The sequence below is a fragment of the Dipteris shenzhenensis genome, chromosome 32, assembly GCF_047967505.1.
Source record: "Dipteris shenzhenensis isolate YYH24624 ecotype China chromosome 32, Dip_SZ_1.0, whole genome shotgun sequence".
Classification (NCBI taxonomy): Eukaryota; Viridiplantae; Streptophyta; class Polypodiopsida; order Gleicheniales; family Dipteridaceae; genus Dipteris; species Dipteris shenzhenensis.
Window position 1 is genome coordinate 31,692,897 of NC_141627.1, and position 72,089 is coordinate 31,764,985.

The 72,089-nt window shown below is 41.7% G+C and overlaps 1 protein-coding gene across 1 annotated transcript; it reads right to left on the bottom strand.

The window, feature by feature from the left end:
* Positions 1 to 8,339: 8,339 nt before the first annotated feature.
* On the bottom strand, positions 8,340 to 37,134 carry LOC147880616 (esterase/lipase/thioesterase family protein). Its single transcript, XM_087370786.1, has 13 exons — positions 36,846 to 37,134; positions 36,472 to 36,556; positions 35,909 to 35,979; positions 31,072 to 31,186; positions 30,480 to 30,559; positions 30,059 to 30,143; positions 29,897 to 29,977; positions 21,295 to 21,389; positions 10,125 to 10,175; positions 9,639 to 9,719; positions 9,324 to 9,396; positions 9,149 to 9,226; positions 8,340 to 9,028 (listed from the first exon to the last, which is right to left on the bottom strand). Exons 1-13 carry the CDS (start codon positions 37,001 to 37,003, stop codon positions 8,984 to 8,986), a joined length of 1,098 nt encoding a protein of 365 aa, XP_087226912.1. The 5' UTR covers positions 37,004 to 37,134; the 3' UTR covers positions 8,340 to 8,983.
* Between the last annotated feature and the right edge of the window lie 34,955 nt (positions 37,135 to 72,089).

Consider the following 72,089-nt stretch of genomic DNA (forward strand, 5'->3'; position numbering starts at 1 on the left):
GCCTCACACCCAAATATACGCAAATGAGAGTAAGAGGGCTTCTTGCCACTCCATGCTTCTTCAGGATTACCACCATCCAAACTCTTACTAGGTGATCTATTGATCACATGCACTGCAGTCTTCATTGCCTCAGCCCGAAAACCACCAGAAAGACTTGCATTGGAATGCATGCATTGCAACCTTTCTTGAATGGTACGGTTTATCTTTTCTGCAACTAGATTTTGCTCTGGAGGACGAGGGGATGTGAGCTCCCTCTTAATCCCACGTGTATCACAGAAATGCTGAAAGTCATGAGAGAGATACTCTCCACCATTGTCAGTCCGTAGGCATTTAAGCGTTCTACCTGACTGATTCTCAACCAAGGCCAGCAATTTCGAAAATACCTGGAACACATCACTCTTCCGAGCTATAGCATAAGCCCACACTTTCCTAGTGCATCATCAATGAACGTCACATAGTATTCAGCCCCGCCTAATGACCATGTAGGCATGGGACCACATACGTCTGAATGCACCAAATCAAGCTTTTCAAACTGTTTCTTTCCCCTTCTTTTATGGGCTGATTTAGTCTGCTTCCCATAGAGACAGTGCTCACAAAATTCAAAATCAGAGAAACTCAAATGCAGTACATAACCCAAACGGCATAAGAGTTTCATTCCATTCTGGCTCATGTGCCCCAACCTGCAATGCCACAAAGAAGTGCTTGGCTACTCGATTATTGCAAGAACATGATCAAATACCCCTGATAAATGTAAGGGATACAAAGTCCCACACTTGGCACCCCTGGCCAAAAGCATAGAGCCCTTCTAAATTCTCCAACTTTGAAAGCCAAAAGTGGTGTGAAAACCAGCATCATCTAGGTGACCCACTGAAATAAGACTCTTGGTCAACTTAGGTGCATGTCTCACATGTTTCAAAATAAATGCAGACCCATTTGCAAAAGAAAACTTTATGTCACCTACTCCCACTATGTCACATGCATAGGCATTTCCAAGATGCACACAACCTGTCTTTCCACTGTCATAAGTGGAGAACCATTCCCTATGGGGAGTAACATGGAATGAAGCACCAGAATCCAAAATCCAATCCTAGGAATATGCATCATCTGAAGTGGTAAGCAACTCTGCACATAAACTAGACATGAAGAGAACGTCATTGTCACTATCATGTGTGACTGCATTGATCTCCTTGATGTTCACTTTTCCTTTGTCCTCCCTTGGACTCTCTTCCTTTTGATTTGCACCCCAATTTGCATTCTTTTTCTTATCCTTTTGCTCTCTTTTCAGTCTCTTTTCAGCTTGTAGCAATCCTTTTTCATATGGCCCTTCTTGCCACAGTGGTAACACTCAATGTTCCATGCCCTGGATTTGCTACGAGACTTCCCTCTTTCTTGGGACTTCCCCCTAAACTGTGATCTGCCCCTTTGCACATTTAAGGCTGCATCTTGCTTGTTGCCATCCATAGACTTTCGTCTAATCTCCTCGGCCAACAAGCTACCCACAACATCATCAAATTTCAGTACTCCACTAGGTGCAGAGTTACTGACAGTTGTACGAAAGGTATCCCATTAGGATGGCAATGAAATAAGAGAAATATTGCCTTAGTCTCCGCATCAAAATTCATCTTCTGAGCGTGAAGCTGGCTGAAAATAATATTGAATTCATTCAAGTGAGAAGCAATGGAGAGCCCTTCCTTCATCTGCAACTCAAACAACCTCTTCATGAGGTAAACTTTATTAGAGGCAGTTTCCTTTTCATAAGTGGCACACAGTTTTTTCCACAAATCTTCCGTAGTCTACTCATTTACTACTTTGAAATAAACTGACTCTACAAGATGAAGTCTAATAGTAGATTTTGCTAATGCATCCAACTCATTCCAATCATCCTCAAACATATTTATAGGCTTAGCTTCAATCCCTGCCAAGGGTTTAATCTACTTCTTTTGAATAAGCACATCCCTTATTTGTTCTTTCCACAAAGAAAAGTTTGTCCCATCAAACTTTTTAATGCTAAAAAACTCCTTTTCAGACATGGAAGAGGATGCCATGATGCAAATGAAGCAAAAATCCCAAATGCTAGTGCCTACAAGAGAGAATCACACCAAATACCAGGTGCACCCAAATGTGTATGCCACAATAGAGTGAAATATCACCAAAACTCATGTCTCAAGCATCTGACTCATGTGCATATACTATGCATCCATATGAGCAAATCTGGCCCAAAAGAAAATGCCAACTGCAATGGCAATCCAAAATGCCAATAAGTCCCAAATGACTCAAGCATAAACACCGTCCACTAGCATATGCATTAATAATATCTCATCCAAGAGAGCATAACACTATCAATGCATCACCTGCAATGTGTCAAAGCTGTTCCTCAGCATAAAATAGCATCCATGTGCAAAGCGTCCATAAAAAATAGCATCCCACAAGGCAATTCGGGCCTATCAGTGCATCCAATAAGGACCGCAATGCATCCAAATGGCCTATAAATCATCCACTGCAACCTAATGCACACCACAAATGAGTGCACACTGCTCAAACTGCAACCAGAGTGATCTGCATAAGGTATGCTCAAGAAATCATAGTCCCACGGTAATGACCGCTACTGAAAATAGAACCTGAGATGCCTCAAAACATGGGCACCATTGCATAATCGGACTCAGCAAGAAAATCTGCAAATATCTCTCTTCTGCCGGAACTCCAAAATCCTAACCGATGAGTGGGAAATGGGAGTCAACACTTATCCACTGCCATGTGGCATAAATATAAGGTTTCAAAACCTTAGAATGAAAAATGCATAACAGAGAGATGAAATCGAATACACAGAGATCTATAACTCTGAAAATCCTCCACCGAATCGCGCAAGAACTGATAGGTAGGGGTTTTTGGGCGTCCGGAACGCAATGGGACAGACGGTTTTGGAAACCGTGGTCTCAATCACTGGGTCCAACACACGGACTGAAAAACGTTTTTGGAAATAGAGCTGTTTGTAAACTCCACCGGAGTGCGAATGATGAGCAACATAGAAGTTTTAGGACCTCTTGAGTCCACCGGAACTGGCAGATCTGCAAATGGTTGCTCCAAACTTGAGTTCCAACACCCGAGCAAAAAAACGCAGAAACGGATACATTGAGTCAGAATTCCAATGAAATGATCCCAGATTCAAGAATGAAGGTGTTTCCAAGCTCCTGAAGTAAAGTGGACACCAAAAGGCAAGCAATAGTTGCCTCTACAAGTCAATATGGAGTCTCTGTCATCGAACGGAATAGGAAAAGCTCAAAAAATGACTTTTTCTTTGAAAAAACTTAACAGGCTCTCAAAACCACTTTGCAAAACCAAAGTGACTTTTCCAAAGGTTCCTCCAAGGTCTCTACACACTCGGATGCAAGTAAAGTCACCCACAAAGCTTCCCACAGAGCTTCTCCTTCCTCCCACAGAGCTGCTGAGCTTCAAGCATTCACGCACGCTCAGCTAGATCACCTGGGCTTTGATACCAGTTGAGAGTGCTCTCAACAGAAGCAAGAATAGAAGAGGGAGAGAGAGAAACAGAGAGCCACACAAGTTTTGGTGGGTGCAAAACCACCCTAATCTTCTTTTTCATTCATTTATATATGTGTTTGAGTATTGTACATAACTGGGGTAAAGGCACAGTGACCTTTAACCCCCACAAAGAGTGTGAGACTCAACATGTCAGGAGTAGACCAATCCCCCTTCCACCACAATACTGCAAAGAACAAGTCCAACTATCCAACATCGCCCGTGTGACATTGACTTCTCAGTCAGCTTGCGACTACCAAGAGTAGACCATCACTCGTCACCCCCCTTACTCTGGACTAGGTGGTCAATACAATCATTCCAAAGTAAAAGATAATACAATCATTTTTTGGGGGACAACCCAAGGCAGAGTACCCTTATTGACTCCAAATACATTCATTTTATAGGGACTACTCAAGGCTGAGAACCTTTATTGACTCAACACTAAAACCTCACACATCATATATGGCCTAGAAAGCCCAAGAATCCCAGTCATAATGTTCCTCAAGAGAGAGGCCATGAACCTCAGCGGTGGATGCATGTATCTTCTTTGGGGGCTCTTCAGGTTCGGCCTGATCTTCTCAGCAATAAGACTGGCATGGTGCTTCTCTTGTTCCTATTCCTTATTCTTGAAGCAATTAGCCTTAACATGTCCTTTTCTTTTTACAAAATTTGCAAATAATATTAAATTGGTCTTCCATTTGCTTGTGGAAGCAAATGCATGATCACCAACAGTGGCAAGAATGGAATCTATATTACAGCGATCCTTTTCAATAAGTAGAGCCACCATATCATCAAATGTGGTAGTGGCAAGGCGTGGAACTTCAAGGCAATGCTCAAAGCAGGGTATCCCTTGCAGATTCTTCATAAGGACAACCATTTTATCCTCATCATCAGGCTTTTCAAGCTAGAGAGTTGTTGAGCAAGAGTCTGAAATCTTGCTAGATGATCACTCAGCTCTTCACTTTCTTCCATTTTCAAATTATAGAACTTGAGCTTCAAAAAGACTTTAGAGTTGGTGATTTTTTTACCAAATAAACTCTCAAGGTGATGCCAAATCTCCTTAGCAGTTGACTTGAGTCCACATGATGAATGAGAGAGTCGACCAAGCAAAGACCAATGAGAGCGATTGTTCTTGCATTCTGTTGCTTCCATACTTTGCATTGTCACTGATCAATTGTATCAATGTGGTCTTCTTCAACAACCCATGCATAAGGAGCAGCTGCATCATTCTTTGCCATGTTGGGAAGCCTTCCTCCTTGAACTTGTCCATGAGTAGGGAACTAGAAGACAACGAAGTCATGATGGAAAAGGGCTTCGTGAAGGCGGGCAGCAAGCTGAGATGGCTATTTTAAGGTTTCAAATTGTAATAGTAGACTCCATGTGTGCAAGGCAGCATGTGTAGGTGGCTGAGTGAGAGAGAGAGAGAGAGGTAATGATACTCAAATGAAGACATGATGGAAAGGCTTTCATTCATTCATCAATATGATGTGACAAGTGAAGTACAAGCCTTTATAGACTAGGCACACACACTCTAGTATTAAATGCATATGGGATAACTCCCAAGATGACACATGGCACTCACACATGAACCACTACTAGAACTCCTAGTACAACACACCAACACACACTCTTAAGCTATGATTTCTCCAACAAGTTTATCCACCAAGTCACCTCTTATCCTTCAATCATTAGAAAATTGCCTCTTAGATTTTCGATTGATTCCTTTCAATAGAGAGGAAAAGTGAAATTTGTTTCAAGTTAGAATTGTATTTTTTTAAGAAACGAAGATCTTTCATTTTGAAGGTTGTCTTTAAGTCAAATAAAGAGTTGGAAGTAGGAGGGGATCCTTAATTTTAAAACAATGCAAGTGCATCACAAGATGAGAAGTCCTTTCTTGTAAGAGGTTAATCAAAAGGCATGTAATCAATTTGATTTTTGAACATTTATTCATGTGAGTAAAAAGAGAATCAAAGGGCTTACGAGTTAGCTAGCCACTATAATAAAGGATGCAATGGTGGTTCCTTTGCTAGACATAGGATGGGTAGAAGTACTAGTTAGGAAGAAAGCATGTTTCCTCAAGGTTTGAACTCCACAATAGAGGCGAAATTAGTAAGGAAGGTCTATCCGTACACTATTATTGATGGCACTGTCTATGAGTTGTGAAAAGACAAGGTGCTCCATCAAGTGGTCCATACCATAGAAACCAGGAGGATCCTTGAGATGTATCATGAATGTCCCGATCATTTTGCTTCAACAAGCACATCTAAGGGAATTCTCAACACTGGTTACTGTTGGCCACACCTCCACAAAAGATGGTCTCAAAGTTGTACAATTTGCCAAAATTTTTAGAGGCAACAATTCATTCCAAGATTCTTGAACCCCATTCCAACATATGGACATTTTGAAAGATGGGGATCGAACTTTGGGGGGGGCACCACTCCCTCATCTCAAGGTAAGTATTACTTATTGGTGGCCAAGGATTATGCAACATAATCAACAAATGCCAAAGCCTAGTCAACAATACGATAATCATAGTTGCAAAATGGCAAATTTATGTGTGCTTTGGAGGTCTATTGGGAATCCAAATTGATGGAGAAATTTCTTCAAGAAATGAACTAATTGAGAAGTTGATGCACAAACTGTAGGTAAATCATAGCATGCCCGTACCATATTATCCCTAATGTGATGGCTTGGTTGAGAAAACTAATGGGTTCTTGTGCAGTTTAAGTGGGACACTTATAGACACCAAGAAAATACTTTGGGATAAGCTATTAGTAGTAGGACTAGTTCATTTCATACCATTCCAATTACTCTATGGGATAGAAACATTTTGCCCATTGGATTGGAAATCCATGATCTTCACATTGTTGTTGCAAAAACAAGAAGATGCTTATGCTTTGAACATTTGGAAGCCTCAAATGAATGTCGATTACAAGCTCTATTGAACTTGGAAGCTTCTCAACGATGTTACAAGACCAAGTATGACACCAAACAACTCAAGGAGGATGTTTTAAAAGAAGATTTGATTATGAGATTTGATAGCTATTTGAAAGTGGCTAGACAAAAAGTTTCTTGGCCAACGGGAAGGACAATATCGAGTCAAGAAGATGTTCACTAATGGTATTCATCTACTTACCAAGATGCACCAATGAGTTGCACCCTAAGTTTTTCAATGCTTGACCACCTTCATGACTAGTAGACACTCTGTACCTTGACAAAGAGGATCTATATTCCAAGAGGAAGGAGATGTGTTTAAAAACTAATATCTTTTATCTTTGTAATGATATCTACAGAAGTGATCAAGCAAGCATGAGCACTTCTATTGTAAGAGATTTATTTCTTACAATGTCTTTGGCATATTATAAGTGATTGAGGCAATGTTTGGATAAATCATAATAAATATATATATATAAATATAAGTATTTGGCATGGTTTAAGAATTGTCTAAGAATATCAAAATAGGGAGAATGATTCATATATAAGTGGGCCCAAATGGATTCATCCAACAAGAGAAGGGACACCTTTTTGAGAGCCATATTAGGAAAGTTTTGTCCTATCAAAAGTTGATGGATAATTTCAAGCAAATGATTAAGCACTTGGATCATGAAGACAATTCAACAAAAAGACATGGATCTAATTGATAGTACATGTTATGTGGCTATACCAATTACTGTTAAACAATGAATGATGATAATAGCAAAAAAGAATTAGACAGTGAGGAAGATAATACAAGATATCAATTAGTATATGGAATAGAAACCATTTCACCCATTGAAGTGACACAATAGTAAGATCCAAGTACAAAGGAAGGCCTTTGACTTATCCTCTTCATGAATCGAACTTCTTCCAAAACCTCCCCAACTAAACACCATCCTTTGATGACTAGGTTTACAATGTTAGTTCAACCCCTTATAGTGTTCACTTGCAAAGTAACTCTTTCCAAATGGACTCCATGTATTTCATTTTGGGATGTTAACATGGAAAATGCAAGGATAAAAATGTAGATATATAGGAGATAGTACCTAAACATGAATAAGAGTATCGAAAATGTTCCTTCATATTGTATTAAGTGGGATGCGATGTTCAAAGCCACTTTCTAATTGGAAGAAGTGGCCTACCTATTTTAGGGTTTTGCTTGCGGTGAGGAAGAGCTCTCTTAATAATCCCTTCCGCAATATGATACTTTCATGGGTTATGTTGGTGAAATTAAGAGGCAACTTGTGTGGCAACTTGTAAAGGGTTGACATACTCTCTCACTAAGTGCACCTTGTTGTGTGAGTCACAAGCACGAAGAAACTCTTGCACCCATTTAGAGGATTAGTTTTCAAAGCGCACATTTTGAGGATTGATTTCGAAGCACGAGTATTGCACTACTACCAAAGTGAAAATTGACCATCAGCTTCAACAGAAGTATAAATCAACAATTTAACTAGACAAACTCCAAACGATGCAAGCAAAGTTACCTACAAGAGAAATGTTACCATGATGGAAAGAAAGAGGAGACTTTTCCAACCACCAAGAGAGATCACAACAGCAAACCAAGACAATCTAGCAAGAGTTACAAGCTCAGGGAACGAAACAAAAAGTGAGGCTGATTATAAGTATGATGATAGCAATACTGATAGCACGACATGCTGGTATAGCAAAACGCTTATACACTTGATTTATGGATTACAGGAAAATAAATACAAGAAAAAAAGTATGAAAATAGATAAGAGGAAGCATGCTGTTTCCTTTGTCACAGACACAAAACGTAGTAGAGAAGCAATTGTTCACTGCCAAGCCAACTTCACCTCCCAAAAAAAGTAAAATACTTCATGTAACTTATATTACAAACACCAATGCAAAGGCTACTAAGGTGTGAAGAGAGTTTAGCTTTGAAGTGAAATGTTTAACACACAACAAGCTCAAAGACCGGTTGGAAACGATGAAGATGACTTCGTGATCAGCAATTGTTTATCATGAAGTCCATATTCTCCAAACCAACCCCTGATGTAGAGAATATAGGTAAGGGAGATAACGCAACATCATTATTTTGGAGACATCCATAGTCTCCAGGGAATTCTCGAATTCTGTGTTGTATTCTGGTGAAGCAAGTCGTCTTCTTTCTTTTGAACACATGGCAATAACTGAGGCATTTCAGGATCCTGCTGTGCATTTCCGGATTGCTTTTTTCTTCCCCATTTCCATCTGATTATGCCACCAGACAATAAAAAATATTATGTTGGAATTTATCAAGGTGTAAATTTGATACTGTACCTATGCAAGGCCTCACTCTGGAAGGCTCGTACTTTTGCAGCAGTGTGTAGTACAACTATATCCAAATTTCAAAGAAATGGAAAAAAGCTTCACGCCATCTCATTATCAGGCTATGCTTAACCTTTTACTACCCTCCTTACTAGTCCTCAAAAATTCAAATTACATCATTTCAGCTAGGTAGGTAAGGCTAGTTTGCAGATCTTATTTGTACAGGTTGGCCCATACTTGAAATCTAGACAACCAAAAAGAAAGATGATTAATATGATGATCATTAAAAGACTGCATCGGCTAAAGCTTGTGATGAGATAAGCCATTAAAGTCTAGCAAGCAAAAGGAACCTTTATAAGCTTACCCTCACACCAAATGCACCTATGCGGTTTCTAGCAGCGAAATTAAGAACAAGTCTTGCAAGCTCATCAGGCACATCCTCCTGTAGGTTGACAAATTCTAAGCATCACTTGGTAGCCCAAATAATTGCCAAAACCACAACAGCACAGAATATGGCCATATTGAGATTCAAACCAGACCTGAATTGCATGGCCCGTGTTTTTCAAAATGACCAATTGAAACTTTCCTTGCATCTGACCGATAGTCAATGACCTGCAAGTGTCAGAATTGAGAGTACAGAAACATGGAGAGCCCAGCAAGGAAAGAGATTGGGCTGGCCGGCTGTTGTGTGTGTGTGTTTGGGTTTTTTTTCTTGGGGGGGGGGGGGGTTGAATTTGCTTTTTCAACATAGAGATTTCAGTTTCAAATTAAGATCCGCATAGAATCCACTAATATCCAAAGACGGGAGAGGGACATTGTAAACTTAAAAACCAAAGTGTATACAGATATTTTACCGATCTAATCTGTCCGTTCCAGCTAAAACAAGAAGTTTTGCCACCGGACAAGATAGAAATAAGTCAGACAATCCTTGATACCTGCATGAAAATAAAAAATAAGACTCTCTTCAAGTCAAACTACTAACACATTTTGGGCATGAGACCCTTGAAAATACAAACTGATTTATTGGATGGGACAAGGTATGATGTTTTGTTGTACACCCAACCAGGCTTGCACACAGCTGAAGAAAATAAGGATCTGCCCAGATCAATTGATTAAAGAAATGACAAGCTAAGCCTCAGAGCAAGAGCCAAATGATTCCGTGTAAAGAAACAGCGAGATCCGAAATGCCAATACAAAGATTGGGTATTATAAAAAGCTAGAGCAGATAACATGCAACCATGTGGTTAATCCTGTTACAAAATGCCAACTCATAAAAACTCTGCAATATATCAAAAAATGACGACTCTTCAAAAACTATACTTGATATAAACTAGTCTTACCATCCTTTCCAATGAGCTTCAGTCTCCTCCAGGGGCATACGCCAAACATAACTGCATTATTTATTGCATAAAACTTGGAAGTCAATTTGGAGCACCATAGGCGGCCTGTTCATCTAAAAGCAACTAGTGCTAAACAGTGATAATCATGGTTTCACAGGTAGTAGCAACAGAGAATGAAACTGGAAATTGAAAGTACTCTTTCTCATGTACTACAAAAGAGGAATATTCATGTGAAACAAAACAATGAATTTTCTCCCCTTCTCCCCCCAAGAAGGAGAGGAACAATATAAAAAGCCTCTACCATGTCTGCATAAGCACAGAGCAAATGTCTGGGTTTCAAACAGTTTGAAACGCAACTTGTGTTCATGGTGAGATATATAGAAGACGAAAACAAATAGTACAGTTTTCCGTGCAATTCATGTTCGCATAGAAATTATTTGGTTATCTTGCTTCATGCTTTCGCAAACAAAAGCTGTAGAGCTTGCTAAGTGGCAACCCTCTGAAACTGGCCTTCAGTAATCCAGAAAGAAACGGAGGTCTACGGGGAAGCAACGAATGGAGGAGTTGGGCACTGATAGAGTGTCGCTAGATTAGAGAAAAAGAGAGAGAGATTTTACTAAAAGTATTTGGAAGACCAAAGGGTCTATGAGACTAAAATGAAACTGATACAATGAGCTGAGGGTGGAGCCACTAAACGGGCATCAACACCCATGATGAATACAAAGGAAAACCTAAAATCCTGAGCATAACGGCATCGATACAGAGAGAGAGAACTATGGGCCCTCCAAGTGGGAGCCAATAGGGGGGAGGGGAGAGCCAATGTGCAAGGCTGATATGGTGGCATAAAACCCGTGACAGGTCGCTGTTGACTATCGACGTGTGCGGTCTGCTGGTCTCCTAGCTATAGCTCTGCAGCAATCAAGTGCCACTGTCACTCTGTGGGTCGGGCCTTTGATCATATGAGCATGGAAGGAAGGTCCCCTAATGTGATCGATGCCTCAGTGCGCCAATGAGTCAGGCATATATCTAGCTCTGGCTCGGGTCCTTGAAGTCGCCGTCTCTAGGGGTCCTGCTGGTCAGTGTTGTCTAGCTGGAAAAACTCAGTGATCATACTCTGAGTGGGGTTTGGCTGTGTGTCCTGATCGGCCCTAGCAACCGCTCCTTATGTGGGACAGCCACATGGATGAAGGCAAAAGGGATCCAAGACCATATCTAAAAAGCGTCCTCTGATCTCGTAGTACACAGGGCATCTAAATGCGAAATGCTCCTCTGACTCGATCTCCCAAGATACACACACAGTGCAGATGCAGCCCTCTCTAGGTATGGTGTGAGGAGACTCGGAACTGCCCTATCAATATCTTCAAGGAGTGAGGGAGCTGGCACCATGTGTACCTTGGTGGGTAGATGAAGCCCTCCGCTGAAATTCGTAGGAAGTGGTGTCTATAGAAGGTGAAAGATATATTAATGTCTGCAGAAACCCTCACAGGGTTATGAGAGAGAGTACACATCCAAAAAAGTTAAGCCATTACATCTCTGAGTATCAGAGAAAGTCGAGGAGTGCACAAGGCATCTCAGCTCAAATTATTTAGCACACTACTAAATGCTAGTACTGTTATGAAGTGGCCTTCGTTACATCATTTTTAGATAGAGAGTCTTTGGGGCTAGCTTGAAGTCTTTGATTAGAGCTATACCATCTCGATAAACAACCCACAATCCCTCCTTTCAAGCTTCTTTTACTTTTGTCAATTCTGCATGAGCTGAGTCGGGATGAGCTCCTCTGAAATCCATGTTTTGGTACCTCTCAGCTTGTTGGTTTGTTTTAGGACTTTGTTCCTTGCTGCCTTCTCTTGAAGGATTACTCTGTTCCCTTTTGGTTGACAAAATCTATCCCATTCAAACTAAGGGATTGTCTTCTTGAGAAGTTTCTTTTTTTTTGGGTGTACTTCCACTTTCTAGAGTCCAGCCCTCAGGCAGCCCTCCTATGCGTGTAATCCGATTATTTGCAGCCTTGGTTTCTTGTTCTTTTACCAATTAGAACCTGGCCTATCACGCTTTTTCCATGACTTTGGTTTTACCAAGGTTTCCCTTCAAGTCATGTGGATATACGCGATCAAGAATGGGCTCCTATCAGACATCCCACTTGTTGATCTTGCTATGAATTCGTATTTCATAGACTTGAGTTGAGTGGTAACTAATTCCTGCACCTTTGTCCCAAGTTGTGGCACGGGTGCTGTTGTATTGCATTGTTGTAGAAAATCTTGGATTACTTTCTTTGCCCTTGCTTTTCATTTTTGAAACTGTTTTCTCAAGGGAGGCAATGTGGAGCTTTGCATCTCTAAGCTCTCGCTGTAGGAAATAGATTTGGTCATGTGGATCGAATTTGCTCTAGAATCTATGTTAGGTCAAGGCATAGGGAGATCGCATTGAAGCTATGGTAGCGTAGGAGGGCTCCTTGTTGGCTGGGGTCGTAGCAAATGGTTTTGTTGTGGGGAACTCCATCTAGTAGCCTGTGCTGAAAGCCCCTTTGCTAAGGCTGACCCCCAACCTAGGCCCAAGGGTTCAGCACAGCCCAGGGCATTCGGTCCCTAACTAACCCTCAACTAGCTGATGCGCCCACCCCCTGTGGCGGCCTCCCTGACCTGGCTGTTGTCGCTGCTGTTGAACGTGACCCTCCTGAAGACTTTCTTGGAAAGGCTACGCTGGTTGGGACTCTTCCACCCCGCAGCCTGTCCTAAATGTGGGTAGACTGTCATCCCTCCATGCTGACCATTGGGCTGGCCCTAAATAACATCAAGAAGGAATCTGATCTGTTGCCCATGTTGCAGCCATCTTGCTGCCCATGTGGCAGCCTCATCCCTTCCCCCTATTGAACCATCTACCTCATACATGCAGAGGTGTCAAGCTCATGAGCTATTCGGCTTACAAGTGGGGCATTGGCCCTACACCTCCAACATAACAGACCTCCTTGCTGCTCTAGTGAATAGCCAAACTGTAAAGCATTGCTGAAAAGCCTGTCCATATGAATATCGTGCCTGGCAAACCATGCAGATATACATGCATACCATCTGTCTGCCCCACTCTCTCCTAGCTGTATGGATGACTCTAAGGCCAGCCTCAGTAGTCTCCAGTGAGGTAAGGCTCAGACTCTATGTATGAATGTAGTGTCTGAAAGATGGCATCAACCTGCACAGGTGTCATGGCGAACTCTGCCTGTATTATCTCATGTGTGGAGGGGGGGGGGGGGGGAGAGAGAGAGAGAGAGAGAGAGAGAGAGATGTATTAATGTCTACCGAAGACCTCACGTGTCACGAGGACGCGAAATTATGGGACTTTTGATTTGCGATTCCCGTAATTTGCGCGAGACTGCTGCCTTGAGCCTCTGGGGCGAGAAGGTCCGGCCATGGGGCGAGACTTGGGGAATTAAAATTCCCTATTGGGAACTTGGAAATTGTGAATGTGCGCCCAGTTACTAGGCAATTCATTCCTAGGGCCAAAGTGTGCAACAGGGGGCCCAAAGAGTGGTGCAATTAAAAATTGCTAATTTTAGCATAGGACTCCTGAAAGAGCACAAAGCCTTGTTTTTGGGGGCAGAAGGCCAAAATTAGTTTTAGAGGAGCCAGATCATCAGTTGTGAGCTGCCAGAGCCTACCAAGTGCTACTAGAGCCAAATCGTCATCTGCAAGCTCCAGAGCCTGCTAGGTAAAATCGCTATCGACCAAGGCCAATTCCAGTGCATCCAAGGCTTGCCAGAGGAAATCGCACTTGATCCAGAAGCCTATTGCAGATTGCGATCTCAGCTAGGATGTCTCTTCTAGATTGTGATTTCATCTACATGTCTTCCAGGTTGTGCCAGTGACTGCATTTGTAAGAAATCCTAGATTTACTATATTTAGAAATGTGCTAAGGAACAGAAAGGAGATTGAGATAGCAGAGAACAAGGAATAATTGTATTGCTTGAATGTCTGTAGGATAGATGTTGTGTTATCCATACAATTGGGCCTCTCTTATATAGAGAGTGAAGAGTCACACATGAAAAGGTGTGTACTCCAAAGTGTATGTGCATGAAGAGGTGTGTACCCCTTGTGAAGGGTGTGACCCTTGATGAGAGGGTACATTACAATAGGAATGTCTCTTCAATAGAATGTCTCTTGTGAAGGGTTGTGCCTCATAGGAAGTGTCCCGTCGAAAGGGCATACCCTTCCACAAGTGTCCATTCATCAAACCATCCATAAGTCTAGATATAGAGAAAGGAATACGTCACAGATCGTGACATCCCCTCCCACTCAAAATAAGACCCTGGTGGAGATAATGAACTGATGCAGAAAATATCACGGTAAATTCTGAAAATATTGCTGTAAAATGTCAGGGTACTGTTGTAAGTCTTCATCAGATTGCCAAGTTGCGTCGGAGTCGTCCAGATCTCGAGCGTTCATGACTGGCTGAGTAAAGATATACTTTAGAGAGTGATGGTCTGTCTTAACCACCGAGTCGGCTCCCATGAGATAATGTTTCCAAGAGCGATAAGCATGTACAACGGCAAGAAACTCCTTATCATAAATCGAGTATCCGGTTTGGATATCAGAATGTTTATGGCTGTCAAAAGCAATAACTTTGCCTTCTTGCATCAAGACTGCTCCTGTAGCGATGTCGGAATCGTCGATCATGACCTCAAACGGAAGGTTTGGGTCAGCAATAGCCATAACTAGTGTGGTAGTGAGTGCTTGCTTGAGTTGTTGAAAACTATACTCGTTTTCGGAAAGCCACTGAAAAACAGCTGTGCTTTTCAATAATTCGGACATAGGAGCTGCGATTTCAAAAAACTGATAGACCTTTGTATGGTAGAAGTTTGCCAATCCGAGAAAAGAGAGGACATCATGAACATTCTTAGGAGTAGGCCAGTTTCGGATTACCTCGACCTTCTTGGGAGCCGCAGAGATGCCTTGAGCTGAAATAACACGTCCCAAATATTCGAGTTGGGTCTTGAAGAACTCACTCTTCTCAATGTTGATGTAGAGAGAATTTGCACAGAGAACTTCAAAAACTTGGTGAAGATGTTGTTTGTGCTCATGTAGGGATCTGCTGAAAACGAGGATGTCATCGAGGTAAACGATGACGAACTTATCGAGGAAAGGCCTGAAGATGTCGTTCATGAGTGTCATGAATGTGACCGGAGCATTGTTTAACCCAAAAGGCATGACCAAACATTCATAGTGTCCATACTTTGTTCGAAAAGCTGTCTTATACTCATCGCCTTCTCATATGTGAATTTCATGATAACCTGAACGAAGATCAATCTTTGAGAATTGTGTTGCGTGTAGAAGTTGATCGAAGAGGTCATCGATGCGAGGCAATGGATACTTGTTTTTTATAGTGAGCTTGTTGAGGGCTCGGTAGTCGATGCAGAGGCGCATTGACTTATTCGTTTTTTCCACAAGTAGTACAGGAGATCCGAAAGGGCTGCGATTGGGCCGAATGTGACCTTTGTCGAGTAGTTCGGTGACCTGTCTTTGGATTTCTTCATTTTGAGTGTAAGAAACCCAATAAGGAGGTTTCGACGGTGGATTACTGCCGGGAATAAGTTCGATTGGGTGATCCACTGGTCGTCGAGGTGTTAACTGCTTTGGCAATTCCTGTGGAAAAATATCCAGATAGGGCTGGAAAAAAGGTTGGTTGAGATATTCAAGAGGATCCTTTGTTGGTGTCTCCTTTACTGTCGTAACCAACAATAGTGAAGTCTTTACTTGACATGCGAAAACTGATTGATGGATCATAGTCATAGAGCCACTGTTGTCCAAGTATGACATCGTACCAAGAGAGACGCATGATGTCGAAGTTCAACTTGTCCGTATAATGTTGGATGCGAAAAGACAAGTTTTTGATCCTAGTGTTGCACAAGAAGGTAGTTCCATTTGCGAGTTCAATCTGATAGTCCATGAGACTAGGACTGGTGGTTAACCGAAGTTTGTCGACCATAGAACTAGCTAGGAAATTATGAGAGCAGCCACTGTCGATGAGGATAGTGACCGTTGTTCCACGAATCGATCCTTGAACACAAAGTACTTGAGTGGCCAGGGAAGATTCGAGGTTGCTGGCAAGGCTCAGGTGGATGGTATTCGCCATTTGAATAGCTTTGCCTTTCTTGTCTTGTACTGGGGTAGCATCTTCTATTTGGGAAGTGCTAGGTTCCATATTGGAATTTTGCTTTGGTCGCTTGGGACAATCGAACCATCTATGGTCGCCTGTACAGATGGTACAAAGTCCTTTTGTGCTGGAGTTGTTCTTCTTGTCAGTGGCCGCACCTTTATGTTGGGGATGTCGGTAATGACTTTGTGAAGAAGAAGAGGCGCGATCCTTGGAGGAGTGCTTCTGTTGGAATCCAGCATATGATTTCTGAGTCTTCTGGGGATCTTGAGACTATCGCTGACCTTGATTACCGGAGTTTTTTCGAAACCTGGTGTTATCTTGAGGGCGAGCACCTTTGGCCATAGTAGAGTTCTGTGTGCGATTAGCACTCTGCTTCCCTGTGTGTTGGAAGACATCAATCTCCAGCACCAACGTGGTGAACTGAGAGATGTAGGAAGACAGGAAGCCTGTTTGCTCCAACTGTCGGAGTTTTGAACGTGCTTGGAAGTCCGCATTGGCAGATATGAACTGCTTACGGAGCACGTGTTCAAAACGTTTCCATGTTGACACACTTTTGCCATCCTTTAAGCATCTTTGCTACCATAGAAAAGCTGTATCCTTAAGGAGGGAGGCTGCCTAGGCGATCTTTTTGCCTTCAGTGAGGTCAACAGTATCAAAATACATGCGCACTTTTGCGAGCCATTGGCCAACTATTCGGCGATTGCGTCGACCAGTGTAGGCTTCCGGAAGTTTGATGTCAAGTCTTTTAGTTTTGGAAGCTTGAAGTAAACGGTAGAGGGCACGTAGTTCAGTGTTTTCTACCTCAGGTGGGAATGAATCCGCATAGTTGTCTGGTTGCATCACGTCATTCTCTATATGTGTGGTACTGCGAGAATCTTGAAGTTGTTGGACTTTCTGGACCAAGTCGGAGATGCTGTCCTGAAGTTGAGAAATTTGAAGTTGCAGTAGTATTTTTCCTTGTACGTTGACTTCATGGGTCTTTTTTGGACTTGAGTCTTTGATCTCTGGAGAGGCTTCATGCGAGCGTTGCGACATATCGAAGATCCCTGTGAGAAAAGCGTGAACCTCTGCTCTAGTTTGTACCATTCCTAGAAGAAGATTCAGGCTGCTCCCTGAGGTTGCTCGTGTTGGAGGGGGCGGGCGAGGCAGGATGGAACCACCCGTGGAAATCTGGTAAAGGAGGTCCTGTCTGAGGTAACACTAGTGATGCCGAAAGGGGTGTTACCGCTCGTGAGAGGACAGGAGTAGGTTGCAGAGTCCACGGATCTGAGAAGGGATAAGGAACTGCTATCGGAAGTGGAGGATATCCAGGAGAAGGAGTGCCTTCAGAGTGTAAATACTGTCGTGGGGAAGGTACAACCTGTATAGGAGGATATCTGGGAGCTGAAGGAGGTGGAGAGTACCCTGGAGATGCCGAAGGTGAGGGGTAAAATTCTCTCCAAAGATGGACAGCAAACTCTTGAGGAATATTGGGTTCGGGGTATCTTCGTGTCTCGTGGAACACAACCTGGACTGTGCTGAGGAAGTAATGTAACTGAGGTGCCTCACGCAGAAGGTATAGGATGTGGTCCAAATCACTAGGAGGGCACGTGACACAGAAGACCCACGATGCCAAAGCTCCAAAATGGGCTGGTTGTGCAATCTGAACACGATATTGTGTGGTAGATGATGCCTGAGGTGTCCTTGAAATGCCAAGTGAGTTACCAGGGGTTTCCATGCTTTAAGGGAGCGTCTTTCATTTGTTGTAATTGGAGAACGACAAGAGAATCCTTAAAAGCAGAATGGAAAGACTCCACCTGGCATTGATTTAATCTGCCAAATTGTTGCGTAGAAGGGTCCTGCAGATTTCTGTCCGGAGGTCCATGTTACAATGGGTGGCGAGGAGCAGATCTGGGCCTGGCATTTAATAGGCTGTCTTCATCGCGATAGGAGGCTGAAACTGCTGCTGATCTGGCAGGAAAAAGGTGGCGAAACAAGGGGAGCAGGCTATCAATGGCGCAATAGGCTGCAAGTACCCAATTTTGGATCGCAATAGGGGCTGGCGCACCAGGCTGCTGATGTCATGGAAGACTGGCGAAACAGAAAGGGGGAGGCAGGCTGGCAATGGCGAAAAACTGGTTGCAGGCTGATTTGCGTCAGAATGGCTGGCTGGCGCTGTGTTCACGCTGCAGGCTGGCAGGAAACAAGGCCGTAAACTAGCGAGACTAGGGGCTGCAGATGGCGAGGGCAGGGGCTGGCAGTGAAATGGCGAGGGCAGGGGCTGGCAGCAAAATGGCGAGGGCAGGGGCTGGCGGCGAAATGGCAAAAGCAGGGGCTGGGCAGCGAGACCAACCTGTTTGACGAAAATCTGTAGGGCGTTGAAAAGGTACGTCCCTTTTTTTTTTTTTGTGCTGCCTACGTTGGGTGGTTGCCCAAAAAAAAAGAATTAAAGGGTGGGTTTATTTGACCCTTGGGTAATCTAGGGTAGACCTAAGGTTTGGGGCTGGGTTTCCCTTTTTAACCCCTTTAGGTACCCTTTTATAAGTGCTTGGTGCCTAAAAGGTGTGCCTATTCGAAGGGGTGTGACCCTTGGAATAGGTGCACCTTTTCATGAAGGGGTGTGTCCCTGTTTTTAAAAGGGGTGTCCCTACATGAACAGGTGTGTCCTTTTGTCCACGATGGGGTGTGTCCCTTGGGTGAGGAGTCAAGACTCTTCATCAAAAGGTGTGTCCCATGGTGGAAAAGGTGCGTCCCTTGGTTTTGGGACAGCCCAAGCACCTGAAAAGACACGATTTTTGTCGTGTCCATTCACATCAACTCGTGATGTGTGGGAGATGGAGAGGCCATACATGAGTTTAGGCAACGTTGGCAAGAAAAATTTTTACGCTCATCCTCTCCATCTCTTCCATGCACAATGTGCACGGATATCCTTCTAGCGGAAAAGATGTATCAGATCGGCGCTAGAAGGTGGGAGGCATTTCCTACAGGCAGGAGCGAATTTGCTCTGATACCACTGTAAGAAATCCTAGATTTACTATATTTAGAAATGTGCTAAGGAACAGAAAGGAGACTGAGATAGCAGAGAACAAGGAATAATTGTATTGCTTGAATGTCTGTAGGATAGATGTTGTGTTATCCATACAATTGGGCCTCTCTTATATAGAGAGTGAAGAGTCACACATGAAAAGGTGTGTACTCCAAAGTGTATGTGCATGAAGAGGTGTGTAAACCTTGTGAAGGGTGTGACCCTTGATGAGAGGGTACATTACAATAGGAATGTCTCTTCAATAGAATGTCTCTTGTGAAGGGTTGTGCCTCATAGGAAGTGTCCCGTCGAAAGGGCATACCCTTCCACGAGTGTCCATTCATCAAACCATCCATAAGTCTAGATATAGAGAAAGGAATACGTCACAGATCGTGACAGCATCCTGTTCTAGGTGTTTCCAAGTTGTCCAGGCTGCTACAGAAGATTGCGATTTGCTTCATGGCTGTCCAAGCTTTGCAAGGAAACTTGCGATTTGATTTATGGAGCTTTCGGGGTGTTGCTACTGATTTTGGTAACTTTCCAGGCATGGGTGTTCTCTTCTAAGCTGCTTTTGGGACTGTGGCAGAGCAGAATCATCTTTTCTCTACAAGATCTACGGTTTTCCAACCCCGGTGACCTATCTTCGGTGGATATTGGGTAGAAGAAGGCTTGCTTTTTGCCTCATTTTGCCATTCCCTGAATGGTTGCTGGCTAATTATTGCATTTGGGTTTCTTTCCTCGCGAAGAAAGGTTGATTTTGCTGTTGGGCAGTGGCCAAGCAAGCTATAGATTGAGGCAACCTGTTTGGGAGTGCTTTGTCGACTGATTGCACCAGAGTTTGGCTGTTGAAGGCTTGTTGTTCGGCTGTGTCTGGCTGGTTGGGCACTTGGTCGTGCAATTGTAGGCGTGGCACACACAGTGGATGCTATTGGGGTTTCTGTTGCACACTTTGGTTGGCTGAGGATACAGGATTGTCTAGTAATTGGATGCCGTTTCACCGTTTGGAGTTGAGCAGGGAATTACAGGGTGGGCTGAACGGGGAGTCTGCCGGCGTTGGTTGCCTGTGGTGCAGCTTCCCAGAGACCTTTGTAATCAGCCGCTTGGCTTCAAATGAATGTTAAATAAATACCACAAGGGGCGCCAACATTTGGGGCCAATCGGTGTCCTTGTTTCTAAGTAGGAGCGCTCTAGCTCCCCTGTGATTTAATCTGTGATGCATATTTATTTGTCAAATTACTGTGTATGCTGTAATTAAGTGGATCCTACCACCCTTTACATTGTTGAGGCTGGTTTCAGTGGTTTCACGGGCCTATGGGACAAGGTACAAAGTACACCAAAAGGATGATCTCATACAAGCCTCAGTCTGGAGCAAAGGGCGTACTAAGGCCCTTGCCAGGTGCTAAGACTACTAAACTGAAAAACTGATAAGCAGATAACCTGATAACTCCATAGAGCTCAATAGCTCAAGCAAAATCAGATATATAACCCAGAGACTAGCAACTAGCAACTATCTGAGAGCTGTAGCATGCTGATATCTGAGACTCAGGCTCAAAAGCCAAAGCCTGGCACCATGGTAGCTCGCCTGTGAGCAGTGAAAATGTCTCGGATCTGCGTCTGTCGGGCTGTGTCATGCTGTGGTGGCAGAGGGTGACGTGGTCTTCTCGATCTCTGAACCTGTTGGGCTACGTTCAGAGTAACCCCTCACCTCGGGCGGTCTCTTCTGAGGAAAGCTGTGATAGGTATCCAGTTCTGCATCCGTCAGAAAACCAGATTGCATTGCATGATTTAAAAGCACTATCATGCATTCTTGTGGACCATTTGATGAGGGGGCTGTTGCACCTCTGCAAGCTGCAAGGAGCTGTGAGGGGGGGGCTGTGAGGGAGAGCAGAAGGGAGCTGCGAGGGGGGAGCGGAAGGGAGATGCAACATAAGATTGAACTATTTTTTACAACTAGCCCTGAGTGACATACATTCCCCTGATTCAGATTTACGATCTTACAAACCATGTCTATCAAAGTCTTACCACTGCTTTTTGTCATTGTATTTGAGCGTTGAAGGAATAGAAACACGAGCAGAGTCGACATTTCTTAATGAGCCTCCCTTTACACTCCATTCAATCTAGCAAACCAAGTGGAACAAACATTCAAATGTCAACCACAAACACAGGATTTTAAATACCAAGCAAGTGTTTTTGGACAAAAAGAACTACGTTTTTAAATGGTAATTTTTTTAAGAGTTCGGAAATGATTAAGGTCATGAGAACGACATTAATAAGTGCAATTCCAAGACTAAAAATGATCGTTAGAATGTTATCCAGTTATCCATTATTCTAGTTGTTTTTAAAAGAACCTGTGGAAAAGTTGGAACGAACAAATAATAAAAGAGTGAGTTAATGGGTAGGGGCGCCCATATTGGCCCCTACATGAAGAATTGATAAGTTCTTAGTTTACTACACAGTCAGCAGGTTTTTTTTTCGAGGTTTCACAGAGAGACGTTTCAAAAATCTCAGAGAGGTTTTGCCTAACGTGCATAATTAATATATGTAAAATATAGAAATTTAAAAAATATATAATCTGGTTCTAGACATCAATGATCATACTCAAATTCTCTCTCTCTCTCTCTCTCTCACACCACACACACACACACACATATGATAGATCTCTCTCAACATTCGCGATTGAAGTTTGAACTTTGAACAATGGGAACCCAACATATATATAAATATGATCATCAATCATAAAAAGAACAAGTTTAATGTCACAATATACCAAGGACAAGTAGCTTGTAAGTCATAACTCCTGAATAAAAATTGAAAACAAGTCATATAAAGGTTGATAGACTACAGTGTACAATGAGCTAGCCCCTAGGGCCTTCTTAATAACACATCAACAGAGTCAACAATATGATCTCAATCGGATGATGTCTCCTCTACTCTGACTACTCACTCAAGTCGATTGTGACACCTGTATTGGCTGTCCCAGGGACCTGAATTGCCTCCCCAATCTACACTACATGCTCTACAAACTGTTCTGCGAGCTGCTCCTGCTTTGTGGGCTGCTCCTCCTCTTGCTTCTCAAACTCAACTCTGCCTCAACACCATGATTGCCCTGGCTACTCGTTATATGCCATGAGATCCTCATAATCACATCGATAACTACGAATTGGATCCGGTACAAGGTCTGACTCTGTATTATGTGCAGGTGTATGATGTACAGCTGAAACTGCTCTTATCCCACAGCCACGAGCTCAAGCCATCGAGCAAGTTTGGCATCAAAAGCAGAGCACATCCTCTGTAAGAAAGCTATAAATGTCATCATTCTCTTGATTGCATTGGATGATGGACATGTCGAGAGGCTTCCTCTTTAACACGTCAGGTTCAATTGCATTGGCTTCCACTCAATGCTACTGGCTCTATAATTCTCAAGAAGATGCAAGTTGGTAATGACATACACGAACTTATTAAGCTAGTCCATGCTCAATCTGTGACAAGTCACAAAGTTTATAAAAGTCAAGTGCAGACACTACAAATTGCAATGTCAAGACTTCATATAATCTGTCCATCATTGGCAGGAGCTGAGAGACTCACTACAAATTGCAAAGTCAAGACTTCATATAATCTGCATGGACGGGAGCTGAGAGACTACAGCAAAAACTGAAACTGCTCTTATCCCACAGCCACGAGCTCAAGCCATCGAGTGTGTTTGGCATCGCAAGCAGAGCTTATCCTCTGTAAGAAAGCTATAGATGTCATAGAGACTACTGCAAAACTGAATCTTGACGGGCACCCTGGTCCCACAAAACTGTCCGTACGAGCGAGGGATCCAAGACATTATGCAATCCCTCCCACCATGACTCTGGGATCACGGCATCCATCTCCATCCAAGTGTCTTACCCTCAGATGAGAGAGTGCCCGACCACGTGCCTCTGCAGCTCCATGCCCCGAAAAGTCTCGCTAAGTTATTGTCCCATTGTACCCATCCGATGTGCATCATTTACCCCCAATACAAGTCCCTCTTGGTCCCAAACCTCCAGGTGCCATATAAGTGGTTGCTGCTCAAACTCCTCTCGACACCTCGAACTAGCCTGAATGAGCCCTCCGAACAAGCGCTATGACTACTGCCATTGACCTCCTAGGAGTATGGGGGCTGTTCTTGAGAAGCCCTTGCTAAAGCAAGAGCTTCCAGGGCTCAGAACCTAGGGTGAGACAGCATACCACCAGCTTGCCGAAAGGGCTTTGCTCTACATCTCGAGATCAATGATACCAAGTCATACCTGTGCCTGAGGTAGAATCACCACCTACCAAGCAACCTTGGCTCTACATTCCTCGCACCATCCAAACCTGCTCATAAGAAATTGTGCACTAGGCACCTACTCATACAATCTCTATGAAAGCATCTAAGTTGACCCATACAAAGCACCAGCAGGAGACTATATGCCAAAACATAGCTAGGAGTACTTAATTGGCCACAAGTGCCCTACTTGCTACACCTAGCTCCGATACAAAAGCTTGCGCCTCACACCCTCAAGCACCAGAGCAATCTGCTGCACTGATGAGATATGAATGCCACCTAAGTATCTCGTTGTATGCCCTCACAAAATCCACCAGAAGCCAAGTGCAGCCCTGAAACCCGGGATCTCTTAAACCTTCTTAGCCACTATGAGGAAGCCGACTGATTTGGTCAAGTAGCTCCTCCTGACGAATCAGGAGTCGCAAACCAATAAGGCATGCTGCTTGAGAACGCATTAAATAGCCCAGAGCCTCCGCCACAGAGAGAGAGAGAGAGAGAGAGAGAGAGAGAGAGGAGGGAACTCTATCCTACTAAGCGAGAGAGAGAGAGGAAAGGCCACCCCCATGTGACCGGTGATATGCATCTCACCGAGATCTCTCAAATCCACATGTCTGGAAAACCCATCCTTTGCATGGTGCCCTCCAAAGATCACTCCACCTATAATAAGCCTTCTCGAAATGCCAAATAAGGATCGTGATAGACTCAACAAACTCCTCCCAAGCCCAATCAACTTCCTCCCAGAAAATGAAGATATTGTCCAGAATATTGCATTCCTAGATAAAACTTGCCTACATGTCGTGGATAATATCAGCAAGGTGGGGCTGCAATCACAATCTTAAGACCTTAGCTAAGATCTTGTAGGCAATGTCTGAGAGAGTAACCGATCTCCACTAACAGATGTAAAACCTATCTCCCTCCCCCTTCCGAATTAAACAAATCCACCCTCAAGGACTGTCGAAGAAAGCCACAATCCAAGATCTCTTGAAAAACCAACCTAAAGGAAGTGTGAATGAACTCCTAAAAGTATTTGAAGAAGGATGGTGTCAATCCATCCTCCCCAGGACACTTCTACGAAGGGAGAGAATTGAGGACCTCCCCAAGCTTCTCATCAACCAAGGGCGCTTCCACCTGCTTGCTTCATACTCATAGAGACCACTGCCGAGATATATGCACAAACTACCTCTCGAGCTGCAAGGGCCTAGAAGGACTCCTCCTTGGATAAAACAGTTGCCTTTCAAGTCTATGGTCATCTCTAAAATCTCATGCAGATCGCAGTCACGCATCTTATCCAAGATCTCTTGAAAAACCAACCTAAAGGAAGTGTGAATGAACTCCTAAAAGTATTTGAAGAAGGATGGTGTCAATCCATCCTCCCCAGGACACTTCTACGAAGGGAGAGAATTGAGGACCTCCCCAAGCTTCTCATCAACCAAGGGCGCTTCCACCTGCTTGCTTCATACTCATAGAGACCACTGCCGAGATATATGCACAAACTACCTCTCGAGCTGCAAGGGCCTAGAAGGACTCCTCCTTGGATAAAACAGTTGCCTTTCAAGTCTATGGTCATCTCTAAAATCTCATGCAGATCGCAGTCACTGAAGATGCGTCCCTGTTGAATGAGGACTAGTGGTCTGAAAGAATTGCTTAGTCATCCTGTCTCCCTATTATACCCATTGTCGCTAGAGGAATGATAGGAGAACTCAACTCGACGGATCTCTTTGGCTTGAAGGTTAAGCCTCTCACTCTCGTATTGGTTTACGAGTCATTGTGAGGCTGGGTCCTACTCTCTTAGTCACTCTATACAAGCCAAATCTTGTCTCAGTGCTCTTTCCCGCTTTTGGAGTAAGTAATATCAATGAAGACCCTAAGCATGGAGCCCCTCACTCCTCCTCTGAATCAGATCTGCCACCTAGGTGGCCTATCTACCCACGGGGGGCGCTCTGGCTGCAGCTAGATCTTTGCCACGGCTTGTTGCACCACCTCCTCCTGATGCATAGCATCAAGGACGGATTCCTTTCTGTGGGAGTCCGCTGCGGGGTGCTCTAAGTGAAGCACAACCCGAGTGATCTAACATCGTCGTCCTTGCCAAAATACCACTGGGTCAACCTCTATACCTAGCCCCATCCCCAACGTAGAATCTATCAAGTGGCTGCTAACCGAAGGAGACGCAAAGACTACCAAGACTACCAGGAAGTTTGAAAAACTCCACCTACAACCACGGGTTGATCGTGAAGATGAACTGCTCCCACGTGCTCCTCTCAGAAAAGCCGCCCTACTTGCCCTCCTCAAACTCGAGATTATTTAAGTTCCCCCCAACAATACAAGAGTCAATATCCGGAAGGCTCTCAGTAAGCCGTCTCCAGAAAGGAGGCGATGCTATCTACATGCCCTTGTACAAGTTCAGGATCCCAATCTGGAAGTCCCCCATCCATGAACCAATCCACACTACCCACCCTGGGATAAGATCATCCTAGTCGAGCACAAGGGCCCCAAACCAAGGGAACAGCCTCCAAGCGGAGCGCTATCACAAGATGAGGACAAACTCCCCCCGTGCAAATCAAGAATTAGGCGAAGGAGCTGCTGTGCAGCGACAGTGGCAGGCAGCACCAGCAGCAATAGACGAAATGCAGGCGGGAAAGGCGACTGGAGCGAGAGAAGAATGGACAAAAAGGCCGCGCAGCCACGCAAGATGGAGGGCGACTAGCAACGGGACATGTGGAAGAGGAGAAGCCAAGGAGGCATGGCTGCAAGGCGGGGTAGCAGAGATGGATGCAAGGTGACAACGTGGAGTGGAGGCAGAGACTAGCTCAAGGGAGCTCGAGCAGAAGCAACAACATCAATCGTTCAAAGGACGTTGTTTTCAAGTTGCAATACAATAGTACTTACAACGTGCAAAATCACACTTGCAATGTGTTACATAATTTTGAATTTTGAAATGTGTAACTTAATAGATTATTACCAGCTGAGTACCAAGAAAGTGTCATCTGTCTCTTCAAGCATGTGGTGCGGAGAACCTCCGACTTAACAAGTAAAAGAGGAGCTCCTGCTTTAGCTGCAACTATAAGTGCATAGAATTTCTTATATGTAGGAATCCTTGACACATTAAAAGAGCAAGAAAAAAAAAACAGAGACTCTGCCTCTTGCTTACAAGCTGGTGTCCAAGGAGCTTGTAGAGAAGTCATTGTACAAGTATTAGCATGTCTCCTCTTGGAAAGAGGCCGTGGAGGAGTTACCATCACAACAAAAAGCCCCACAGATATGAATGGATTGGACAAATTGGAGAAAGTAGGGGCTATCTCGGGGGAGGCTTGGTAGATACACATACTTGTGACAAAGATACTGGCTCCCATAACACATCCAAGCCCTCAAGATCTCCATTATTCAATGATGCAGCCTCAATGCACTCTTTGCTCTCTAGTACCACTTTCGCCTATAGGCCCTCCCCAATAACTTTAGATGGAGGAGGGATCGAATCTCTGCATATCCGAACTCAAGGGGCTGATTAACTCAATGCCTCAACGCAATACTTGCAAACTATCTTCTTTGTGCCAGAATCGCCATATTTCTTGATGAAGATGGTGTCTTGTCAATCACATCACGGTTGGTGCTTCCGTCTCTCATTGATATGGTGGGTGTTGGGACTCCGAAAAGAATGCCTTGAACCTAAAAGGGTAAGATTCAAATGAGAAGCACTCGCTGGCTGTCCACAGTCCAAAACAGCCAACCCAGGCTGCAGCCTGCCAATGATTCCAAGAAGGATGAGGCCCCATGGATGGAGAGGCAAGCAAAGGGATGAGAGATGGAGAGGAAATAATGATGAGGACTGGCTGGCTTTCCACAGTGCAAACAGCCAGGCCGGGCTGCAGCCTGCAAAGGCTCAAGGGATGGAGAGGGATAAGCGATGGAGAGGCACGAAAGGGAAAGTAAGAAAGTTGGAGCAGATAGGCAGCAAGAAGCAGGCTGGGAGCAACGAGCAGTAGCTGCAGAATCGTCCATGCGGTGCCTCCACAAATTTTGCCCAAAACCCTAATTTTTGAGTTTCACCCACAAACCGTTTCGTAGAAACATTTGAAACGTTTCTGGGTACCAAAAGAGGTTCTCCAGTGAGTCGCCCCTTAAAACAAGCAGTGATTCTGTCCCATTCAGCAAAATTCAACACATTGATTCAGAAGTGGCTCCAATATGCTAAATTTGTCACTCAGCTGACGTTAATCAGACTTATTCCAGATGATCTGCTCCATCCATGAAACCGGCCTCTAGCAAAAGCTAGAGGGCAGTAAACCGTAGCTAACTTGACATCCACACTATTCACAGCCACAACGCATCATTTCCAGCCACTTCCATTAGTTAAATATCACTGAGAAACCAGCTTTAAACACACTGAAAGGGAGGCTAGAGGGCCCCTTCTCAGAAACCAAATACAAGAGACGCAGATTGGCCCCAAATGCTTTGGCAGCCCTTTCGGTATTTTTTTAATTTTTCTGGCAATGGAAAATGCTTTTACAACAAGGGCTCACCCCTTGCACTCTAGTTCCACTGTCCAAGCCAATTCCTGGCTTCAAAAGGCATCCAATCCCCAGCACACACTAGAACCAAACTGCCAAGGCAAAGCTAAGGCATTTCCCACTATCTGTGTGCTGAAAGCTGACAATGCATTCCACAAAGCATCCAGCTTGCTCTAGAGGATTTGGCAGTCCCACAATCCAACGTCCAGCCTCTCAGGGTGACAATGCATCAACACAAGGAAGAAATTCACAGCACTGTCTCTTTGGCACCAATCTAGGCACACCTTCTGTATCTAGGTGACTATCCACAGCCTGAATGGCCAAGAGAGAACTTCAAACAACAAAAGAACAACAACAGTCTTCAAAAATGACAAATGATATCAGAATGAAGGTCAGAACGACCGTACCCGCTGTCCTTGGAAGAGGGGCGAGCTCTGCCCTCGCACCTATCCTTTGTCCAGGCCCCCAACGGCGCAAGTTGACCTCAGTCATGAGTAAATGAAGAGATAGCAGCAAATGAGCTTGAATGGCATCAAAACAACTCCCAGGTGTCCTGTTCCAGGCTGGAACACCTCCAAGGGGCAGCAGATCCACCAAGCAAGAGACAGCACGAGGAATGGGCAGCTAGGAAAGAGAGAGAATGTTCTAGAACGAGAGAGAGAGAGAGAGAGAGAGAGAGAAAGAGAGAACGCAAAATCTGCATCGAAATGTGTGCCCGAACGTCTGTACAGCTTGCTAGAAAATGCATCGAAATGCATGCCAACAGCCCCGTACAATCCGTACAGCTGCATGCAATCAGCCGTACAATCAGGAAACTTGCCTTGAGATGCGTGCAATCAGCCATACAAGCAAAGAAAATGGCCTCAAGATGCGTGTAATGATTGTACAACCAACAGGATCTGTTTGTACAGTGCCTCATTTTGCGTGTAATCAGCCATACAGCCCGTACGGATAATAAATGTGCCTTGATTAAAGTGCAGCCAGCCTCAATTTGCATGCAATTTCTCACAAGAGAAGGAAGAGAGAAAATTCAGTACAGTGATCACATAACCCCTCCAAGGTGCAAGGCTAGAGAGAGGGAACCAAGCTAGAGAGAGAAGGTCAACACTTGCAATCACATGCACACAAGGGACTGCCACTTGGCTCATTAAAGCCCCCTAACCCACTTACCAATGACACACTTATGCCCTTCCTTGGGGTCAACTTTTTGAACCCTCTTTTCCTTGCCTTGGCCTAGCATTTGGGCCTAGTGATGCACCTAGGGATTGGACCCTACTTCCCACATCAAACCTTAGGGGTTTTTAGTATCCACGGGCTTATTTGCACATAGAAAATCACATCCCCGTGACATTCCATTACTCTGCACTTGTCACTCGACTTCAAAAAGCGCTTTTTATTGGCATAGTAACAAAGAGCTCTATAAGGACATGCTTCCTGGAGTGTCTTTGGTAAACCAATGAATTTGACACAGTCTCATTACATCATCATAGAAAGAGCAGGTAAATGTGCCACCCTTGCTTTGTTAAAGGATCTTCAAGAAGATAAATGGCATGTACATGATAAGGTGGGGGAAATACACATGGCCCTGAGATAACATCCTAATGTAACACTTATCTAAACTGAAAGACAACAAACACTGACCAGGAAACAGAATCAAGGTACAAAAAAAGTACACAAAGCTCTCATCTTGGGACAGGATTAGTGAGATAAGTACATGTAGGTGCTCTCAAAAACATACTGGAACAGGAAGAATCTCACCCTTTGTTGAATTTACTGTGAGAACTGCCAGATTCAGTTATTTTGAAAGAAAGTAATGTCGTAAGTTACGCACCGCTTTATCCAGGGAGGAAAAGTGCAGAGGGCGATTTGAAAGAAAACTTTGCATATAAGCCAACGATGCCAATGCAGTACCCTGCAATCTCCACAAAAATAGCAAATTCAAAAACAAAACCCTTTCCCAATTGCAACAATCATTGAAGGCAGAGTTGAATACCTCCACAACATCCAGGACCACAAGCCCTTCCAAGGTAGGAATCTTCCTTTTTGCTGCACAATGAACAGCTACCGCACCTCCCATGCTGTACTACATCCCAATCAATAAAAGTAGCTTATTGTTGACATCCCAACCTAGTAAACGACATAGTATCCTTTGAGCTGAAATCGACAAACTACAATTCTCTGCACAGCTTTCCACCCTGAGCTCTAGAAAACTAGCCATTCATATAAAATGATTGTCACATAAGCCTGAAAACGATAACTTAGTTTCATTGGGGTACCAACAACAATTTACCATACATGGAAAAGAAGTTCCCATATCCCTTAAGCTACCAGATAATGACTAAAACAAATTGTAATGTCTTCGTCATTCCAAAACCAACATTGTTCCAAATGCGAGTGAAATTTTGAAAACAGACCTGTGACCAACCAGTATTATGGCCGGAACCGCATTTCCATAAAGTGAATTAATCACGTCAAAAACATCTTTGCAAAGCGTCTGCATCAGCATTATGTTGTCACAGCATGCAAAAAATACAGTAGCTTAGTATTAGATTGTGATTCCAAAACCCTAAGTCAAACTTTATGTTAATTTTTTTTCTTCGATCATTAATTAATTTCAAGCAGAGCTAAAATGTCAAAAGGGGACCTTTGAAGTAGTCAGATGTTAAATATTAATTTGGAGACTTATAACCTACTTTAGTTCAGTGCTACTGTTGAGATTAAAATAAAATATCAAGCATATCACCATCTACTTCAAACTACTTAATCAATCAAATGCATTCCTTAGAAAACATTTCAGTGTCTCACATATGCATTTTCATTGCTATAGCAGTCCATTGGGGACGTATTAAATACAAAACCAACATAAGCAGTTCAGCTAATATTTTCTTAACTGACCCAGCAGTACATGTGATTATCACGATAAGCTAGCATGATCAACAAGCTCCAGAACGATCGACAAGCTCCAGAACGCAAGACGAAAAAAAGAGGAGATTAACTGCACCCTGCCTCAATTGAAAGATCAGTATCATCATCTGTCTGTGACAAGCCATGGCCTCTCAAATCCAATGCCACCACTCTTGCTTTTTCTTTCATCATACCAGCTGCCAATGCAAAGGAGAGCCTGCAAAGTCCAAGCAGCTCCATAAAAGAAGGTCTAAAGATATATTTACTGTCAAAACCCTTCTGCAGCAGAAAAGACTTTGTAAACATACAGTCATCTGAGGAACAGGAGGGAAGAGGAACGAAGAAAATTGTAAATAGATGAAATAACTTAGTTCCAATAAACCATTCATTGGCAACAGTAAAACAATGTTCCCTAATGACAAACTTCAAGCACACATACAAAGAGAAATTTCTTGGAATCAATTCAGAGAGAAAATTCATGAAAAAGCATATACATACACAATGCCTTAAAATTTTTAGCATGCAAAGAGCCATATGCATTCCAGCAAACATTGTGATGTTGGGATTTTAGGGTCACCTCCCAACCTGTGAGCCCCCAAATGAAAAGGACGTGGGGAGGTGTACCAGTAGGGTTGGGATTTTAGGGTCACCTCCCAACCTGTGAGCCCCCAAATGAAAAGGACATAGTAGAGAGGTGTACCAGCAGGGATGAATGAGATGCCACATCGGCAGATCTAATCGAACTAAGGGTAAGATTCTACAGTACCAGTCACCCAAGCGATAACTGCTTCATTTCTCGCTAAATTGTCTTTCCTCCATTTGAATAAGTTCAAAAGCAGCTGATGACTCATTTTCCTTTATTCCACATTGTATTTCTTTTGTAATGCAAGCTGTGTGCTCAATAGATAAACATTTGGAAGGGGAGGTTGTCAATGTATATGCAAGTATACAATAGTCTAAGGTAATTCATCATTACGATAGGATATGATATGTTCTTATTAATGTCCATGGAAGGTCCAACAAGATTATATCGAGGCTGTAAATGGGTTCCAAAATGATGCATAGCGCACCTACAAAAGAGATTATTGACACAACCCCGCAGGATCTGACCCTGTCACTGACCTAGAATCTCGTCCTCCATCCAACCAGAATCATAGCGCAAGCGCCTCCGATCCTCCCGACCAACCCCGAGCACGTGGGCTACAGCTCGACTCATCCATAGGCCTGTATCTAGCCCAGGTGTCCCAAACCGCTTGAGCCCGTCCAGAGAACCCTCGATACACCACCTATGATCCACCATGTAGATGGCCACAGTCCCGGCCTGGGTCCAAGCCCCATCCATCAGTTGAGGAGCACTCAACTAAACTACACAATAGCACTGGCTTTCCCTTTATATAGAAGGAAACCCACTATAGATAGCACAATGCTATGAATAGCTCCCTCCATATAAAGCGAGCACTATATATGAATCAATCTCTATATATAGCAATCTCGACTAAAAATAGCCATCCAGCCCTATGCTATCCTATAACCCACGTTAACTTGCTATCCAACCCTAGGTACACCATGGACATGGCATACTCCCCTTCCTCTAAGAACTCACTCCTGAGTTCACTAGAAAGCCCAAAACCTCTCTGTGAAGATGAGTCAATGCCAATAACTATACTCTGACTATCAATTTGAGTGTGCTATACTTTCCATGAGATTCAAATAAAAGAGAATCTAAGGCCAAAGCCACAATCTTTGATAACCAACCCAAGGAAAGTAAATCTCTCAATCTAAACAAGGTTACGTATCGTCGAGTATTCTCATCGAGAAAATCAAGTAACGCCTCAATCCACAGCGTTAGTTCCATTGACATATCCGTACTCGAGCATGGTAAAATCCGTACCGGAAGGTAAATGATTCTATCAACCTTATCTATTGAGTTCTAACTTGGGAATTCGTGAAAAAATATTCATCATGCTAAATACGCTTGAACTCAAAAATCTTAGGTTGAGATCGAAAAATCATTGTTCTAACAACCCCATCAATTGAGCCCCTCAAGGTCAATTCCTGGGTTGCAATTTCTTGAAATACCTTTGTAATTCAAATTCTTGGGTTAAAATACATGACAGACTTTCCATCGCAGAACAATTAGGTCCCCTGATCTATCCTTGAAATGCCCCTACATGAGGATAATCAATAAAAATTCAGTTGGCTATATCCAATCAATGATACTGTTCTAGACATGTATATAGTCAACCATCATAGGAGTAACATCCTATGTGATCCAAAGAGTACGGAAATATACAATCCGAGATCTCTTAAAACAAGATTGAACACCAAGTTCTAAACAAGGCACTAATAGACCATCATCAGAAGAGATGTGGTAACCCTCCCTAAGATTGAGTCTATACTATGGAGCTCCAGGGTTGACCCAAAAAATACATGGCTTCTCTCGGGGTAAAGAATCTTAGTCAGCCCTTGAAAAAATTCTAATCAGGTTGCCCCCAATTCAATTCAACCTACTTGTAGTGTCTGTCAAAACTGAGGATTTAGAACTTCTTCATCGCTTCTCAATAACTCGGAAGCGGTACAAAGACTCTAAAACAAGCTGTTTACATTTAGAACAACATGAGCCTTCTTCAATATATTTTTGATACTGAGGGGTTTTATAGTAGTGAAGAGCTGCCCAGAGTTCATCCATCAAGGAATCCATCTCTCGTAGCAAGTCATGAAGTCTACGAGGAATAATCTTCGATGTAGCCTCGTCCTCCATCTCAATTTAGAAATTGTCCTGCGATGGAGTTTGATTGCTTTGATGGCCTTCCATAGGAATAGCGAACCAGGTGTGGAGCAATGAATGAGGAAAGATAACGAAGAGGGTGAAGGGGAAATCAAGGTAAACAGAGCAAGGGTGGGAGTCTTATAATGGTGAGAATCCAAAAAGCCTAATGCTTTGAATCAAAAAACACATGGGCTTTTAGGAAAAGCTCATCCACACTTTCCAAAAGCATGATGCCAAAAACAGCGTTGCTTTTCTATTCTTGGCCGAATCAAAAAAATAGTAAAGCGTTGTGCAATGATCTCAAAGGCCACGATCCCCTAAACGCCACGCTCGCATCGCCCATCTCCTACGCAATAGTCCACGCAAGCCCATGCATGTCCATGTTGTTGTGCTAATGCATCGAAGAAGAAAGGTGCTCCTGGCGCATCAAATAGAGACTATCAAAACAAGGCGTTTGGACGAGATCTGCACCATGCAATTATTGTTGGAAAGCGTTGCTTTTCATACCCAATCCTTGCATTTAGCCCAAACAAGGAAATCAAAGCTATGCTGTGGTAGATCGTCAGAAAAACATCGCAGCCTGCAACAATCAGCAGCGAATTACTCCTTCATCCCAGTTCATAAGCCCAATCCAGCCCTGGATAATCGCATCCGCTTCTTCAATCCTATACGGCCTAATCCTCACCTTTTATCATCCCCATCGCAAGAGCTTACCAAGCGCTCATGTAATCGCATCATCCATCAACCTCATCGAATCTGCTACGTTAGGTACCCTCCTCAAACAAGTAGCTGATGAACGAATCCGAATTCTCATACAATAATCCAACGTCAAATTCCTTCTCTAAAGGCGAACCACAAAGGAATCCCAACTAGTCAAAGAAATCCAATGATTTCACTAGTTACCAACGCAACTCCCAACCCCATATGTTCCTCTTGAACAGAAGAGAATATGGAAAATCCTACGTAGATATGAGAACCGTACCTGGAAATCTCTTGCGCTACTTCACCTCTCTACCTATCGTGAGAGGACGGCTCTGATACCAAATGACACGACCCCGCAGGATCTGACCCTATCATTGACCTAGAATCTCGTCCTCAATCCAACCAGAATCATAGCGCAGGCGCCTCGATCCTCCCAACCACCCCCAAACACATGGGCTACAGCTCGACTCATCCATAGGCCCATATCTAACCCAGGTGTTCCATACCACCTGAGACCGCCATCCAGAGGGCCCTCGATACACCACCTATGATCCGCCATGTAGATGGCCAGAGTCCCGACTTGGGTCCAAGCCCCATCCATCAGTTGAGGAGCACTCAACTGAACTACACAATAGCACTGGCCCTCCCTCTATATAGAAGGAAACCCGCTATAGATAGCACAATGCTATGAAAAGCTCCCTCCATATAAAGCGAGCACTATATATGAATCAATCTCTATATATAGCAATATTGGCTAAAAATAGCCATCCAATCCTATGCTATCACGTAACCCACGTTCACCTCCTATCCAACCCTAGGCACACCATGCACATGACAATTATGAATGATTCTAAGTATCCTAAAACATCTAGAATGCATATATGTGCACACGCATGTGCGCACATTCTTCAAAGGCTTGGCCAACAGCCTAGGGTGTTGTCCACATGGCAGCCCCTGCATGTGTCCCCTGCATGTGTGCTCAGTACCCTTGGTTTTTGGAATCGGTGTCATGGTCCCTCTGAAGTGACTAGGGATCAATGAGAGCTTCTTCCCTAGATGTGAGGCACTGTGATTTTTTCTTTCATCTCAGGGCATATTGGATGAATTGGCATTCCTTTCCCCATAGTTGTTTCGTTTTAACATAGCTAGGAGTTTCTTATGTTCTTGCATTCCTTAGGCTGCTTGACCATCACGGTTGAATGGTTTGTTTATCTTTCTCTAGCCACAGTGCAACTTTTATGCAACCAAGGTGTTCCTTTAGGCAAAAGGTGAAGCGAGGCATGTAACGTTGGAAATTAGGGTCCATTGTCCCACCTGTAAGCCCCCGCATGAGAGAGCAAAAGGACATGAACCAAGATAGAAATGGGGGGTTGAGAGCCTGCTGTGCGTGCAGTAAGTTTGGATGCCACGTGGGCATCTCTCTCTCTCTCTCTCTCTCTCTCTCTCTCTCTCAAGAATATCACATACCCTGAGTAGCCACCGCCATGCAGGCAGAACACAACAGGGCCTTCAGTTCCTGCACTATAAAGATGGAATTTCTGCATTTCAAAACAACCAGAATGCATTAGCCAAAATTATGGATAAGGTACTTTGCAAAGGGCTCACAACAACTTCATCACACAACCAACACTTCTTTATACTGGTAAACTCCCAGCTTACAATCCTCATATGAAGTTAATACTGTCCTCATCCACATATTTTAAAATAAAATTTCATGGTCCCCTGTTTCATTGCCCTAGGCCTCCAACTTTCAGGCCAGTGCAAGTCCTGTTCAATAAGTGCTTCCTAAGTTATGAAATCAATTTCTGCAAACATGTCATTAATCGATCAGGCCTTCGATGAGCTGACGACTGCACTACACTAGTTTAACTGGCATTAGGCTGTTCAAAGGCGAGTAAGAACGAGGGCATTGTTGAAAAAACCGTCTTTCAGAGGTTCGCACACAGAAAACGTACACAGAACCATCTGCTATACCCTAAAAGGCGACAAATCAAGAAAGTCAATACGTGAACTCTTAAGAAAGCACTCACATTTTCAGAATCCGGTATCAAGATGTCCCTTTCCTCGTCGAAGTGTCCTTTCCAAGACACGGTAGAATATTTGCTAGATGGAGGCCTGCACAACGCAAAAGGCTTGTTTGAAAGAATTATTTTTATAAGGACGCAGGGCATGGAAACTAGGCCATTATATCAGCCATTCCTAGACATGACAAGCTCGAGTATGACTAAGGATACCTTCCTTGCATGTACTGATTAACACGATGCTGGTATCAGTTAACGACATGCAAAATCAAATACTCTAAATGGCATCCAAAAGGATAATGATAAAAGGCAGAGCTGCAACAAGACTATGCATGATTTTACAGAGCATACAAGATAATCTAAACTGAAATGAAGGCGCGTACTGTGAAGGGACACGGTGGGGAAGAGTGGAGGGAGTGCATTTGCTGTGGCTGAGAGAGGGGGGGAACTTGTGATCCTGATGTTCATCTTCGTCGTCTTCGGGAAGGGCAGTGAGAGATGGTGGAGCTGAGCCATGCCCTAATCCTGAGTGCTGCTGCATCTTGTAAAACTGTTGGATTGTTTACCATATTGGTTTTCCCCCAGTTTATATATATATGGCCGTTTTACAGGTTTTTTTACATGCTTAATATTGTATTCTTTGTTTTCTCTCTTTGTTAGCACTGCCCCGCTAGGGGCAGACTATAGCAACCAAAAGGATGCCCGTCTAAAGTGGGAATGGCCATCCCTTTGCCCATTTGTTAAAAGAAAGTTCCTTTGATTCCATATCTTCTTGATCGTTCTTTTCTTCTTCTGTTCCTGCGTCTCATTTCTGAAGTTACTTCTTTCGAAAACAGTTTCTCATGGTGTATATGTTCTTCATGGTGTTTTTCGTCTTTTGAGATCAGTATTCATTTGTGGTTCCTGTTCGTGCAAAATCAAGGAGAAACAAGGGTTGAAGAAGACTTGTTTTGGACTTGCTTGTCAAGTGATTTCCATTTCACCTGGACACATTTCACCTCCACCCGTTCACTTGCTCAAATGATGTGTATCTGATCTCTAACGTTGTGGTTCATGACACTTGGCTCTTCACCTCACAGTTCCTGGAATCAGCGTTACTACCAACTTCGTTTTTAATTTGGAGCTAATACCTCAACGAGCTCTATTCCCTTCTCTATTTCCCTTGGGTTCCCTACTGACCGCTCAGACCTTTTGCTTTCTCAGCCTTAGATTTACCTGCGGAACGACCTTCTCTATGGTGTTGCTGCCCCCACGCATGGTCATGGTTACTAAGTCGAAATATTTTTTTACGAGTTGGTGCTTTTGTTTTCAGTTCTCTCTTGTCCTTTTCTTCCCATCTATAGCTTGATAGCGGTCCACTTCTACTTGTTCGCCTGCTGGGATGCTTATTCTATTTTATTACGGTGAGATTCTTGATACTTAGCAAGGTGATATTCTTGATACTTAGCTCATTGCTTGATGTTTTTTCCCAAAGTCTTCAACACATTTTGAATTACACTGTGCGACGTGCTGGCAACTCCCTTCACCTTATATTTCGTACTTAGCAAGCCAAAGATTAAAAAAATAACACATTAAGGGGCTCAGGAGAGCAAACCTCCAATGGAGAGAGAGGGTATTTGGAGTGAGCCAGCTCGAACCAACTGCCAGGTCAAAGTCTCAAACGAGTTCATACTATTGGAGTAGCCCGTCAAATTTGCAAAGCAATGGGTGCATCAGACTTAAAGATAAGGATGTCAAGCTTGTGGAAGACTATGAGTAGGAACAACATAGGCTGGATGCTCTAGCTAGAAACAAGAAAGAGCATTGATCAATCCTCAGCTCAACTGTCGAAAGCAATTTCCACACTTCTTAAGTAGAAGAATTTTCGCCAATGGAATGGGTGAGGATCTGCATTTACTTAGAGGACATTCATTTCCAAATAGCTTGTCACAGTCCACCTCTTTTACCGAATCTTCCTTGCTTCCTTGCATGCAACTATCCCAATTCGTTGATCTAGGAGAGCTCTTATCTGTGAAATACAAAGCAATGACATTATCAACTCAATAAACCCAAAGTTTACCAACATACAGTCTAGCAATTTACCTTGCTCTTCCTCCCTCCATGCACCTTACTCCTTCTAAGGGACTCCTAAGGCTAGTGTGCTCGGCACCCGTGCCTCTTGTTTTCAATACTTTCTTGAGAATGTCTCTTCGGCACTCTCCCCATGCTCCCTTGTGGTTCATTATAGGCCCCTCATCTTGGATTTGATCTGAGAAGTTGCATTACCACGTCTCTAGGCTCGCACCCCTGATTCCCAGGATAAAATTATGGGTTTTATTTTTAAATCTCAGTATTTAAATGCTTCTTCGGGGATTTTCAAACTGGATCTCGGTTAAGCCTCAGTTAGCATTGCTTTTAGTTAGGAAAAACAATTTTCGTTCTCTCTCTCTCTCTCTCTCTCTCTCTCAGCATTGCTTTTAGTTAGGAAAAACAGTTTTTGTTCTATGTGTGTGTGTGTGTGTGTGTGTGTGTGTGTGTGTGTGTGTGTGTGTATGTGTGTGTGAGAGAGTGAGAGAGAAAGCGACTACCTATACTTACAAATCTTGACATTTGTATGCTTTTTATCAAATTTTCTAAGCAATGCCTTTACTTATGTCAACACATGTATATGTGCACGTTTGCCTATATCTGCATACACGTCATGTTGCATGTGTCTATACACATGCACATGTGTGTTGATTCTGTGGGTATGCTTGAGTGTGTATGTCTCTATCTACATATCCATGCAATCTATCCTTATGTGTGTACGCATGTATACGTCCATATGTGTGCATCTTTATGCATGTTTGCTTACCCACATAAACACAAGCATCCACACATAGAAACACACTTGTATAGTAACACAATATGCACACACACATAGAGAGAGACACACTCACACATGCCTAAAGTATCAACATATGCACATGCCTATATGTAGACACACCCTCACATGTGTGTGCATACGTAGGCAAAACACACATACACATGTGCACATAGATACACACATGTGTGCAGTCACACGTGTATGCAAGCACTTGAGCCTATGTGTCTGCGTGTAATTATGTGTGAATGTGATGTCAGTGTGTGCATGTGTCTCTATTTCTTTGTACATATGGTTATGTGTGTACATGTGTGTTTGCTTGCATGTGTGAACCCTAAGTCACACTTACCCATTCGTGACATACATGTGTCAACTCTATGTTAGATTTATCCATTCATGACCTACGCATTACTACAATATGATTGTACATTACATATTTTCTTCCCATGTTCTTATATTTATACCTTTATGGAAATAAGATGGCAATCCCATTATGGCCTTGCTTTTTTTTTGTTAGTGTCATCACGAAATGCTTATCCAATGTGAATGTATGCAATTGAATGGTCTGTCTAGTAAGTGAATCATGATGTTGCAACTGTGTATTTCTTGGGCAAGTTGCTCCATATATGATCCAACTAAATTTGTTGATTGAGGAGTTTGCTGAGACATATCAAAATTAAAATCACCTAGAAGTGACTCATTTTGAGCAGTTGTGTTTGCTATTATGTTGTGTAGATATAAAATGGACATTATATTTAAATTTACAAATGGTGGTCTATAAATGTTGAAAATTAGGTTTGCTCTTCTTTAATTATTCTAATTGTGGTCATTTCTATCCCTCGATGGTTATGTGTGTTGTTTCTTTATGTATTCAATCATGGATGAGTGTGCAAGTGCCTATGCTAACAAAATTTGTAACGACATTGAAGGATGTAGGTATGTACTTTTGTGGAGCTGATGTTCTTGTTTCTTATAGGCATATAATGCTTGAATTCATGAATTTTGTTGTTGTAATTATGTCAATTTTGTATTTTGGGAGTGATCTTGTATTTAAGGATTCTAAAAGTAATTTGTATGGAGGTTTTGTGTTATGTCAACCATAATTGTAGTTTTACATAAATGGCATACTTTGTTTCATGTCAATCTTCCACTCATGCGCACGAGCTGCTGTGAGCTGTTGCATCTTCAACTGCTGGCTGCTAGGTGGTTGTGGGTAGGCTGATTTCGTACTGAGAGACAGCCATGTAATAGCAAGTCTTCTGGCAATTGGCGATGCAAACCTTTTCTACCTTATTTGATACGATAGCTTCCAAGCCTATGTGTCCAAAGGTCATCTCCTTGTATGCAGCATCACTGGTGGGTGCCACTGATTTGGAATTGCTTTCACTCCACCATAGCTCCTCTACAGCAAGCTCTTCATCGACTTGAATACTTCCGCTCCCCTATAGTTTGACTACTGCAAGCTCTTCTTCCACTTATAGAGAGTCTTCTCCTTTTTTATGCAAAGGTGGAAGCTTGGGATCCAACCACACTCGCAGGAGAGAGAGAGAGAGAGCGTGGCGAGATATGCAAGCATAAGATCTCGTCACACAATTTGACGACCTGCACAGACAAATAAGGCTTAAGGCTTTGTAAAAGCCACATCATACAAAGAGACTTGCCACATCATATAAAGGTCATAGACCTTTGTAAAAGCCATGTCACCATAGTCTTTTTACCCCTCTCCACAATTTAAGACCTCCCCTCTTTTTCCAAAGGATCTAAGTCCTTTTCACCCCTTTCTCTCTTTCAAGATCGTAAGGTTCTCCAACCTTTAGCCTCGCCGATTTCAAGTAAAAGACTAAGGAGTTTGAGATCCAAAGAAGGGAAAGAGCAGAATTAAAGAAAAGTGCATCGACTTCGAAGATATATCCAACGCCTCAAACAAATACCAGGGAAGTGGGCATCGCATTTTTCTCTCTGACATAAAGCGCTTTGCTTTATAATTTTTGGAAAATATACGTCTTTAAAATAACAACTCCAGAAAGGAATGATATGATTAGGGAGGCCAAGGAAAGGGCTACAAAGGGAAAAGCAATAGTTGGAGAGGAAACACATGAGGAGGTACAAATTGAAAATCAAGAGGATAACGTGGATATGGAGGACATAGATTATGGTGATTATGGAATTTCGTATACGGAATTCACTAAACTTGAAACTCGAACACAAAATATATAAACACAGCTAGGAGTTATCAGTGATACATTGAAAACCCTAGCTGAATATTACTGAAAAGTCGTCGATTCCTCCTAATCAAGTTGAGAGGTCCACCTCTCGACTTAGAGAAACCTTGAACATCCTTAAGGACTTAAAACCACCAATTTTCAATGGGGAAGAAACAGAGCATAATAAAGATGTGATTAATACATTCTTGTAAAAGTGGCAAGACTTCCACCAACTTAGGAATACACCTCCTGAAAATCAAGTCGTGGAAGCAAGTCTTTCCCTTGGAAATGAAGCCTATAAATGGTGGGTGAGCCTCAGGGAGAGTGATGGAATTCCTAATACTGGACTGAATTTGAACAAGCCTTCCTAAAAGAGTTTTTACCAAAACATGAATTAGAAAGAGCATGGGAGGCTTGGGACAATTGCACTATGGGTAAAAACACTCTAGTCCAGTATATAACGAATTATAGGGAGGCAGTCCTTAAGCTGAAGGGAATTGATGAATTCCAAAAGATAAGGGTTTCGTGAGAGGTCTCAAAGACACTTATAAGGTTGAGGTGAAAAGAAATTCTCTTAAAACCTTTGAGGAAGCCATTAAGTATGCCCAAATATACGATGATACGATGGGGAAATTCAAAGTTGGAACTTCAGAGCAAACAGGTTTTGTTCCAAAGTTCAATAAATTTCCCAATTTGAAAAGGAAGGGGCACTTTAAGAAGGAGGTTCCTTAGGCACCACGTAAGAAACCTCAAACAAAATTATCCTCTCTTGAAGAAAGAGGATTATGAAAGGGCCAGGCAAGAAAATCTTTGCTTCAAATGTTTGGGTAAAAACTATGCTGCTTGGGATTGCCCTAAAAATAAACCAGTGGGAGCTAAAGCCCCAAATAGACCTCCACAAAAACAAGTGCAAGTGTTGCCGCTTAATGGTATCGAAAAGTACATTGAGGTAGAGGTCTATCATGAGGATAGCACCCACATGTGCTGTCTATCATCGGCAATGTGGCAGCCCACCTTTGGTCCTCATGATTTAATGAGGATATGTGGAAAAATTAAGGGGCAAAGAGTAAGAGTGATGGTCGATGATAGTGCAACACATAATTTCTCGAACTACTCGTTAGTTAAGAAATTAAAATTGCCTGAGAGTCCCAGAGCCCATAAATATGTGGTCTCTTTGGCAAAGGGCAGTGATAAAAAAGTTAAGGACACCATGATACATGGTGTAGAGGTGGATATTCAAGGTTATCAGGATGCCTTGGATTTCCAAATCATGCATCTCGATCAAACAAATGTAGTGCTTGGTCGAGATGGCTATATAGTCTTGGGCATAGCTTACAGAGGAGTTATCTTAATAACTTTATTATGTTTGAAAAAGAGGGTAGAGTCTTCCAGATTCAAGGAGAACATAATGTGCCTAACTCTCCTCTTATTTGTTTGATGGAATTGGAACGACTACTACACCAGGAAGAATGCGAGGTATATCTTTGTGAACTTATTTTTGTTGGTGATTTTATGTCTTTTGCATCAGAAAGAAGTAATGTTGTTTTTGATAATGTTAAAAAGTATAAATCTTCTTTCAATGATTTAATGTTTGAATTTAAAGATGTTTTTTCGTCTGATTTACCTGATGGTTTACCTCCCAAGAGAGAAGTAGATCATAAAATAGATTTAATTCCTAGATCTATCCCTGTTTGTAAACCCCCGTATAGGCTTAGTCAAATGGAGGAACGTGAGGTTGAAAGACAGTTAACGGAATATCTTAGGAAGGGCCAAATCCAAACAAGTAGCTCACCTTGGTCTGCACCAGTTTTACTAGTAAAGAAAAAGGATGGTACTATGCATTTATGCATAGATTATCAAGCACTAAATAAAATAACCATAAAAAATAAGTATCCTATGCCTCACATTGATGAGCTCTTTGATCAATTGCAAGGGGCAAAATACTTTACTAAAATTGATTTAAGATCAGGATATGACCGAGTACGAATTAGGGAAAAGGATATCCCTAAGACATCATTTCGTACTAGGTATGGGCATTATTAATTCAAGGTAATGCCATTTGGATTAACAAATGGTCCAGCAACTTTCATGACACTTATGAATAGTGTTTTAAGGCCGTATCTAGGGAAATTGGCTATAGTATTTTTAGACGATATCCTTATTTATAGTAAAACAAAAAAAAAGCATTTGGAACATTTGTGAAAAGTGTTCCAGTTGCTTAGAGATAATTCACTCTTTGCTAAAGAATCCAAATGTGAATTCTTTGCAAAAGAAGTGAAATATTTGGGACATATAATATCCCAAGAAGGGGTTCGTATGGACCCTGACAAAGTAAGGGCCATATTGGAATGGCCACATCCTACAAATCTAGAAGAATTATAGATATTCTTAGGTTTGTCAGGATTCTATAGAAGATTCATCCAGGATTACGCTAGGATTGTTGTTCCGATGACGGACCAGCTTAAGGGGAATGGAAGCACCTTCATATGGGATGAAACTCAAAAGAGAAGTTTTGAAAAATTAAAGGTACCTATAGCGGCAGCTCCTGTCTTAAAAGTAGTGGATCCTAATGATAGATGCCAATGATTTTACTGTTGGGGCGGTACTTATACAAAAAGGTCGACGAGTGGCATTTGAAAGCAAAAAATTAGATCTTGCCCAACAGAATTACTCAGCATATGAGAAGGAACTATATGCTATAGTCTATGCTTTAAAAAAGTGGAGGCACTACTTATATGGTGCAAAATTTGAGATCATCTTTGATCAGGAGAGCATTAAGTGGATTTGTAATCAGCTAGAGCTTAAAGGTAGAAAAGCTAGATGGGTTGAGTTAATGCAAGAGTTTGATATACAATTGACATACAGGAAAGGAAAGTTCAATGTGGTAGCAGACTCTCTTAGCCAAATGCCAATTGTTAATGAATTGAGTTTTACTCAATTTCAGAATGATTTCCTAGAGTCCTTAAAGGGGAAATGTGAGTTTAATCCTCACTTCTCTGAAATATGGGAAATGATGATAATCTCATTGGAAATGAAGTCCTAGTTGAACTCATTGAACCCGCATCTTTACCACATGAACCAGAAAGAATTTTAGATAGACAAGAAAAAAGAACACGACATACTATACGGCAAGAATGTCTGGTTAAGTGGGAAGATAGATCTGAAGAGAGTTCAACATGGGAAAGGGTAAGCAGTCTCTAGAGGAGGTTTCTCAATTTTGTAGTTGAGGACGTAAACCATTCTTAAGGGGAAGGGAATGTTACATCAGCCATAATCCCAAGATTGTCTAGTGTGGGTATTGTAAAGCGGAAAACCAGAGGGCTTGACAGTGCAACGGTGGACATGCGAATTAATGCCTAGGGAAAATAGGCCTAGCATTATAGAAGGATGCCAAGAGGGGTCAAAAGAGTAAGGTCCTTTGAAAGGGCACTTGGCATAAAAGGGGTCCACATGGCATGCACTGGGTTCAGGGGAGATTCTAGAGAGAGGCTCCACAATAGGAAGGAAGGAGAAGGAACTGAGCAGGGAGTTCATGGTGGTAGGGAAGGGGAGCACTCTAGAATCGTGGCTAGGAGGTGAATTGGACTTAAGCCCTCTTGATGGTGATGTATAATTTTGCATGAGCTTTAATATTTTCCTATGTTTCCCATTTTGATGTATTATTTAATCTTTCCATTTCTAGTTTGACATCCTTATCCACAATGAAGTTTTTATTTGTTATTGGTTCCTAGTGAGAAGGCTACTTTTTCCATAGTCAAACCTTGTGCCCTATGTATTGTTCTTATGGTTGGTGGTTGGATTGGGAATTGCTCTCTTGTTATCATGCTTGTTTCTGATGGTCATATCTACACTTATTTAATTGTTTGACGAATTGGTGTCCAAGTTCTAGAAATGTTAGTTGTATATGCAATTTTTCCTTGTTATTGTAAGATGACATGGTCATGAATATGCCATTGGCACCATTCACTAGACCATCTTGCTCATGTGGCCTGAACATAACTCTACTAGCATGCCCTCTTTGTTGTATGTGGCCCATTTGTGACTCTAGGATCTCCGAATCATTTAGAATTTTTAGGAATTGTTTGAGAGAATTGGTCGATGGCTTTCAATGTATATTTTTTCCCATTTTCCAAGTTTATGATTTTTTCATTGTGTGTTCATTTCATAGTTTGTGTAGAATAAGTGTGGGAATGTATGATGTTGTGGCACTTCTCATAAGCACTTGTTCTTATGTAGTCTATTTGGAATTTTGTATAAATGCACTTTCTAAAGAAGTTTAATGCATCTACAAAAGAGATATTATTTTGTCTCATTGTTGTCTTAAGCTCATAACATTTTGGCTTTGTGGTCCAATATGTAGACACCATGCTTTCAATTGTTTCGTTCTTTTTCTTGAACACCCATTAATCTTTCACTAGCTTTGCTCGGTAGAACTCCTCACAAGTGATAATCATTGCCTCCAAAGTATTGTGAGTGGTTTCTTTTCAATGTGTGCATTTGCAAATCTGAGAACTCGATTGTTCTTTGACATACTAAAGATATTTCATCAAATGCAAGTAATTCAAGTTTGCTATAAAGTGATGTGAGAGTGTCTAATTTCTCCTTCGACAAAGACATTAGGTTTTTGTTGTGTGTAGGCAAGTGCAAAGTAGAGTGTATTGTGCTTCCATTTATGATGTAGGTTGCTTTTCCTATGTATGCAAGCATTAGCACCTTTGGTAGTGCCAAGTCAACATCTATACTATTATGGTTGTAATGTCTAATCTTGCACAAGGAGGAGAAGGTACTTTTTTGCAGTTCTAGCTCCACCTGTAAGAAACAAATGTGTTTTTTGGCACAGGTCAATTCTTTCATGAAGCATAATGTCGTCAAACAAGTGTCTTTGTTCTTCATTTAGCAATTGTAGTAGTGCTCATTAGGGGGAGTATTTGTTTTTTGATTCATATAAAATGTTTTTATTTTTTATTTGTTTTTGCATTGATGGCACGTCAAAAGGAATATCGTATTGCTGCTCGTCCCATTATTTACAATTGTGGGACAAATGCCATTGTCTAAATCATCTATTTTGCAAGAATTTTTGGGGTCATGAGTTGTTGAATTTAACATGCCATAATTATAATTGTACTTGCTTTTATTGGCTTCAATAACTTTTTATTGTGCTGAAAAGAGCCCCCGATGTTGGTTTGAAGAATTGCTCACTTCTTTGTAAATGGTTGCCTCGTGGGTCGAGGTGGTCATATGGTATATTGAGAAGGAATTCGGTAAGGTGTTGGTAGATGGGTTGGTTTGTCATGGTATGATAAGCTAATGTCTTGGTTTCCTCTAAAAATTAGAGGTTCGGATTTGGTCTCATGCTTGATTAATGCTTGGAAGTACTTGGGTGCCATTATGTCTTGGGAAGGTGTGTAGTCTGGCAATGACTCACGTGTCTAGGGATCTTGCAAGAATGCCGATGGAGTACTCCATGTTGAGATATCGAGCTCCACTCGTGATATGCCAAGGTGACCGTTGTGCATTTATGTCAGCGACTTGTTAGCTGCAGATGCAGTTGGTACACCGCCCACGAATAATAGCTGGATGACAGCTATCCTTATGTACTCTAGTTAGTATGCCACCTTAGTTAGCTGAGTTTGATTTGAGACCCACATATAGGGTTCTTCTATTTCTTTGTACTAGAGTTCTTTTGGCTTTTACAACTAAGAAGAGGAAAACAGTTTTCTGCCTCCACCTTTGTGTGTATTCCCCCATTGTGTATGTGAGAAAGTCGCAAGTGAGCTTCCTTCCTTCTCTCCCACTATCTTCACATGGTATCAGAGCTTGGTTTATGGTAAGGAGCTCAAGAAAGTAAACCAAGTTCGCAGTGTCCTGGTAAGAGGACCAGTGTCGGAAGTGCAAGAGTGCACTGTCTCAGATTGAGATGCCCTTCGCGGTGTGGCGAGAGGGTAGTATATGCTGAGGGCTAGGACAAAGCCCTCGATGACCTTATTTTCCTAATTTGAGGCCATTTCGGGGCTCGTTTTGAAGGCGAAAGTTCTTCGCAGGCACTCAAAAAAAGGCCCTGTTTTTGCTATGCGACCACTGCTCTGCAGGTCGGTAAAAAGTTGCCGCAGAAATTGCATTGTATGCCTGTGCGCAAAGATATTGGGAGTTACAGAATCATTCTTATTGCCTGTTCATGCAAAATCATCACTAGGAAGTGACTGTGTGGTCAAATACCACTTTCGTCAGTTTTGCAGATTTGCCTGTGTGAGGCAGAAGCTGTGTTTTTTGCAATGACAGAATTTTTTGGAGTGTTCTATAATGGCATCTAATTCTCTTTCACAGATTATCACTGAAAAGACAAGAATAACTTCCAAGCATGGAAGTTTAGAATGACGAATTTCCTTATGGGAAAAGGCTATTGGGAGTTCATTACAGGAAATGAAGAAGAACCAAATCTTCCTAATGTTCCCAATCAACAGGAAATGCACACATTTAAAGGATGGCATGAGAGAGCCAGAAAAGTTATGTATTGGATGTCTATCAGTATTTCGGATTCTATGATTGTGCATATTCAGGATGCAAGTACGCCAAAGGAGGCATGGGATACTTTGGCAAAAATGTACAGCACAAATACGCAAGCTAGGAAAATGCAGCTCAAGCAGGAGTTGCACAATGTGCAGAGAGAAAATATGAGCATCAATGACTACCACATGAAGGTGAAGAAAATTGCAGATGCACTTGCTTCCATTGGGTCGCCAGTAGAAGATGATGATTTAGTTTCTGTGACCTTGAATGGTCTAGGAAAGGATTATGCACAATTTCGGACATCCATTGCCATCTGTGAAAAATTTCCTGATTTTGAGGAGTTGTTTGCTCTTTTAATTTCTAAAGAGCAGAGAAATGGTGGTGCATCTTCTTTAGGAGGAACTTCAAAAGAAACTGTCTTCTACTCAAATGCTAGAATAGGTAGAGGTAAAGGTAGAGGAGGCTGATCTGGAGGCCATGGTAGAAATCAGAATATGCAGCAAACTCAAGAAAACCAGTCCTATGGAGGAGGACGTGGTAACTCTAGAGGCAGGCCGTGGTGGATGGCAGAGAGGTCAAAATGCAAACAGCAATGTTGAATGCTACTATTGTGGTAAAATGGGTCCTATGGCTAAAGACTGCTACAAAAAGCAGAATGAAATCATGAATGGAAAATTGCAGCAAGGGAATTATCTGATATATTTCATGTCCTGAACATCACCAAGAACCTGGTTTCTATTGGTCAAATGGTTGAGCAGGTCTTGCAGGTCAGATTTAATCCTCATGGATGCTTTGTTGAGGATATGAAAAATAACGGTCGCTTGATAGCAAAAGGAAAGAAGAAGGGTAGGATGTTTACGTTGGATGCGGACATGCCTGAATTGAGTGCAGCAATGTTTGCACATGGGACCGGTGTAGTTATAGATATTGATATCTGGCATAAACGCATTGGTCATCTTAATGTACAGTGACTTAAATCAATGCAGGCCCAAAATATTATTGCAGGATTGCCTAAATTCAAGGTTACAGAAATGTATAAGGTATGTGAAGCCTGTCAATTTGGAAAACAGGCAAGGAAACCATTTCCTAGGCATGTTCAAGAGAGTAAGAAGCCATTGGAATTAATCCACTCTGATGTGTGGACTACTAAAGCTGCATCTATTGGAGTTTGTCATTATTTTGTCACTTTTATTGATGATTATAGCAGAAAAGTTTGGGTGTATTTTATGAAAAAGAAAAGTGAAGTGTTTGGGCACTTCAAAGCTTTTAGAGCTATGGTTGAAAAAGAAACAAGCCTGCAAATAAAATACCTAAGGTCAGATGGAGGGGGAGAGGACCTCTCAAATGAGTTTGCAAGGTTCCTGCAGGAGCATGGCATAAAGCAGCAATATTCATGCAGTCATACCCCACAGCAAAATGGACTTGCAGAAAGGAAAAACATGCATATTGGAGAGGTATCTCGGGCCATGCTAAATGAAAAAGACCTAGCAGATTATTATTGGGCTGAAGCAGTTGTTACAGTAGATTACATAATGAACAGGACTCCCACTGCAGCAATACATGGCATGACGCTAGAGGAGATGTATACTGGTAGGAAACCAGATATTTCTCATTTGAAAATTTTTGGTTGCATTGCCTATGTTCATGTGCCAGATGAGTTGAGGTCCAAGTTGGATCCAAAAGCTGAGAAGTGCATCTTTATTGGTTATTCTCTGCAGCAGAAAGGGTATAGATGCTATAACCCTTCTACTCGTAAGTTTACAGTGAGCAGAGATGTTGTTTTTGATGAGATGAGCAGCTGGTATAAACAAGTAAATGTGATGATTGATATAGATGCACAAAATGGTAATGCTGCACAGAATTCACAGCAGCAATCACAAAATATTAGTGGACTTGTAGTATCCTCTAGCAGTGGTTCACATACTTCGCCATGGATAGGTAGATTGAGATCAGGAGAATCTCCTCAAAGCAATGCAGATAGTGGTATGCAAGTATCACGAAAAGAAAAAGAGAAAGTAGATCAGCCCATGGTTGATGTGAATGCAGGTCACTCTTATGTGGATGGTGAATCCAGTGGCTCAAAACCAGAGCCTTGATGATGAGTTGGGTATTCCTTCTATTGTTACACCTAGAGTAAGGAAGACAAGGGATGTTTTGAGGGCACCTGGTAGTGAGCCTATTTTGCACAGGTCTACTAGAGCTAGGTATCCTGTGGATAGGCTGAAATATGATGGATTTACAACCATTCACTATGCCTATATGGTCAAAGTGATACATGAACCAGAACCCACTTCTTTTGAGCAAGCCATGGGAAAAAAATGGGAGAAAGCCATGGATGAAGAAATGGATGCCTTGGAAGCAAATGCTACATGGGAATTGGTGCCTTTGCCTAAAGACAAGATTGCAATTAGTTGCAAGTGGGTTTATAAGGTGAAGCACAATGCAGATGGTTCTATGAACATATACAAGGCAAGATTAGCTGTCAAGGGGTATGCACAGACATATGGCATTGATTATGAAAAAACATTGAGTCTGGTTGCAAGGATGGCAACCGTAAGAGCAGTCATTGCTATGGCTGCATCAAAGGGATGGTCTTTAGATCAGATGAATGTAAAGAATGCCTTCTTACATGGTGATTTGCAAGAAGAGGTCTATATGGAGCAGCCACCAAGTTATGTTCATGTTGTTCATCCTGCGTTTGTTTGCAGGTTGAAGAAAGCCTTGTATGGCTTGAAACAAGCACCCAAAGCATGGTCTGACAAGATAGGACAGTATCTTGTCACTATTGGCTTTCAGATTTCCAAGGCAGATTTCTCACTTTATGTGAGAAAAATAGAGAAAGGTATTATGCTGCTTGTCATTTATGTTGATGATTTGATCATCATAGGTGATAGTGATGAAGATATCCTTCATGTAAAAATGCTATTGAAGTAGAAGTTTGAGATGAAGGATTTGGGAGAGCTGTGTTATTTCTTGAGAATTGAGGTGATTAGATCACCAAGTGGGATACAGCTCTTGCAGAGGCAGTATGGATTGGACATGCTATCCAAATATGGGATGACAGGCTGTAAGCCTATTTTAGTTCCTTTGGAGCAGAATGTGAAGCTGAGCACAGATGCAGGTGAGCTTCTAGAAGACCCTACTATGTACAAATGCATAGTAGGAAGTTTGATTTATATGACTATTACCAGGCTAGATTTGAGCTATGCTGTTGGATTGGTAAGTCAGTTTATGCAGGCTCCAAGGAAACCGCATGTGGATGCGGCTAGACGCATACTTAGGTATGTGAAGTCCACATTGCAGTATGGACTATTTTATGAGACTGGGGTTCAAATACAGTTGCATGGATACACTAATGCTGATTGGGCTGGTAGTATTTCTGATAGACGATCTACCAGTGGATATGTGTTCTCTTTTGGGAGTGCTGTAGTCACTTGGAGCAGCAAGAAACAGCCTACAGTTGCCTTGTCGAGCACAGAGGCTGAGTACAAGGGTGCAACAATGGCTGCATGTGAGGTAGCTTGGTTGCATAAGCTACTCTATGATATGAATCAGTCTACAGATGGGCCAGTTGTCATTTATTGTGACAACATGAGTAGTATACACTTGGCAAATAACCCAGTCTATCATGTTAGAACAAAGCACATTGAGGTGCATTATCACTATGTGCGGGAGAAGGTTTTACTAGGTCATATTGATCTAGTTTATGTCAGCACAGAGGATCAGGTAGGTGACATATTCATGAAGGCATTGGGCGTAGAGAAGCTGCGCAAGTTCAGAGATCTGCTTGGTGTGCAGGAATTGGGATTGAGCTCGAGGGGGAGTGTTGAGATATCGAGCTCCACTTGTGATATGCCAGGGTGACCGTTGTGCATTTATGTCACTGACTTATTAGCTGTAGATGCGGTTGGTACACCGCCCATGAATAATAGCTGGATGATAGCTATCCTTATGTACTCTAGTTCGTGGCTCAGTTAGTATGCCACCTTAGTTAGTTGAGTTTGGTTTGAGACCCACATATAGGGTTCTTCTATTTCTTTGTACTAGAGTTCTTTTGGATTTAACAACTAAGAAGAGGAAAATAGTTTTTAGCCTCCACCTTGGTGTGTGTTCCCCCATTGTGTATGTGAGAAAGTTGCAAGTGAGTTTCCTTCCTTCTCTCCCACTATCTTCACACTCCAAGCTACTCTGGGTTGAGAGCAATGCATGCAAATGCCATCCACTAGTGTCACTCTAGCGACTCTTGACTTGTTGCGATCATGAATTCATAAGGAGATGAAGAGGGAGGGGAGAGGGAAGGGAAGAAGGGAGAGGAGGAGAAGAAGAAGGGAAGAGGAGAAGAGAAATTTGTATTCACAAAAGGCACTATGAGGGAACAAGAGACAACTCCAAAGAGGAGGAGAAGAGCTTGTATTCCAACGTGTGCAACCAACAAGTAAAGACCAAAGTCAACCATTTGGCCTTTTATACATGCCACATTTTGAAGGGAGGGCCAACCCCATTCCCTTTATACTACTCTCTTTCCTCATTCTTTATAATCATATTGTGCCCATTTGGCTCCAAAGCTCCCCGTCCACTAGTGTCACACTATCGACTTCTGGTTAGGCGATCGTCAACCACCGATAATGAGAAGAAGAGGGAGGGGATGGGGAAGTGGAGAATGGAAAGGAGGAGAAGGAGAAGGGAATAGGAGAAGAGAACATGGAATTCATGAATGGCACTATAAGGGACCAAGAGACAACTTCAAGGAGGAGGAGGAGATGTTGTATTCCAATGTGTGCAACCAAGTGAAGTCCAAAGTCAACCATTTGGCCTTTTATACATGCCACCTTTTGAAGGGAGGGCCAAGCATGTTCCCTTTATACCACTCTCTTTCCTCGTTCTTTATAATCATCTTGGGCCCATTTGGCTCCAAGGCACACTCCTAGCTCTATGAACTTGCCACCATCCACATCAAACGACATTGCCACCGTCATATATTCAGCATGTTGCACGTGTTGATGTTCGCTCTACCCAAAGTTGAGATGGAGTGACATCTATCTTCCTAGTATCGATGGAATTATCAATTGAAGGTCCAATTTCATTATGGAATACTGCTCTTATGGTGTAAAAAGGTGTAATGGAGGTCGACCATCTGGAGATTAGTGTGCTTAGGAGCTACTATTTGCCCATTCATCCAGTCTAAGAGGTCTCTCCATAGAGTGGGATTACCCCATAATAGTATCACGATGGGCATCTTGATCTCAATGGATAGGAATGCAAGTAGTTTGGCTACATATCGGGGTTGTGTGATCCCACAACCAACTGACTGTGACTCTTCAAACCTGTTAAAGGACATATATGTCCTCTTCTCTTGCTTGGTGCCATGCAAGGTCCTCCTTGAACATCCCGATCACACAACCAACTGACTGTGACTCTTCAAACCTGTTAAAGGACATATATGTCCTCTTCTCTTGCTTGGTTCCATGCAAGGTCCTCCTTGAACATCTTATGCCTTAGGAGTGAACATCCTGCCAAGATGAACCTTGTGATTATTCCTCATCGACTCTTTTGAGTATGGGAGATAAGTTAGAGGCTCTATTGAAGGTTTGGTAGTTAAGATTGATGGTTTCTGGCTCCTTGCTGGCCTTTGAGTCATTGCTCAAATCTTGCTTAGCAGTCATGCACAAGTTGTTGATGGAGAGGAGGTCTTATCGGAGAGCAACAAAGAAAGGGAGAACACCAAAATTGTGGGTGCTAACTCACCCAGATCAAGGTAAGCTCTTATTATGTATGTATGGTACAAAGGGGTATATACTAGGCCATTGGCCTTTACCCCAACAACCTCCCACTTAAAGGCCAATGTGCCTTTAAGGGAGAAGATAGGCATCCTAATGTCATCCGACACCCATCAATACTCTGCAATGTGCAAATCGCTATGAGAAAAGACTCTTTGTAAGAAGATCTGTAGGGTTCTCATCTATGTGAACCTTGACAAGCTGGATGCGCTTGTCCTCAATCACCTATCTGATGAAGTGATACTTCACATCAATATGCTTTGTCTTCACATGGAAGACAAGATTCTATGCCAACTGGGTGGCACTCTGACTATCACAGTGCAAAACTGGAACCTCTCCTACAATGCTCAAGTCTCCCACTAGACGAGTAAGCCATATAGCTTCCTTGCATGCCTCAGTGGTTGCAACATACTCTACCTCAATGGTAGACAAAGCTGTATATGGCTGCAAACGAGAGACCCATGAAACTGCACCTCCAGTGAATGAGAAAACATATCCTGTAGTAGACCTCATGGTGTCTACATTCCCTGCAAAATCAGCATCTGCATATCCAACAACGAATGTGTCCTTCCTCCCAAAGAAAATGCACATGTTCTTTGTACCATTCAAGTATCTCATGATACCTTTCACTGCCTCCCAATGCTTCTTGCCAAGATTTGCCATATACCTGCTAACAGCTCCCACTGCAAAAGCAATATCTAGACATGTAGCAACCATGGCATACATCAAGCTTCCTACTGCGGATGCATAAGGTATCTTTGCCATTTCAGCCCGCTCCCTAACTTAGGGCTATCCGCTTGGCTGAGTTTCATATAAGGAGGCAACAGAGTACTTATGGACTTCCCCCTCTCCATATTGAAACGCTCAACTACCTTGCTAATGTACTCTTTCTATGACAAATGAAGGAGTTTCTTGTTCCTATCCTGAACAATCCTCATGCCAAGTATGTGACTGGCATCACCCAAATCCTTCATGTCAAAGGTCTCATGCAACCTTTTCTTCAAGGCATCCACATCCAAAGTAGATTTCCCAGCAATAAGCATGTCATCAACATATAAAATCAAAATAAGAAGGCTGCCATCTGATGCCTTCTTTGTGTAGAGGCAATGATCTGTCTCACTCCGTGTGTACCCTTGGGATTGCATAAATGCATCAAACTTAACATCACTCTTCTTCCGAAGAGGATAGACCCACACTTTCCGTGTAGCATCATCAATGAAAGTAGCAAAGTAAGAAGCACCACCCAATGAGACAGTAGGCATAGGTCCACACACATCACTGTTAACTCCAATGGTTCAAGCCTCTTCTTGCCCAAAGATTTTTTAGATGAAGACCGTGTTTGCTTCCCATACATGCAATGCTCACACATGCTAAAATATGAAAAATTAAACACGGGAACATACTGCAAACCAGAGAGTATCTTCATTCCTATCATGCTCATGTGTCCCAACCGATGATGCCACAAAGAGACGATGGCTGCTCGGTCACATTGATTACATTATCTCTTATGCTTGACACATTGAGTACAACGTTCCATGCTTGGAACCTCTAGCAATCACAAGTGACCCTTTGCAAATTTTCCATGTATTGTTGCCAAAAAACACATGATAGCCATCATCATCAAGTTGTCCAGTACTTATCAAGCTCTTTTTTAGATTTGGAACATGCCTAATGTTCTTGAGTACAAATGTAGAACCATTAGGAAGAGACAAGTGGATATCTCCCACTCCAACAATGTCACATGGATAATCATTTCCAAGTCTCACGGTTCCTTTCCTTCCTGCATCATAAATGGTAAACCACTCCCTATGTGGAGTGACATGGAAAGATGCTTCTAAGTCTAGTATCCAATTCTGTGACAATGCATTATCACTAGTCACAAGAAAAGCATGCTCAAACATGGAGGCATAAAGAATGTCACCCTCATCACTATTGTTACTTATGGCATTCACTTCCTCTATATTGACTGTGGATTTCTCTTCCTTCTTGGGCTGCACATTAGCTTTACCTTTGCCTTTATCGTTCTTCCATTTGTAGCAATCTTGTTTGAAATGGCCTTTCTTCTCACAATAGAAGCATTCCAAATCCTTTTTGGCATGGGATTTTCCTCTAGATTTGCTTCTAGACTTGCTTGTATTTCTATCGTGATATTTCCCCCTAGAATATGACCTCCCTATCACATTGAGAGCACTTGAACTTTTAGTTCCAGCATTGTTCTTTCTATTTACCTCCTCAGTGAGAAGGCTACTCTCAACATCACTGCTTGTTAGGCCTCCTGGATAGGCCGAATTGCTTATAATAGTCCTAAAAGTGTCTCAACTTTCAAGGAGGGTGACCAATAAGAACATTGCCTTAACTGAGTCATCAAAGGCAATTTTCTGAGCTGAAAGTTGACTGAAAATTGTGTTAAACTCATTTAAATGGCTAGACATTGAAGTCCCTTCTTCCATGTGAAGATCTATCAGTTTCTTCAGCCAATACACTTGACAAGCGGCACTCTACTTCTCATAAAGATCATGCAACTTTGTCCACACACCATAGGCACCACCTGCAGTATCTTTCACATTGAAATACACCGATTTTGAAAGTGTGAGCATGATCATGGAGCATGCAAGCTCATCCAATTCCTTCCACTCTTCATCATCTTCCCAATCCTCTGGCTTTATGCCTTTGCATTTTATAGGCTTTACTTGCTTCTTTTGCACCAGAACATTGTCGATTTGCTCCTTCCAATAGGAGAAGTTTGTGCCATCCAACTTCTCAATGATTTGCTCCTTCCAATAGGAGAAGTTTGTGCCATCCAACTTCTCAATGTTAAACAATGCATTCTCTGATGCCGAAGCCATCACAATGGATGACAGAATAACTAGGATACAATGTACCAAACTCAAGCCCAAAAAATATCAACTGCAATGACAACATCCACACTGTCATTGTCACAAATACATGTTCTGCTGTAAGTGACCTCAGGGCATCCCAAAACTAGCCAATAGCTTTTGCACAGTAGCTCCAATGCAAAAAGTGTAAATAGAAGAAACGTAGCTTGTAGAAAACTCTACAACTTCTCACTTTACAGCAAGTCCAAAATCCTTACAGATTTCCTTATATCTGCTGTTGGGAGCCACCACCTACAAACTTTTACTGCTGTAATAATAGTCTGCAACAATTTTGGCCTGTCTTAAAATGTCAATATCTTCCCAACCGTAACTCAGTTGCCTTTGCTGTAAACACCAAAGTTGTAGACAACCAATAGATCTACAAACTTCTAGTTTATTGCAACATTCATTATGGACTTTTTGATATTCACTGTTGAATGCAACCCCCTGCTCACTTTTTCTAGCTGTTGTCATAAACTGTCAAAATTGTAAATCATGGGCATACCGGGCATCAAAACTTTTTCTCTAAATCTTGAATTGAAATGCTTTCAAAAACAAGATTGTAGATTGTCCAAAAAACTAAAACTTCTTAGTTCAACTCAGAAGACAATTCCTCATGGATTCTCTGATATTCACTTCTGAAAATAGCCACCTGCTCACTTTTTACTGCTGTCACAAGACTGCAAACTGCCAATCACCAACTTTTCCTGAAGCATTTCAGGCATAAACTCCAATGAAATAGCCCAATAATTCTGAAAATTGTTATCCAAAAAATTTCCTTAGTGGGAAGATTATTGCACTCACAAAAATAATCCCTACCTGGGACACAAGACAGCTTTAGAAAAACACTGCTCACTTATGCTCACTTTCTCAGCTAAACAAAGGCTCAAAATGCATCAATTGTAAGCAATCACTTTCAGCCAACCTTTGGCTTGATATGCATCAACTTGAAGGCATAAACTCAACTGAAATCTGAATGTACCAGCCGCCTTTGATCAACTAGAGTCCGCCACAAGCAAAAGACGTTTTTGCTTTGGGGCCCCAAAAAAGCAACTTCTAGTGGTTGGAATTGCAGAGCAGCAAGGCGTTTTTGACTATAGATGGATAATATTCCTTCTCCTCCGCTCAAACAAGGCAATAGATTGATGGAATAGTCGAGGCAACCTGATATATATGGCTGAAATAGTAAAAACGAGCTAGTATATGTCAAATATAGCTCCCAGGGGTAGCAGTAGGAGACTCCATGCAACAAGTTCGGGATCTTGGCACAGTAACAACGCAATGCTACAGTCTCCTTGTTGGCTTCGCTCAACCAAGGTCTGATACCAATTGATGGAGAGGAGGTCCTATTGGAGAGCAACAAAGAAAGGGAGAACACCAAAATTGTGGGTGCTAACTCACCCAGATCAAGGTAAGCTCTTATTATATATGTATGGTACAAAGGGGTATATACTAGGCCATTGGCCTTTACCCCAACAGTTGTATCTCAATGAGGCGGCGTTTCTCAATGATAACGTTTGAGTATTCACCCTGACCTTTAGGGGTCATAAGTTTCCTATGGATCAACTCCCCCCAAGTGTCATCCCCTCCTTTTGGTTGTTGATTGAATTGGTTGTTGCTGGCTGAGGGAGTATGAATACAAGAGTACAAGGTGGAAAAGTCCTCATGAGATCTAGAACTCCCTTGCCTTCCACTGAGGCATTGTGATTCTTGAGAGTCCAAGAGAGATTGTGAGATTGAAAGTTCTCTTGAGTGTTCTCCATGAGAGTCCACTTCTGGTGAGAGATCTTGATCCATCCTTTGATAGAAGACTTCCATCCATTTGAGGGGAATTTCCGTTTACAATTCCGTCCATGGAGTGAGAGAGAGATTTGTGAGATCTTATACATCTATTTATGTTGTGAGAATTCATTGAGAGAGTCCGTATGAATTTTTGTCTTTTCAATTTTGAGAGAGATAGGTTCCTTTGAGAGATTTCATTGAGAGAGAAAGGGAGAGCCTCGACAACCTCCTTCATGTTTGCTGAGATGCCTTATTTGAAAAAACCACCTTCTAAATTTGCTTGCCTCAGTTTCACTATCAATGAAGGTTCCATAGTCGACGTTTCCAATGATGCTTCAAGATGATTGGCACGTTCGAAAGCTTTAGAGAGTTTGAGTTGAAGGCAGACAACCCTCCTTTGCAAACCAGATGTATAATGACTCTAGAAAAGGCTTACTCCAAGTGCAACAAGCACACTAGCAATGGATGACTAGCACACTAGAAAAGTCTCTATGGCTTAAAGCAAGCACCCAAAAGTTGGTATAGTAGAATTGACAAGTATTTTTTTGATCTGGGATACATGAAATCCAATGCAGATCATACTCTCTAGTACAAAGCTCAAGGGGAAGACATTACTATTGCACTTTTGTACATAGATGATCTGATTGTGACCAAAAGTAAGGATAGCATTAGAAAGCTAAAACAAGACTTATCTATAGAGTTCAACATGAAAGATCTTGGAATTATGCAATATTGTCTTGAAATTGAGTTCTAGAGAGATTTAAACATCACCTTCATGAGTCAACTCAAGTATGCTGACAATCTCCTGAAGAAGTTTCATATGGCAAATTGCAGGATTGCAGACACTCCCATGAAACAGATTTGAAACTTACTAAATATTTAGAAAAGCCTATAGTCAATGATAGGTACTACAGGCAGCTCATCGGATCTCTTATATATCTGACTATCACACGGCCAGATATTTGTTATGCAGTAAGTTCACTTGCACATGGAATGCAGCCAAAAGAGTCTTGAGATACATCAGAGGTACACAGTTTAGGATAGAATACATAGGAATTCATCCATGGTTGCATGGATACTGTAACAATGACTATGGCGGAGATCATGAGACTAGGATATCCACACAGGGATATGCATTTTTCCTTGGTCAAGGTGCTATATCATGGTTGTCAAACAAATAGCTAACTGTTTCTCTGTCTTCCACTGAAGCAGAATATAGGGTGCTCACTATAGGTGCATATGAGGCTATATGGCTCAGAAGACTATTGTCAGAAACATATTACTTTGATGAGTCAGAGCCAACAACAATATACTGTGATAATCAGTCGGCTCAAGCATTGTCCAAGAATCCAATATATCACTCAAGACAAAGCACATTGATGTCAGAGAGCACTTCATCAGAGAAAGAGTGTTACTTGGTGACATCACACTATAGCATTGTGATAGCAAAGCAAATGTTGTAAACATCTTTACCAAACCACTCAATAAAGAGCTTTTCGAGAAACATCGACAGCTCTTGGTTTGACACAGAGGAAGGACATTCCCATTAAAGGGGTGTGATGGAATGTAATGTTCAGCCCTTCTTCAATTCCCCATAGTCATCATCTTGGGGGAAGGCCTACTTCATGATGTTGATCTTGAGGGAAGGTGTGGAGAGATCATGCTCAACATCATACTATCACATGTGCATAGCACTAACCCAATAGAGTGCTATAAAGGAAAGGGTTAGATGCCCTAACCCTAACCCTAAATGGGTTTGTATATATTCTACATTTTCAACTAAATCTAGCTTACAGTTAGTCATTTGTGGTGTGCTCTCTAGCTGTGCCCTCTCTCCTCATCTCCACTCTTCTCCTCTCCCCTCTTCATATTTTGTCAATATAGACTATTTTTCAATGGATTCCAGAGTTTGGGAAAAAAAATGTATTTTCCATCGAAAAAAGTGTCAGAAACAAGCTGTACTATTTTCATCACTAATGGGACACACAAATCCACACTACTTTTGGTTTAGCATGCATAATAGTACTCCAATGTTGCAATGGAAGCACTACTCAGCTACTAGAGATCACTTATGGCGTGATCCATATGCTTTATTACGACAAATAATTCCACTGGAGGAAACTAGATTTGTTCTCGCAAAAAACAAAGCACTTGACATAGATGAAATGAAAGGCTTGTCCAAGTATTTATTAAACATCTTGAAAGTATGATGCAAAAATATCCAAAGGAGTCAAGTAGAAATTTTGAGATAATCAAGTCAATTGAGGCACTTGTCAAATCTTTAAAGAAACAAGAAAAGTTAATGACCATTGACTACTCCAAGTCTTTTTGGCCAGAATGAGCTAAGTCACAAGGATCCGCATTGGACAGAAATACAATGATAAATTCAAAAGAAGAAGAGCAATCATTATGCCTTTTACTTCAAAAATATTGTGGTAGGAAGGGTGATAAACCCTTACCAGAGGTTTTACCAATTGGATGAGATTAAAGAGGGTTTATTTGTCATAGTTTGGCATTTGATTCAGATTCAGAAATGGATGACCAGGGTGGCCCAATTTGGGTGGAAAGATTTCTAAGATATCAAGGGATGACAATGCAATTACCATAATATTCACAGCTTTATGGTATTGACCAAATCCATTGCAAAGTCTTCCAAAAAGGTATACAATAAAGCAAGTCTGTGAGGGTTGCTTGTAGAAGAAACCTGAACAAGTTCCAAATAAAGAGGGCCTAATAGAGGTGGAAGTGAGTAACATTATTCAGTTTTGGAAATAGAGGACATGAAGTTTTAAAAAGAAGCATGGCTATGATGTCAAAAAATGTATCACACTCCTTGATTCTAGCCATGTCCATATTAAATAACTCTTGGCTAAACTTGACCCATCATATGAAAATGGAATACAAGAATATGATGACTCTGAATGACACTTAGATGCATAATGAAATATATTGTATGCCTTGTTCCAAACAAATGGTGTATCTATACACCACCTATATGTTGAATTCAACAAATTATTCCAGATGTTCTCATATTTTCACTATCATATCACATCATATTATGCCACATTTTACCCATTTTGTTGCAAACCTATCATGATGTACTGAGTCGAGGTCACCACTTACATTGGGTAAATTTTAGCTTTATTAAGGCATATTTGTGTGGAAGTGACATATTTAGTGCTCTAAAAATCCCAAATTTGGATTCCACCAACAAGTGATGTTGACTGGAGTGGATCTGTTCTTAAAAAAAATCCAAACAAAGAGAAAAAGTCCAAAAATTTTTGAATAGCGTGTTTATGGATGAACATGGATTGGAGATGAGGACTTAAAATAAATAGAGAGTGATCATGAATCATAGAAATAATAAGGCCTAGAGAAAGAGATCCATGACTAAAAGTAAGGAAAAAGAGACAATGGAGATGGCTTAATATGAGGACAATAATACAAAAGAAAATGCCACTAGTTTGGAAAAAAATATAGAGGTTTTGAATATTAGAAGGAAGAAGGCACAGAGGAAGAGGCCCATGACTAGAAACACAAAAGAAGAAGATATTGAATAGTTGGTTCAAAGTGTTAGAAAAATTTATGACAATGATATTCCTATCCTCATTTTTTTATCTTTTTCCTCAATTAAACATGCCTATCTTCATTTTTGTCTCTTTTTCCTTGATAGAAATTTTCTGACAAAATATGAAGAGGGGAGAGGAGAAGAATGGAGATAAGGAGAGAGGGCACAACTAGAGAGCACACCACAAATGACTAGCTACAATCCTGCAAGTTGCCATATGAAACTTCTTCAAGACACTATCAACATACTTGAGCTGACTCATGAATGTGCTATCTGAATCTCTCCAAAACTCAATTCCAAGACAATAGTGCATAAGTCCAAGATCTTTCATGTCGAACTCTACAGATAAGTCTTGTTTTGGTTTTTTGATGAAGCTGTCCTTGCTTCCTATTACAATTAGATCATCTATGTACAAAAGTTGATGTATTTGATGAATACAAAAGTTGATGTATTTCATAATAGAAAGCTCTGATGTATTTCTTGTGCTATTCCATTTCTTGCTTCTTAGGTGTAGTTGATGGCGAGTCCCATTTAGTTGGAGGCGCTGAAGCATCGTTTGCAGTCTTGTGCTGAAGGAGTCAGCTGCAGCAGTCTTTTGGAGTTCGAAGCTGGTGGGTCGTAGAAGCCCATCATTTGGCAGCTGGTGGTTTGACAAGGAGGTGGCTAGTCACTGGCATAGGCTAGAGCTTAAGGCCTTTGAGCCTTTCAAAGGCTCATTGGCATAGGTCAGTGGTATTGCTAGCTTGACCGAAAGCCTTGATATGCTGCAGCTTGAAGGTTGTCACAGCAACTAGTCGCTTGGAGGTAAGGGAGCGGTAGTCATTGGAGAGCGTAGCTACTAGGAGCTTTGTGGCCTTGGTCATTGCTGGAGGCGTAGGTCGGAGAGCTTTGTTGTGGGACTACTTGGAGAGGCTTGCTGGCTAGAGTCGACCGTCGGTTAGCAGTGGTGGCTTGGCGGTGAAGAGCTCGAGGGCTAGCCATCCGAGGTGCTAAGTAGGAGCCCGCTGGATGTTGCTTTAAGCTTTAGTTGGAGCTGCTATTGGAGGAGCCACGTTGAAGAGTTTGCCTCCCAAGCCTCACAAGCATCACAATCGGAGCAGTGTTTAAGGTTGGTCATGGTGGCTTGCAGGCAGCAGGCTAATAGTCGTTGCTTGGAGGACACTGGTTGAAGGTGCTGGTTGAAGGTGCTATGAGATTAATACCTGTGAGCTATCAACTTCTTTGTTCCTATAGAAGGCTTTTCTTACTGTAGAGACTCTCCTGAGGAGTCAAGATGTTCTAGATGAGCTTATTTCTACTACACACACCTTTCATCGACTACAACGATTTCACACAAAGAAAGTAAAAAACTCTCAAGGAGAATAGTTCTCTCTCTCTCAATGAAGAAGCTCTCAAATCAGAACTGAACGGAAATGGATGAGATTCACGAAAATCTTAGCGAAAATGAATTGCAATGAACATAAGTCTCTCTCTCCCTCACAAGGCAAAACCATGCTTTGATACCATGACAAAATATGAAGAGGGGAGAGGAGAAGAGTGGAGATGAGGAAAGAGGGCACAGCTAGAGAGCACACCACAAATGACTAACTGTACACTAGATTTAGTTGAAAAAATAGAATATATACAAACATATTTAGGGTTAGGGTTAGGGCATCTAACCCTTTCCTTTATAGCACTCTATTGGGTTAGTGCTATGCACACGTGATTGTGCTATGCACACATGATCACATGATGTTGAGTGTGAACTCTCAACATTTTCATCTACATTTTCTTTCTTCTTTTACTCATGATTAATTCACTTTATAGCTTCTTTTAATCAATGTTTGATTCCCTCATCTCCAAGCATCTCTATATCCATGTTGATTATTGTCTTATCATATGTGTCTTCCTTTGTCTTCTTCTTCATCTATTCTTTTACAAACATAATGTTAGTATTATATACTTCCTTATACTGAATGGTTAATGTACTTTATAATTTAATCAAAAGTATGAGCTTTCTATTATGCATTTATTTTGTTTAATGATGAATAGCACAAGAAATGGAATTGTTTCTACTATTAAGTAGTAAGCTTTATATATTTTTCATGGACATTTAAATGAAACATGTGAACTTAAAATAACGATTATACATTGGGTCTATGGATTGTGTTAGTTCAAGTATTGCACACACAATATCAATTGAATCAAAGGTGGTGAAATAGATTACTAATTTATATATCTATTATTAGGGTGGCATGAGTCCCACTACAAACTATTAAGAGCATTCAAATGAAGTATTTTAATTTAGAATACATTGGGACTATGGAGTGTATTGCTCTAAGTATTGTGCTAAATCTTAAATGCATGTCATGGATACTAGTTTGGCACTTGCATGGTTTTCAAGTCAATTTTCTTATCTTGATAACAGAGTATCAAGCAAATGTGAGCTGGTAAGCATATGGGTAGCATGAGTGCAAGGGGGAATGCACAATGGATGGCTTTATAAATCTCTCTGTGTTGTACTCACACACATGAGTATACATATGTTGAAGGAATGAACCTAACTCCTAGGACTCTTGCTCTTCTCAAATATAAAGCACCCTTAGTATTGGTTTCTGTTAATAGATTTTGGTCAAATGTATACTTCATGCCTAGCCTTTATTAGTGTCCTTCATTTGGCTTGTTGAATTTGTTGATAGCTAGTATAATGACACTTCATTTAGTGTCTATGTGAGTCATGTGCCTTTGACTCCCTTTGTCATATAACATTGTTTTCTTATCATCTAGCATCATGTTCCTTGGTTTCTTTACTTGCTCTTGATGCACATAGCCTTGTTGTCTTGAATTCATGGCCATCTATAGGCTAGGCATCTAGTACACTATGCGGAATGGTAGATTGATGATGCTCCCTTTTTGCCAAGTCCTTCTATTATTTGGTTCCCTTTTTACTTTGCTAAGGAAATCTATTTTCCATCTTGATCCTTTACTTTTTGAGCATGCTTTGGCCATAATTTAATCCCCAAGCCATTTGTTCTAGGGTTCAGCATTTGTCCCTCCTCTATTTTGAGTTACATCCTCATGACATGCAATCCAAGTTATTGGTTACTCATATGTAGTTTGATTAGTTTCCACATTTTCCTTGCAATTAGGAAAACCATGAAAGGTATATCCTCTTGGGTGCTTGTGGAAGCATTGCCATGGTAGAGTTGGATTTTCACTGCATCATTGGAATAGCTTTTACAGGCAATCAGCTCATGTGCCAGCATAGCATTTTGAGCATTCTTAACCCCTTAGTCAGGTCTTACTGGACCTCAACATCTTGAAACATTTGAATAGAATATATACTACCAACCACTCAGAATTTGTGGCCTATAGATACTTCATAGATCTTGGCTATGTGGTTGAGTCTGATATTAATATCTCTTTTCCATGCCTACTCAGGTTTTTAAGGTGGATTGATGAAGGACAAATTGATGTAATGGGATCATATCTAGAGTCCTAATGTTTAAGGTTGTGAGTGTGTGAACACATGGTGTGCCTGGATAGGTGTTAGTAGATGTAATTGAGTGAATCTAGGTGTGTGGTGTGTGATTGAGAGAATCATGGTGTCCTTGGATAGGTGTTAGTAGGTGTGATTGAGTGAATCTAGATGTGTCATGGAACTGATTAAGAGATTTGTGGATCTAGATGCTCTACTAAGCTCACATGTGATGTCACTACTGGATGTAATTGGAGCCTATATATTGGGCCTGTCCCTCTTGAATAAAAACTCTCTCTTTTGCTTCACTTGCTGAATCTTTCTTGCTACTCCAACATGTGGTATCAAAGCCTTAGTTCAATCTCCTTGAGACCTCCTTGAGTGCCATGTCATCATCTTCTTCCTCACACTCATTTCTTCTCCATTTTTTCCTCTTTTGAGCAAAATTTCAGAGTGTTTCTAGAAATTGTCCTTCTACATCTCGTACTAATACTCGCTTCATCCCATGCCATTTTTGTCAATTCAGCTTGTTGGAGCCACCATTGCAAAAATGATCTGAGTGTACTTAGGCGACCATATGGGCTACCTACTGGTAAATTTTGAGGGAAAATGGTCAAGGGAATGAGGAGAAACTAAGGAAAAAACCAGTCGGGTTTTGAAGAAGACATGTTTTGGGAGGTGGCGAAGATGCTGCTGCCCCTAGTGGTGTGAAGCTTCATTTGGTCTGAGACTTGCACTAAGTCTTCTACTTCTAAGTATCTTCAATTGTGCAACAAATTCCCTCTACTTGATGCTTTTTGGAGTGAGGTAGCAACCCACCAAGGTTCCTCTATTTTTTGCAAGCATTTCTAGAATATTTTCAAAGTTTGATGCTACACTAAATGCTAAGGTTGTAAAGAGAGTGGGAGTGAAGGAAGGAGTCTCACTTGCAGCTTTCTCACATACACAATGGGGGAATATACACAAAGGTGGAGGCTGAAAACAGTTTTCCTCTTCTTAGTTATGTAAGCCAAAAGAACTCTAAGTACAAAAGAATAGGTGAACCCTATATGTGGGTCTCAAACCAAACTCAGCTAACTAAGATGGCATACTAACTGAGCCACTAACTAGAGTACATAAAGATATCTGGCATCTAGCTATTATTCATGGGCGGTGTACCAACCACATCTACGGCTAACAAGTCGGTGACATAAATTCACAACGGTCACCCTGGCATATCACAAGTGGAGCTCGATATCTCAACACCCCCCCTCGAGCTCAATCCCAAATCCTGCACAGATGTGCATATATGGTCGATCCTCTTGTTTCTAGTGTACTTAGCAATAAGCAGAAGACCATAGATGTTGTTTTTAAGTGGTTGCAACCTATTGATTTGACTGCGGCACGAGTTATCTTTACTGCATATCACGAGGAGTGAGTATCAATCCCTACCTAGCTTATCTCTTACATTGTGGAGGACTATATCAAATAATAATTATTCTTAATTGATAATGCAGCTTGCATTGGAGCTTGGTAATTGTGGACATCTTAGCCAAGCAATGTTTCTTTGTCAATTCAATAGCATCTATCCATGGCAGTGTGTCAGAGTAAGTATAACCTACTTGTGTCATAATTATGTCAATGAGATGCATCCTATGCAATGCACACATTCATTTATGTTTTCTATTTTGATGTGTAGATCGGCTCGAAAGTTGGTAGGTGCTATAGATGCACTTATGCAAATGGAAGGTGACTTAGAAGATCAAATAGAGTATGTAACATGCCCTGCAACGAAGCAGAATGATGACCACAGTTGTGGGTGGAGAGTCGGATATAACTGCTTTTTGCTCCTTGCTCAAATTTTTAATTTGAGCGGCAGTGAAACCTCATTGTCGACATATATAGACTTGCATCTATATGCATTTATGTCATCTATCATTAAGGCATTTATTGATAACGTGGTGGAGCATCCAGAGGAAACATTGGTTGCTACGCCCATAAGTTGTCCTAATGTAACCGCTGTATTGGACGAAATGGGGAGCTCTTTTGAGATTAGGGTTATCATTAGCAAGCAACCTCGTGTTTTGACTTTTGGTAGTGAGGAAGTTACAATCCTCTCCGACCCTTTGAAAGAGGCTAATGACAAAGTCATGATGGCCATCCTCAGGTTTGATATGAACATCTCTTGGCTTGATACTTAAAATTTTTGATTCAATCTGCTTCTAACATTTGTTTATTTATTGCTGCAGTACGGTTATATCTCACTTTCCTAGATCAGTATAGAATCACGTCTGTATGCTCGATTCTCTTCTTTCAGCTGTACTTAGTGATACCAAGAAGACAGTAGATGATGTTTGTTCAATGCTACAACCTTTAGACTTGGATGGCATGCTAATTGTCTTTATGCCATATTATGAGAAGTAAATATCGTCTCAATCTTTCTTTTACTCTCTTATTTGTAATATTGTGTCAATTAATACTTAATATTGTGATAAATCTTATCGCTCTTTATTGCTGATGTAGTTCACATTGGAGCTTGATAGTATGGGATCTTGATGACAACTATTTTTGGTTTGTCAACTCATTTACAGGCTTTCACGGGGTCCCACTGGATTCACCATCCACATAAGAGTGACCTATATTCACATCAACCATGGGCTGATCTACTTTCTCTTTTTCTTTTTGTGATACTTGCATACCACTATCTGCATTGCTTTGAGAAGATCCTCATGATCTCAATCTACCTATCCATGGCGAAGTATGTGAACCACTGCTAGAGGATACTACAGGTCCAGTAATATTTTGTGATTGCTGCTGTGAATTCTGTGCAGCATTACCATTTTGTGCATCTACATCATCAATCACTTTTATTGGTTTATACCAACTGCTCATCTCATCAAAAACAACATCTCCACTCACTGTAAACTTATGAGTAGAAGGGTTTTAACATCTATATCCTTTCTGCTGTAGAGAATAACGAATAAAGATGCGCTTCTCAGATTTTGGATCCAACTTGGATCTCAACTCATCTGGCACATGAACATAGGCAATGCAACCAAAAACTTTCAAATGAGAAATATCTGGTTTCCTACCAGTATACCTCTCCTCTGGCATCATGCCATGTATTGCTGCAGTGGGAGTCTTATTCATTATGTAGACTACTATAGCAACTGCTTCATCCCAATAATAATCTGGCATGTCTTTTTCATTAAGCATGGCAAGAGATACGTCTCCAATATGCATGTTTTTCCTTTTTGCAAGTCCATTTTGTTGTGGGGTATGACTGCATGAATATTGCTGCTTTATGCCATGCTCCTGCAAGAAACTTGCAAACTCATTTGAGAGGTACTCTCCCCCTCCATCTGACCTTAGGCATTTTATTTACATGCCTATTTTTTTTTTCAACCATAGCTTTAAAAGCTTTGAAATGCCCAAACACTTCACTTTTTCTTTTTCATAAAACACACCCAAAGTTTTCTACTGTAGTCATCAATAAAAGTGACAAAATAATGATAGCCTCCAATAGATGTAGCCTTAGAAGTCCACACATTAGAGTGGATTAATTCCAATAGCCTCTTACTCTCTTGAACATGTCTAGGATATAGTTTCCTTGCCTGTTTTCGAAATTGACAGGCTTCACATACCTTATGCATTTCTGCAACCTTGAACTTAGGCAATCCTGCAACAATATTTTGGGCCTCCATTAATTTAAGTCGATGTACATTAACATGACCAATGTGTTTATGCCAGATATCAATATATGCAACTACACCGGTCCCATGTGCAAACATTGCTGCACTCAATTCAGGCATGTTTGCATCTAACGTAAATATCCTGCCCTTCTTCTTCCCTTTTCCTATCAAGCGACCTTTATATTTCATATCCTCAACAAAGCATCCATGAGGATTAAATCTGACCTGCAAGCCCTGCTCAACCATATGACCAATAGAAACCAGGTTCTTAGTGATATTCGAGACATGAAATACATCAGACAAATATTTCTTTTTTCCATCCTGCATAGACAAAGGAATTTTAACAATCTGCACAATAGGATGTCCACTATCATCACCAATCTCCACAAATCCTAGTCTTTCCATTTTCCTTGCATCCTGCATCCATTCTGCATGACCTGTCATGTGGTTTGATGAACCTGAGTCAACATACCACACATCATTGCTTTCTTCTGCACTTGTCACAGAATTGGTCATGTGTTGCACCATAAACAAATGCTCATTTCTATCATCACTCTGTCTACTAGAGGATGCATAATTGCCTTGCTGCAATTTTCCAGTCATGATGTCATTCTAATTTTTATAGCAATCTTTAACCATATGATCCATTTTACCATAGTAGTAGCATTCAACATTGTTGTTTGCATTTTGTCCTCTCAGCCATCCACCACGACCTCTTTGGCTCCCCCTGCCTCTAAAGTTACCACATCCTCCTCCATAGGACTAGTTTTCTTGAATTTGCTATAGATTCTGATTTCTGCCATGGCCTTCAAATTGGCCTGCTTTACCTCTACCTCTACCTCTACCTCTACCTCTTCTAGCATTTGAGTAGAAGACAGCTTCTTTTGAAGTTCCTCTTGAAGAAGATGCATCACCATTTCTCTGCTCTTTAGAAATTAGAAGAGCATCAACTCCTCAAAATCAAGAAAATTCTCACGGATGGCAATGGATGTTCAAAATTGTGCATAATCCTTTTCTAGACCATTCAAGGTCACAAAAACTAAATCATCATCTTCCACTAGCGACCCAATAGAAGCAAGTGCATCTACAATCTTCTTCACCTTCATGTGGTAGTCATTGATGCTCATATTTTCTCTCTGCACATTATGCAACTCCTGCTTGAGCTGCATTTTCTTGGCTTGTGTATTTGTGGTATATATTTTTGTCAAAGTATCCCATGCCTCCTTCAGCATGCTTGCATCCTGAATATGCACAATCATAGAATCTGAAATACTGATAGACAGCCAGTACATAACTTTTTTGGCTCTCTCATGGCAACCTTTAAATGCGTGCAACTCCTGTTGATTGGGAACATTAGGAATAATTGGTTCTTGTTCAGCTCTAGTAATGAACTCCCAATAACCTTTTCCCTTAAGGAAATTTGTCATTCTAAACTTCCATTTTGTTCTTGTCAAGCTTTTCAGTGACAATCTATGAAAGAGCATCAGACGCCATTACAGAACACTGCAAAATATTCTGTCACTACAAAAAAACAACTTCTGCCTCACAAGGACAAATCTGCAAAACTGACGAGAGTGGTATTTGACCACACACTCACTTCCTAGTGATGATTATGCATCAACAGGCAATAAGAATGATTCTATCACTCCCAATATCTCTGTGCATAGGCATACAATGTAATTTCTATGATAACTTTTCACCGACCTGTAGAACAGTGGTCGCTTAGCAAAAATAGGGCACTTTCCTGAGTGCCTGCAAAAAACTTCCACCACCAAAACGGGCCCTGAAATGGCCTTGAATAAAAAAAATAATTTCACCACGGGCTTTGCCATCTCCCATAGCATATACTGCCCTCTCGTCACACCACGAAGGGCGTCCCAATCTAAGACAGTGCACTCTTGCACTTTTTGGCTGTGCTACCTATAGAGATTTGCTCCCAAACTCGAAAAAAGAGGAAAGCAATACTGATCTTCTTACTAGGACACCGCGAACTTGGTTTGCTTTCTTAAGCTCCTTACCACGAACCGAGCTCTGATACCATGTAAAGAGAGTGGGAGAGAAGGAAGGAGTCTCACTTGCAGCTTTCTCACATACACAATCGGGGAATATACACAAAGGTGGAAGCTAAAAATAGTTTTCTTCTTAGTTGTGTAAGCCAAAAGAACTCTAAGTACAAAAGAATAGGTGAACCCTATATGTGGGTCTCAAACCAAACTCAGCTAACTAAGGTGGCATACTAACTAAGCCAATAACTAGAGTACATAAAGATAGCTATCATTCAGCTATTATTCATGGGCAGTGTACCAACCACATCTGTAGCTAACAAGTCGGTGACATAAATGCACAACATTCACCCTGGCATATCACGAGTGGAGCTCGATATCTCAACAAATGTGATACTTGAGGAGTTAAAGCACAATTCAGAGATTTAAAGATTGTTTTTTTCAATTCTGAGAATGCTCTTTGAAGTTCAGTTGAATGCATTTTTCATCTTTTATATTGAGGATTCAGGTTATGATATTTTGAAGTGGATTTCAAGTCATACTATCTTGTTGACTAGTTGACTAGTTGACTAGTGTGGATTGACCATGACAAGAGCTTACATGAAGGAAGAATATATCATGACTTGCATGATGATTTCCAATGGATATGATTGGAACAAAGGTTTCAACTACAACCATTATGATTCTTATTTTGAAGATGCCTTACTTATGGTTTCAGTATCTTTCATGATGTATGAAATGTACTTGCATTTGGTTGACTATAACTTGCGATACAATCATGACCACCTCTTGTAAAAGAGTAGACACTGCCCTTGCATGACAAGTGGTAAGACCCTCTTCAGTCCATATGATTCACAAAATGTTTTTAAGGCTTGGACACTCAAAGAAGGTGAAGGACTACAAGGGTCTTGTATTGCAGAATATGGACAAGATACATTAA

Excerpts from the sequence above, each read along its gene's own strand:
- LOC147880616 (XM_087370786.1), bottom strand. The coding sequence starts at position 37,003 with ATGCAGCAGCACTCAGGATTAGGGCATGGCTCAGCTCCACCATCTCTC. Across the intron at positions 30,560-31,071 it reads ATACTGATCTTTCAATTGAG|ACGCTTTGCAAAGATGTTTT; the intron begins GCAGGGTGCAGT and ends ATGCTGATGCAG. Across the intron at positions 9,720-10,124 it reads GAAGCTCATTGGAAAGGATG|GTATCAAGGATTGTCTGACT; the intron begins GTAAGACTAGTT and ends ATTTTCATGCAG.